At 41.5% G+C, this 71,788-nt stretch overlaps 3 protein-coding genes across 7 annotated transcripts; 2 read left to right on the top strand and 1 right to left on the bottom strand.

Annotated features, from left to right (window-relative positions):
• Window positions 1-21,114: 21,114 nt before the first annotated feature.
• Window positions 21,115-22,080, bottom strand: rps29 (ribosomal protein S29). Its single transcript, XM_072270897.1, has 3 exons — window positions 21,970-22,080; window positions 21,680-21,779; window positions 21,115-21,276 (listed from the first exon to the last, which is right to left on the bottom strand). The coding sequence occupies exons 1-3, from the start codon at window positions 22,029-22,031 to the stop codon at window positions 21,268-21,270; spliced, it is 171 nt and encodes a 56-aa protein (XP_072126998.1). The 5' UTR covers window positions 22,032-22,080; the 3' UTR covers window positions 21,115-21,267.
• Window positions 22,081-30,890: 8,810 nt separating this feature from the next.
• On the top strand, window positions 30,891-59,318 carry lrr1 (leucine rich repeat protein 1). 3 transcript variants are annotated; one of them, XM_072270885.1, is made up of 5 exons: window positions 30,891-31,003; window positions 42,270-42,463; window positions 42,541-42,639; window positions 51,500-52,227; window positions 58,482-59,318. In XM_072270885.1, the coding sequence occupies exons 2-5, from the start codon at window positions 42,275-42,277 to the stop codon at window positions 58,732-58,734; spliced, it is 1,269 nt and encodes a 422-aa protein (XP_072126986.1). In that variant the 5' UTR covers window positions 30,891-31,003; window positions 42,270-42,274; the 3' UTR covers window positions 58,735-59,318. The 3 variants fall into 3 exon arrangements, with proteins under 3 accessions (XP_072126986.1, XP_072126977.1, XP_072126968.1); XM_072270876.1 differs by lacking the exon at window positions 30,891-31,003 and adding an exon at window positions 41,345-41,694; XM_072270867.1 differs by lacking the exon at window positions 30,891-31,003 and having other exon boundaries at window positions 41,778-42,463.
• Window positions 59,319-60,782: 1,464 nt separating this feature from the next.
• On the top strand, window positions 60,783-66,849 carry mgat2 (alpha-1,6-mannosyl-glycoprotein 2-beta-N-acetylglucosaminyltransferase). Of its 3 annotated transcripts, none has more exons than XM_072270850.1 (2): window positions 60,783-60,889; window positions 61,149-66,849. In XM_072270850.1, the coding sequence occupies exon 2, from the start codon at window positions 61,183-61,185 to the stop codon at window positions 62,485-62,487; it is 1,305 nt and encodes a 434-aa protein (XP_072126951.1). In that variant the 5' UTR covers window positions 60,783-60,889; window positions 61,149-61,182; the 3' UTR covers window positions 62,488-66,849. The 3 variants fall into 3 exon arrangements, with proteins under 3 accessions (XP_072126951.1, XP_072126941.1, XP_072126957.1); XM_072270840.1 differs by having other exon boundaries at window positions 60,789-60,871; XM_072270856.1 differs by having other exon boundaries at window positions 60,822-60,909.
• The last annotated feature ends 4,939 nt before the right edge of the window (window positions 66,850-71,788 follow it).

The raw sequence follows: 71,788 nt of genomic DNA, 5'->3' as shown, positions 1-71,788 counted from the left end.
AAGTTTATTGTCATTCATACAATATACAGGTACACCGCCAAACAGAGTAACAACCTTCCTCCGGACCAATGTGCACAACACAGTACATATAACTCATACACAACACATAAAGTAATATTAACACAAATAAATTAACAAATAAGGTGCATTTGCAACACAAGTTAAAAAGTGAACAGTATAATGCTACTGGCACTTCATCCGTGATGAGATCTGGGTGGTGGCAGGAGTCCAGTTGTCTCATGGCCTGGGGGAGAAAGCTGATTCCCATGTTAACAGCCCTCGCCCTAATGCTATGGTACCTCCTGCCTGATGGTGGTGGGGCGATCAAAGAGATTGTTGGATGGATGGGAAGGATCATTGACAATGCTAAGGGTCCCATGTACGCAGTGCTCCAGATAGGTATCTCTTTTGGGTGGAAGAGAGACCCTGCTGATCATCTCAGGAGCCCTCGCAATCCTTTGTAGGGTCTTGCAGGCAGATGCCTTGCAATTACCGTACCAGACAATGATGCAACTGGTCAAGAAACTCTCAGTGGTTAGAATAGAGGGGTGGGGGGGAGCCTCACTCTCCTCAGGAAGTGGAGATGTTGCTAGACCAAAGAGGTGGAATTGAGGGACCAGGTGAGATCATCTGTTACGTGCACTACCAGAAACTTGGTTCTGCTAACTCTCGCCACGGAGGAGTTGTTTATGTACATAGAGGAGTGGCCAGCCAGCACCTTCCTAAGGTCCACAATCTTCTCTATAGTCTTGTCCATGTTGAGACTCAAGTTGCTGTGCTCACACCATTCTACCAGCTGCTGTCCCTCTTCTCTGTCCGCCATCTTGTCGTTGTCGGTGAGGCCAGCCACTGTTGTGTCATAGGCAAACTTGATGATTTGGTTTGAACTGGATCTAGCAGTGCAGTCACACATCAGCAGTGGGCTGAGCACAAAGAGAAGCAACAAAGTTAATTTCTTTTATTATCTAAAGGTATTCACCACTAGTGATAACAAATTGTTTGGAAAGAACAAGTAATAATTATAGAGCCGCAAACTAACACAGCATAGACACCAGTCTTTTGCCAACCTGCCCATGCTAACCAAGGTGGCTAGCTGAGCTGGTCCATTTACCTGAGTTCAGACTATTGGCCTCTAACCCTTTTCTATTCACGAATGCGTCCAAATATCTTTCAAATGTCCCCACCTCTACCAATTCCTCTGGCAGCTCATTCTGTACGCACCACCCTCTGTTTAAAAGTACCTTTAAACAAATCCCCTTTAAATCTTCCTCTCTTGCCTTAAACATAGGGCCTCTTGTTTTATTCTCCCTTATGCCAGGAAAATTACTGTGACCTTAATTATACTCCTTGTGATTCTATAAACCACTACAATGTCACCCGTCAGCCTACTGCACTCCAGAGAAAATAGTCCCAGCCTGCCTAACCTCTCCTTTCACTCAAGCCTGCCAGTTCCAGTTAAGAAATGTTGATTCATTATGAATTAAGTAATATAGAGAGGGATCATTCCAACCCACCTCTAAGTACAAATCATTGAGCGTGATCTTGTGAGACTCAGTTTTTGATCCTTAAAAGCGTCTTTGCCGTTTTCATCGAGTGGTCTGATCCATTTTGCCTTAGCTTTCTGATCACCCACTAAGATTGAGGTTGTCCAGACTAATTATTTAAAAATGAAAATTACACCTGATTCCAGCAAATATCCTTCAGTCCAAGACAAATGTTCAATCATTCCATCACAGTGAATTGTACTCCATTGATTTATTAGGATTATCCCAGCTGATTATGGACAATCACAAATTTGAAGGTAAATAGTGGCAAAAGTACTCTACACTGGTTTCTCGAGAAATTTACATAGTGTGTAAAATATTCTACATTTTACATAGCTGCGCAACGTCTTTGGCACCACCACAGGTGTGCAGAAAGAACTGGCAGGAGCAGACTGCCAAGGTGAAACAGAAACTGGGACTGTGGGGAGGACGCTCCCTGTCGATAACGGGCAAGAACCTGGTCATCAGGTGTGAGGTGCTCTCAGGGCTGCTGTACTTGGCACAGGTGTGGCCCGTCCCCCGCTCCTACAGCTCGGAAATCACCTGAGCAGATTCGTCTGGAGATCCAAGACAGAGCGGGTGAGATGGACCGTCATGCACAAGTCCCTGGACAATGGGGACAAAAACGTTCCTAATGTCGCCCTCACCCTGATGGCCAGCTTCGTGTGTGGCTGCATCAGGTTGTGTGTAGAACCCAGATATGTAGGCACCAAGTACCACTATGTGCCCACGTTCTACCTGTCGCCCTGGCTATGAACGATGGGTCTGGTTCCACTCCCGCGCAACGCCCCAGTCAGCTGGACGTTGCCGCCATACCTGTCCTTTGTGAAGAAGTTCTTCCAGGAGAACGCCTTTGACCACAGGGCCATCAGGCAGTGGTCGGCACAAAGTGTCCTGCAGGCACTGCAGGAGAAGGACGTGATGGACACAGTGGGGTGGTTCCCTGAGCAGACCATCCAGTTCATCTGGCAAAATGCCTCATCGCCAGACCTCACCAAAGGGCACCAGGACCTCGCATGGCTGGCGGTGAGAGGGGCCCTCCCAGTCAGATCCCTCCTGTACACCCGGAACGTCGCCTCCACACCCCGCTGCCCACGGGAGGACTGCAGTGAGGAGGAGTCTGTGACCCACCTCGTTGCACACTGTCAGTTCGCAGAGAGGATGTGGAGGAGGATGGACGGGCTAGTGTCACGTTTTATCCCCAGCAGCTGCGTAACAGAGGACTCTCTGATCTACGGGCTGTTCCTGGGGACGCTCACGGAGACCAACATCCAGTGCTGCTGGCAGATCATCAACTCAGTGAAAGACGCTCTTTGGTTGGCCCGAAACTTGATGATCTACCAGCCCATGGAGATGTCTGTGGGAGAATGCTGCCGACTGGCACATTCTCGGCTGCAGGGGTACGTGCTGAGGGATGCACTGAAACTTGGTGCAGCCTCTGCAAGGACCCCGTGGGGAAGGACCATGGTATAGGTTTCTTCTCCCGCGGGAGTGGGAGGGGTCGGGCGCGGGGAGTATACCCCTCAGCAATGGGGGGTAAAGATGAACCAACAGAGTGCCACGTGAGTGTCTGAAAGTGTGGAAATGTACAGAATGTAGTGGAAACATCTGTAAAGGATTGAGAGCCATTGAATGGTTTATTGTGAATGATTTTATTTTGAATAAAGTATATTTTGTTTAAATAAAAAAAATCAAACTTAACTATAAATGGCAAGGAAGAATTTCAGTACCACCAAACAAGTTGGACAAGATGGCAGCACTGCTTTCCAATTACATCATTCCAGCCACCAATTTAACGCTCCAGGTGCTTGAAGCAGTGCCCTTACTAAAGAGCACCACATTGCAGGTCATGGATAATGTTACCACCAACAAGACTGTGGACGTCATGGAAAACGTAAAACATTGTCTTTGAAGTCTATGGTTCTACTGTGAATGCCTGCAAGTAATGAATTTCAGAGTAGTATACGGTGATGTATGCATACTTTGATAATTATTTATTATTATTATTTAAAGATACAGCACGGAGTAGGCTCTTCCAGGCCTTTGAGCTGTGGCAAGCAGTTTGCCATTAACACTTACCAGCATAATCCAATGGGCTCTCGATGGAATTACCCAGATGGGATCTTGTGACCTGGGAGCTAATTATTTCTTTTTAAATGCAGTATTGCAATAGCTGAAATTGAGTTGCAGAATTCTTTCCATTCTTTAAAAATAATACAAAATATTTTTCTTGCATAATGAATGAAATATTAAAATATTAAACCAATATCCTGCTTATCCTGGTGAAGCCTTATCATTCCTGATGAAGGGTCTCAGCCCAAAACGACAACGTATTTACACTTTTCCATAGATGCTGGATGGCCTTCTGAGTTCCTCCATCATTTTGTGTGTGTTCACAACAGGAATTCTGCAGATGCTGGAAGTTCAAGCAACACACATAAAAGTTGCTGATGAACACAGCAGGCCAGGCAGCATCTCTAGGGAGAGGTACAGTCGACGTTTCAGCCTCCCCCTCCCACTTTCAAATCTCTTACTAACTCTTCCTTCAGTTAGTCCTGACGAAGGGTCTCGGCCTGAAACGTCGACTGTACCTCCTCCTAGAGATGCTGCCTGGCCTGCTGCGTTCACCAGCTACTCTGATTTTGTGTGTGTTTCCTGCTTATCCTCCCAGGGTAACAGAAGAAAACCCACGCATCCTTTGACACTTCTTGATGAAGAGGATGAGTGATATCCTAATGTCCATTCACCAACATCATAACAAAGTTTTAAATTTAAAACTGATTTCAGTTCCCTCTACTGCCATCACACACCAACGCTCGTGCACAAAGTGCCAGTTTTTTAGCCTTCACAGCAATAATTCAGTCACATGTCAGGCCACAAGGTAAATTTGTGGAGAGCCACATGTCTTGACAGGGAGTTGTATTGCGTTACGTGTGAGCGCTTGTCCGTTGTCTTTGCAGATAGGGATTTGAATAAAGCTAAATACGTACGTACACTTTTCATCTGTGTGTCTCTAGTATATGAGTGAATTCAGCATAAGCTGGATATCGATCGATTAATCAAATGAGTTGTGTGATAGGCACTGCCTAGGTTAAAGGTGCAGGTGGCCATTCAGTCATTAGTCTGAACGGTCCGGGGAAAACTGCACTGTGGTGCAGGTTCATTGCTTCATTGTAGGTGGCCTCAGAGCAAGCCTGACCATCTTCAATGATCCTGGAAAGTTCTGTGAACTCGGTGGTGCTGGAGTCCATCGCCTTGAGAAACTACAGCCTTACATCGAAGTATATGCAAGCTTTCGGGGAAGTCCGTTACAGTGAGCCCTTCTTGTGAGTCAATCATCCACTTTGGTCTCTTCAGCAACCTTTGGAATCTCCAAAAGCATTAAAGCCTCCTTCTTTGTCTCTAGAGACTGTATTCCAGCAATATGACTCTCACATAAGTCCCTTCTATATTACTGTTCGAACTATCAAGTAATTTCCCCACTTCCATGAACACTGCTGACAAGCATGTGGGTTTCACTTAATCGATTATTTGTCCTTCACTCAGGCATTCACGGTGGAACCCATTGCAAGCGATATTAAAGCTACTGTCTGTTCAGATTAAGATTGATCATGATATCAAGTTTCTCTAAAATGAATACAAAAAATTAAAACAACTTCAAAAAATTATGCAAATCGTTCTTTTATTTTTAAAATTCAATTTGCGCAAGTCAATAATTATGTAACCTGAATAACACCTGTACTTCAAATCCATTATTTGAACTGTGCCAAAGGAATTTAAACCGAGTAGGAAGCCCAAAGATTTAGCAAACACTGGGAAATGGAGCCGCTGACTGTGGCCAGCTCATTGCAGAGTAAGAGCTCTAAAAGTGTTAGAATAAATGCCATAGCTAAAACAGGAATGACAAAGGCAAAGTCAAACCATGCAGTTGTTTGGCTAACATCAACTAATTACCCCAGATGTATTGTAAAAGAAGATGAAAGAGTTTGGTTTGAAGATGCTGGCCAATGGGGAGCTGAAAAGCACACAACCCATGCTAACGCTACGCCATCTAGCGGTAGGTGATGATATAACACCCACCAAAAAATGTGAGGGTAACTATTAACAATTGAAAAGCAGTTCTATAATAACCTCCAGTATTGTCCTTTTTAACTAGTTCCAATAGCACATATTTCTCAGAAAAGTTGTATGGAAATTCACATTATAGGAACAACAATTCTGTACATTTTGAAGAGTAAGAATTTGTTCAATGTGTACTCTTCAAAGCAGTCAGAATCAGGTTTAATATCACTGAAGTGAAATATCTTGTTTTGTGGCAGCATGACAAGATGTAAAAAAAAATAAATTAAATAAATAAATAAACAAACAAACAACCTGAAAGAGGAGTGTCGAGGTAGTGTTCATGGACCATTCAGAAATCTGATGGCTGAGGGGAAGAAGCTCTTCCTGAAACAGTGAGTATGTGACTTCAGGGTACTGTACCTCCTTGATGGTAGCAATGAGAAGAGTGCATCCTGGATATTGAGGGTCCTCAACGCTAGACGTTGCCCTTTTGAAGATGTCCTTCAATGCTGGGGAGGCTGGTGTTTGTGTTGGAATTGTCACCCCTGTGCATTGGAGACTTCATACCAGGTGATGATGCAGCCAGTCAGAACACTCCCCATGGGAGATCTGTAAAAATTTGCTACAGTCTTTGATGATATACCAAATCTCCTCTGAAAGCTCCTAATGAAATGAAAAGGAATTCTGCAGGTGCTGGAAATCCAAGCAACACACACAAAGTGTTTCAGCCTGAAAGGTCGACAGTACCCTTTGCTGCCTGGCCTGCTGAGTTCCTCCAACATCTTGTGTGTGTTAATGTAATATTTAGTCGCTGGCATTCACTCTTTGTGATTGCGTCAATATGTCCTCTGAGATGTTGATGCCCAGAAATGTGAAACTGCCCACCCTTTCCACAACTGACCCCCTCATTGAGGACTGGTGTGTGATCTTCTGACTTCCCCTTTCTGAAGTCTACAATCAATTCCTTGATCTTGTTGACATTGGTACAAATTTGTTGCTGTGGCATCAGTCTACCAGCCAATCTGTCTCACCCCTCTACACTACCTCATTACCATCAGAGATTCTGCCAACAACAGCAGTTTCATTGGCGAAGTTACAGAATCTGCCAGGTGTACATTTTCAAGCTGCCTTGTAGCTTCAAATTGTAAGATAAGGACAAGTATTTAAAGCGTTTCATAAAGCTGGTGTGAAGTGATTCTTCATTGTTAATGCCTCACAAACTGCTTTAATCAAGAGAATGTTACCACATGCAGAACTGAATTGACTTTATTACTTACATCGTTCACATACATGAGGAGTAAAAATCTTTGTTACATCTCCGTCTAAATGTGCAACTGATAGTAATTTGTAATAAATAGTATGTACAACAGGACAGTCAATATAACATAGAAATACAATTGTATCAGCGTGAATTAATCAGTCTGATGGCCTGGTGGAAGAAGCTGTCCCGGAGCCTGCTGGTCCTGGCTTTTATGCTGCGGTACCTTTCCCAGGATGGTAGCAGCTGGAACAGTTTGTTGTTGGGGTGACTTTGGTCCCCAGTGATCCTTCGGGCCCTTTTCACACACCTGTCTATGTAAATGTCCTGAATAGTGGGAAGTTCCCATCTATAGATGCGCTAGGCTGTCTGCATCACTCTCTGCAGAGCCCTGAGATTGGGGGAAGTACAGTTCCCATACCAGGCAGGGACGCAGCCAGTCAGGATGCTCTCAATTGTGCCCCTGTAGAAAGTTCTTAGGATTTGGGCCCATGTGAAAGAGGTGCTGTTGTGCCTTTTTCACCACACAGCTAATACATACAGTCCATGTGAGATACTCGGTGATGTTTATGCCAAGGATCTTAAAGCTGTTCACCCTCTCAACCCCTGATCTATTGATACCAATAGGGGTGAGTCTGTCTCCACTCCTCCTGTAATCCACAACCAGCTCCTTTGTTTTTGCGACATTAAGGGAGAGGTTGTTTTCTTGACACCACTGTGTCCGGGTGGTGACTTCTTCTCTGTAAACTGCCTCGTTATTATTTGAGATTAGGCCAATCAATGTAGTATCATCAGCAAATTTAATTAGCAGATTGGAGCTGTGGCTGGCGACACAGTCATGGGTATACAGAGAGTAAAGGAAGGGGCTTAGGACACAGCCCTGAGGGCTCCTGTATTGAGAGTCAGAGGAGTGGAGGTGAGGGAGCCCACTCTTACCACCTGCCAGCAATCTGACAGAAAGTCCAGGATCCAGCTGCACAAGGCAGGGTGAAGGCCGAGGTCTCTGAGTACCTGCCCTGAGATGCCGTCCGGTCCCACAGCCTTGCAACTGTCCACTCATTGGAAACACCCGCGTACTTCAGCCTCGGAGGTGACCAAGGTGCAGGTTGCTTCGACGTCTCTCTTCGGGGGCTCAGTGTCGGTGACATCGAACCGAGCGTAAAAACAGTTTAGCGCATCTGGGAGAGAGGCAGCGATGTTGGAAACACCACTGTGTTTAGCTTTGAAATCTGTGATGGTGTGCAGACCTTGCTATAAGCTGTGTGTGTTGTTAGTGGAGGGTTGTGTCTGGAGTTGTGTCTACATCAGAGGTATCAACCACATCTGAATACAGTGACATCGATATTCTTAGCCAAAATGAAGATGATTAGTTAACTCTCCAACAATCACATCTAGAAATAACATTTGGACTAATTTTAAAAATATGAATTACAGAATCACTAACCTGTATTCTGAGTATTTGCTGGAGAATTTGAAGCTTCTTTGAGTACTGTTGTTTAAATTATTGTACTGGTACAGTATATGAGGCTGGAAATATGATGCTATTAGGCAGGAACTTGGGAGCAGATGTTCTCAAGGAAATGCATGGCAGAAATGTGGGAAATGTTCAGGGAACATTTGCATGGAGTTCTGCATAGGTACTGTATGTTCCATTAAGGCGGGGAAGGATGGTAGGGTAAAAGAACCATGGCGTACAAAGCATGTAGAAAATCTAGTTAAAAAGAAAAGAAAAGCTTACAGAAGTTTCAAGAAACTAGAAACTAGTTTAGAGCTCTATAAAATTACAAAGGTGCCAGGAAGGAGCTCAAGAATGAAATTAGGAGAGCTTGAAGGGGCCATGAGAAGGCCTTGGTGAGCAGGATTAAGGAAAACCTCAAGGCATTCTACAAGTATGTGAAGAGCAAGAGGACGAGCCGTGTGAGAACAGGACCAATCAGGTGAGATAGTGGAAACGTGTGCATGGAGTCGGAGGAGGTAACAGAGGTACCTAATGAATACTTTGCTTCAGTATTCACCAGTGAAAAGGACCTTGGTAATTATGGGGATGACTTACAGCGGACTGAAATGCTTGACTGTATAGACTAAGAAAGAGGATGTGCTGGAGATTTTGAAAGGTATTAAGTTAGTTAAGTCTCTGGGACCAGACAAGATAGTCATAGTCATACTTTATTGATCCCAGGGGAAATTGGTTTTCGTTACAGTTGCACCATAAATAATTAAATAGTAATAAAACTATTTAAATAGTAATATGTAAATTATGCCAGGAAATAAGTCCAGGACCAGTCTATTGGCTCAAGGTGTCTGACCTTCCAAGGGAGGAGTTGTAAACTTTGATGGCCACAGGCAGGAATGACTTCCTATGACGCTCTGTGTTGCATCTCGGTGGAATGAGTCTCTGGCTGAATGTACTCCTGTGCCCACCCAGTACATTATGTAGTGGATGGGAGACATTGTCCAAGATGGCATGCAACTTGGACAGCATCCTTGGACAGCCTGGAGATATACCCCAGGCTACTGTGGGACGTGAGGAAGGAGATTGCTGAGCCTCTGGTGATGATCGTTGCATCATCAATGGGGATGGGAGAAGTACCAGAGGATTGGAAGTTTGCAAACGTTGTTCCCTTGTTCAAGAAAGGGAGCACAGATAACCTAGAAAATTATAGACCAGTGAATCTTACTTCAGTGATGGGCAAGTTGTCAGAGAAAATCCTGAAAGGCAGGATTTATAGGCATTTGGGGAGACATAGTCTGATTAGGGATAGTCAATATGACTTTGTCAAGAGCAGGTCATGCCTTACGAGCCTGACTGAATTCTTTGAGGATGTAACAAAACACATTGATGAAGGCGAGCAGTGGATGTAGTGTATATGGATTTCAGTAAGCCATTTGATAAGGTTCCCCAGGTGAGGCTCATTCAGAAAGTAATGAGGCATGGGATCCAAGGAGACTTTGCTTTGTGGATCCAGAATTGCTTTGACCACAGAAGGCAAAATGTGGTTGTAGGTGGTTCGTATTCTGCATGGAGGACAGTGAGCAGTGGTGTTCTGCAGGGATCTGTTCTGGGACACCCTCCTCTTTGAGATTTTAATAAATGACCTAGATGAGGAAGTAGAAGAGTGGGTTAGTAAGTTTGCTGACACAAAAGTTAGGGGTGTTGTAGATAGTCTGAAGGGTTGTCAAAGGTTACAGTGGGACATCAATAGGATGCAGAACTGGGCTGAGAAGTTGCAGATGGACCTCAACCCAGTTAAGTATGAAGTGGTTCATTTTGGTAGGTCAAATTTGAAGACAGAATATAATACTAATGGTAAGACTCTTAGCAGTGTGGAAGATCAGCGAGATCTTGGGGTCCGTGTCCATAGGACACTCAAAGCAGCTGCACAGATTGACAATGTTGATGAGAAGGCTTGTGGTGTGTTGGCCTTCATCAACCATGGGGTTGAGTTCAAGAGCCGTGAGGTAATGTTACAGCTATATAAGACCTTGGTCAGACCCCACTTGGAGCACTGTGTTCATTTGTGGTAACCTCATTACAGGAAGGGTGTGGATACTATAGAGAGAGCGCAGAAGAGATTTACAAGGAACACACATCAAAGTTGCTGGTGAACGCAGCAGGCCAGGCAGCATCTCTAGGAAGAGGTGCAGTCGATGTTTCAGGCCGAGACCCTTCGTCAGGACTAACTGAAGGAAGAGTGAGTAAGGGATTTGAAAGTTGGAGGGGGAGGGGGAGATCCAAAATGATAGGAGACGACAGGAGGGGGAGGGATGGAGCCAAGAGCTGGACAGGTGATTGGCAAAAGGGATACGAGAGGATCATGGGACAGGAGGTCCGGGAAGAAAGACAAGGGGGGGGGTGAACCCAGAGGATGGGCAAGAGGTATATTCAGAGGGACAGAGGGAGAAAAAGGAGAGTGAGAGAAAGAATGTGTGTATAAAAATAAGTAACAGATGGGGTACGAGGGGGAGGCGGGGCATTAGCGGAAGTTAGAGAAGTCGATGTTCACGCCATCAGGTTGGCAGCAACCCAGACGGAATATAAGGTGTTGTTCCTCCAACCTGAGTGTGGCTTCATCTTTACAGTAGAGGAGGCCGTGGATAGACATGTCAGAATGGGAATGGGATGTGGAATTAAAATGTGTAGCCACTGGGAGATCCTGCTTTCTCTGGCGGACAGAGCGTAGGTATTCAGCAAAGCGGTCTCCCAGTCTGCGTCAGGTCTCGCCAATAGATAAAAGTTCACATCGGGAGCACCGGACGCAGTATATCACCCCAGCCAACTCACAGGTGAAGTGTTGCCTCACCTGGAAGGACTGTTTGGGGCCCTGAATGGTGGTAAGGGAGGAAGTGTAAGGGCATGTGTAGCACTTGTTCCGCTTACATGGATAAGTGCCAGGAGGGAGATCAGTGGGGAGGGATGGGGGGACGAATGGACAAGGAAGTTGCGTAGGGAGCGATCCCTGCGGAAAGCGGGGGGGGAGGGAAAGATATGCTTAGTGTTGGGATCTCTAACTTCTGCTAATGCCCCACCTCCCCCTTGTACCCCAACTGTTACTTACTTTTATACACACATTCTTTCTCTCACTCTCCTTTTTCTCCCTCTGAATATACCCCTTGCCCATCCTCTGGGTTCCCCCCCCCTTGTCTTTCTTCCCGGACCTCCTGTCCCATGATCCTCTCATATCCCTTTTGCCAATCACCTGTCCAGCTCTTGGCTCCATCCCTCCCCCTCCTGTCTTCTCCTATCATTTTGGATCTCCCCCTCCCCCTCCAACTTTCAAATCCCTTACTCACTCTTCCTTCAGTTAGTCCTGACGAAGGGTCTCGGCCTGAAACGTCGATTGCACCTCTTCCTAGAGATGCTGCCTGGCCTGCTGCGTTCACCAGCAACTTTGATGTGTGTTGCTTGAATTTCCAGCATCTGCAGAGTTCCTGTTGTTTGAGATTTACAAGGATATTGCCTGGATTGGAGAATAGGCCTTATGAATATAGGATGAGTGAACTTGGCCTTTTCTGCTTGGAGCAACAGAGCATGAGAGGTGACCTGCTAGATAATGAGAGACGTTGCTGATGTGGATAGTCAGAGGCTTTTTCCCAGGACTGAAATGGCTAACACGAGGGGGCATAGTTTTAAGGTGCTTGGAAGTGGGTACAAGTGGGATGTCAGAGGTAAATTTTTCTCACAGAGTGGTCAGTGCATGGAATGCACTGCTGGCAAAAGTGATAGGGTCTTTATAGAGACTGTTGGATAGGTACATGGATCTTAGAAAAATGGAGGGCTATGTAGTCGGGAAATTCTAGGCAGCTTCCAGAGTAGGTTACATGGTCGGCACAACATTGTGTGCTGAAGGGCCTGTAATGCGCTGTAAATTTCTACGTTTCTAAAATGTGTTGACTACAAGTTCTGCCTTGACACCATTTTATTAACTCCTACAGTGATATCAATAGGCACACTACACAACTGCAATGCCAGGCGTTCTTCCCACTGCAGTTGTTACTTCTAGCCACTAGATGTCACTGTAGAGGAGGCAATACAGAGAGCTGGCTGCAGTGTTCATGTCCATCTCCATCTAGTGTTAAGAGTTGGAATTGCAGCATCAAAATGTTTAGAGGGCAGATCACTTTCAAAAAGTTGGAAATCAGATCTCAAAAACACAAAACAATTTTTTTTTATTTAGCTCAATTTTTAATCAATATAAAAGTGATGAAACTTCAGAGCAAAATAAAGACACAAGACAATTTAATTAAGATGGAAATATTAAGAACTTATCCATGCACAGTAGTATTGTGGTTAGCACAACACTTTACAGTACAGGTGACCCAGCATCAATTCCCGGCACTGCCTGTAGGGAGCTTGTATGTTCTGCCCATGACCACGTGGGTTTCCTCTGGGCTCCAGTTGCAACCCACGGTCCAAAGATGTTCCAGTCGGTAAATTGTAAATTGTCCCATGATTAAGCTAGGATTACATCGGGGGAATTGATTGCTGGGTGCGTGGTTCGAGGGCCCAATTCTGTGCTATATGTACATATATGTATATATATATATATACATAATAAATAAATAAATTGTTTTAAGTAGGTTAGGTGAAAAATATTTGTTGAGCATCAGGCTTCAATAATTTAAACCAGAAAGTGTAAGGAAATTGCACAACAGACTAATGTCAGATGAGCAAAATGCGTAAACTAGATTGCAGAGAATGGTTTAATTTGAAGAGTGTATCAATCACTGCATCAATAAAATACTGAATTAATTGTAAACCAACATTAAATTAACTCCAACTAAAAACTGACCAAAATTTCTGTACCAACATGTAACTGGGAACCCTGGGATTTCTAAAGAGACTTTTAAAACAGAAATTGGCTGAAAAATTTGTGAATTGTGTCCATAGATGATTGACCCACAGATGCAATTAATCCATCTGCTTGCTCCACACAAGGAATTATGATACATAAGTACAGAACTATGACTTCAGAAGCAGGGGTAGACCACTTGGCTCCTCACCCCTGCGTTGCCTGCCAATTAAGAAAAAGGTTGGCCGCAGTATTTTCATACTCACAGATGATTGCTCGTTATGATCATTTATTTTCAACGTGCTGAAAACTGATGACAGTTACTAGTTAAGTCACCAGAATCATGGCTATGTGTGGTGTTATTTGGAAAAATATGGTACTGTAAAGAGATGGGCATTTGTACCAATAACTTGTGATTTTTTGCATCATTGAAAGATGGTAGAAAAATCTCTGACAGTTTTTCAGGAGCAGGTGAGGGAAATTATGGAAGATTTCTAGTACAGACCTGTTATGACATGGACTCAGCAGGCCTAATACCCTTCTTCCATAACGTGAAGAAATATACTAGGAACAGCTAATGTCTGTGACAGATAAGAACTGAGTTAATCTTATGTCAACTAGATTATATATAAGTATGTGTACTAAATGAAGAAAAATGTTACCAGTTTCCACACAAAAAGGCTTGAAATACGGCTGATGTTAACAATATCTTACTGCTCTCTAATGTGTGAGCTGACATTAGGCTAGGAGTTCTGATATCATATGAGAATCTGTTTATTGTGGAACAAGTTGAACTCCAGCAGTACTAGGTGGGTGGAAGACAATGATGAACTGAAGGGAGTTCTGGGTGAAATCAGTCACCATCAGCTGCTACAGTGCATTAGTTGGGGTGCTGAAAGTGTATAAACCACTGGGGTGAGAAACCTACGTCTAGGTACAAAAGAACAGTGAATTTGGATTTCTATAGTAAGGCAAAACACAAGTCCAAAATGGTGAAAAATAATAGCAAGAAAGAATGCAACAAAGCACAAAAATATTAATAAACATGCAGACTGGTAAATTAATTTCAATGGAGTGTGAGGGGATGCATTTTAAGAGAAGAAATAAGAAAGCCACAAACTTTACAGGAAACATATTTAGCATCATGATTACTAGAGCATGGAAGCTTGTTCTTCCAAATGTATTGAAATTCAGACCGTAATTTGCAAAACTATCCCTCTCTGCAAGTATATTATTCTTCTTTTGTGTACAATGAATTAAATCATACTTTATCTTTGAAACACTGCATGGTTCAGTGAGCACTTTTCAGTTGGAATGGTGACATGGCTTGCTGTTCTATCTTTTGTTCAGCACTGCTGATCCTTTATAAACTGTGTACATACATCTATTGATGCTTCTGGACACATCTTCAGTGATGTTCCTGGAATCATCGGGTGCTTCGGGTCTTTCAACATCATACAACCTCCTCCAGGTGACCCAGCCGGGGCTGATCAGACCCCAGCTTGTGTCCAGATGGCTAGCTACTTATGACTCCATGGCTCCCCTCTTTTGAGCCACAGCCATCTTGAGGCCCTCTCTGCCGCATCGGTGGTACTGCAGATGGCTCTCCTCTTCCTCTCTCCCTCGATGCCCAAAATGCTGAAGGCCCTAACTAAAGAACGGGCTATGAATCCCCTACAACCAACCTCCATCCAGCCTGCTGACAGTTGCTGACCAGTCCTGCGTACTTGGAGAGCTTCCTTTCAAAAGCCTCCTCCAAGCTATCTTCCCATGGGACTGTCAGCTCCAGCAGCACCACTTGCTTAGAAGACTCAGACACTAGGACAATGTCTGGTCGCAGGGTGGTGGCTGCGATATGGTTGGGGAACTTCAGCTGCCCTTCGAGGTCCACCAACAGCTGCCAGTCTGTTGCAGAGGTCAGAATGCCTGCAGATGTTCTTTTGGCAGGTATTGGCTGCTCCCCAGCTCTGACAAAGGCAATGGTCTGCTTGGAGGGTCGGGACCGCTTCGCCCACTCAACTCCTGCGCTGACGGCTTCAGAGATTTCTGTGATACTTATCAAGAACTCTGACTGTCAGCTGCCATTTAAAATTGTGAATAGTCTGTCTGCATTGGGTGCTGCTGGCATTTCATGTCTATCCCTGATCACCCTTGAGAAAATAGTGATGCCTTCCTCCTGAACCACTCAGATCCTTTTGGCAGCAGTTTCCACAGTTTAGAACCAGCAATAATGAAGGACCAGCAATGTACTGTACTTCCAAATCAGGTCTGTGCATAACTAGGAAGGAAACATGCAGGCAGTGGTGCTCCTTCAGTCAAGCATTTTACTTTGAAATAACCACATTTTGTACGCACAAGACAAAAAGTAATATGTAATGGTGATAGCATTTATCATTTGTGGAAAGCATCAACAATCACCTGTTGTAATTCGTGTCTAAAATTACTCAAAGTCAGAGGTTTTCTGTTTGGTCTTATCTATAACCATATAACAATTACAGCACAGAAACAGGCCATCTCAGCCCTTCTAGTCCGTGCCAAACTCTTACTCCCACCTAGTCCCACCGACCTGTACTCAGCCCATAACCCTCCATTCCTTTCCTGTCCATATACCTATCCAATTTAACTTTAAACGACAACATCGAACCTGCCTCAACCACTTCTGCTAGAAGCTCGTTCCACACGGCTACCACTCTCTGAGTAAAGAAGTTCCCCCTCATGTTACCCCTAAACTTTTGCCCTTTAACTCATGTCCTCTTGTTTGAATCTCCCCCACTCTCAATGGAAAAAGCCTATCCATGTCAACTCTATTTATCCCCTTCATAAGTTTAAATACCTCTATCAAGTCCCCCCTCAACCTTCCATGCTCCAAAGAATAAAGGCCTAACTTGTTCAACCTTTCTTTGTAACTTAGGAGATGAAACCCAGGCAACATTTCAGTGAATCTTCTCTGTACTCTCTCAATTTTACTGACATCTGTTGCTTCAAGGATGAGGACATTTGCCTGGATGACCATAACATGCTGGTTCAGTGTCAGATTAATCTGAAGGTTCGTTTCCAGATGGCACACCATTTATTCTTGATGGTGCAACCTTCAGATTCACAGTTGTGATTTAATTTCCTGTACACAATTGCGACAGAGAACAAAATAATCATTACTCCAGATCTGATGCAGCACAAAAAAATATAAAGATAAAGAATACAACAATAATTTTTAAAAATCAAAATAACACAAACAGGTCTGCAGATGCTGAAAATCCAAAACAACACATGGAAAATGCTGGAGGGACTCAGCAGGTCAGGAAGCATCTATGGAAATGAATAAGCAGTCCACGTTTTGGCCCACAACCTTTCTTCAGGACTGAAAATGAAGGGGAAAGACAACAGAATAAAAAGGTAATGTTCCCTCTAAGGTGCATGCGCACATCTTTAGCTACTAGCGCACATAGGAACTTAAACTGCGCACAAAAGATTGTCACCCTCTACCTCGTTGGCATGTTCAATATATTTCACGATCATACACAATCACGTTTCTTTCCCCATTTTCTGATGCGGAGATTCTTGACAACGTGGAGTTTGCAATGATTTCTCTGCAGATTTCACAACTGGCTTATACTGTTTTTATTGAAGAAGTTATTCCGTGCATACATGTCATTGTCACTGGGCACAAATTTGCACCGCACAAAATTTTTGCACGCACTGGTCATTACAAATTAGAGGGAACATTGGTTGTGGGGTGGGGGAAGGAGGATATCTAGAAGGTGGTGGGTGAAGCCAGGTGGGTTGGAAAGATAAAAGGTTGCTGAAGGTGATACAAGAGGAGAGTGGACCATAGGAAGGAGGAGGGCAGGTGAGAAGATATAAGAGGCCTAAATGGGGAATAGAAGGGGAGGGGAAGTAACATTTTATTTTACCGGAAGGAGAAATTGGTATTCATGCTAGCAGGTTGGATGTTACTCAGACAGAGTGTAAGACAGACAATAAATACATAGCTGATATACATAGTTTGACTGCATGTCCATAAAGTGATCTAGGCTGTTCATAAGGTGACTGACAGGAAATAATAAAGTAGTGGTGGAGTTGGTGGGTGGAGGTGCTGATCAACCTTACTGCTCGTGGATGCTACGAAGCCTCCTCCCTGATGCAAGTGGGTGGAATTTTTCATGATGTTACCGGGTGTTTTCAGCACCTTTCTGTATATACACCACGTCCTTGATGGTGGGTACGCTGGCACCAGTGTGAACTGGGCAGTCTCAGCTACCCGTTGTAGAGCCTTCCTGTCCATCACACTGCAGTTTCCATACCGAGCAGTGATGCAGCTGGTCAGGATCCTCTCCACTGCGCATCTGCAGCATGATGAGTATGAATATGCTCTCTTCAGGAAGTTGATAAGCACAAGCTTTGACTGTGAAGGATGTGTTCTGAAACCATGAGAGGCAATGTGTGATGTGCACTCCCAGGAGTATGAAACTGCTTGCACTTTCCACTATTGTGCCAACAGTATTGGGGGGGCAGTGAATTCTTCTGAAGTCAACAACCATCTCCTTTGTGGTGTTGACATTAGCCTGGCACCAGGCTCAAGCTCTTCCACCTCTTCCCTGTAGTCCACTTCATTGTCGATGAGCCCCACCACTGTTGTGTCCCTGGTGGACCTGACAATGTGATTACTCAGGTGTTTGTGCAGTCATGGGTGAGCAATGTGTACAGCAACTGGCTCAGAACACAAGCCTTAGGGGGTGGGGGACACCCACATTGATGATGGGGACAGAGGAGCAGTTGTGCATCCTACCTGAGGTCTGTTGGTTAGGAAGTCCCAACATTCAGTTGCAGTGGTGTATTAGACTAGGGAATAGAAGCTTGCTCACCAAAGTCCATGGGCCAATAGTGTTCAATGCCAAACTGAAATCCAGAAGTAGCATTCTTAAAGATGTGTCCTTGTTTTCTAGGTGTCAGTATCTGTTAAGTGATTCTGTCAGAATCTGATTAAGGATCTTGGTCCGAAACATCCACCGTTTCCTCTTTTCCATAGATGCTGCCTGACCCTCCATAATTTTGTGTGTTGCTATGGCAGTAATGGAAGTTTTTGATTATGTGCCATTATCAGCCATTCAAAGCACTTTATGATGACTGATGTCAGATGTCAGTACCACCAAGCGGTAGTCATTTAGTTCTGAAGGTGTGTTTTTTGGTACAGGGATGATGGTGGCTGATTTGATGCAAGTGGGACAGTAGCCTGCATGAGTGAGGAGTTGGGTATGTCCATGAAGACATCAGTGAGCAAGTGTGCATTCTCTGAGTACCTAGCCCAGGATGTTGTCCAGCCAAGCTGCCTTACAAAGGTTGACTCTTTACAGAGTCCTTCTCGAGTGTGCTGCTGCTGCTTCTGACAGTGGCTACTCACCCGGGAAGGGAGAATTTTCGTGGCTAGTGTTGTGTTGCATAAAAGGAAGAGGGAGCAAGGTATAGGGGTATCCTGGTACAGTCAACACTGCTTTTCCTTGCGTAATGTCGTTGATGCCCAGCAACATACACCAGGGACTGTGAACGGGAAGGTATTCCTGAAATTTTCTGTGCGTAAACAGCCTTTGTCCTCTTAATGCCTAAGATGAGGTTTCTCCCGACTGCTCTAAGAACTGTTCTATTACCGCAAGCACAAGAACAGGCCTTTTGGTCCACTGTCTGCTCTGCAGAATTAAACTAAATCACTTCTAACTGCACATGATCCATCTTTCATAGTCATATTAACACCCTTTCCTCTATCACTGTCAAAACTTTCCCTCTCTCGCCATAAATGAATGTCCTCTCGTACTTGACATTTCTACCCTGGGAAAGTTTGCCTATCCTATCCATGCCTCTCATAATTTTAAACTGTTATCAGGTCTCCCCTCAGCATCCAACATTCCAGCAAAAATAATGTTTGCCTAAGCTTTTCTTATAGTTCATAACCACTAAACATGGCAGCATCCTGATAAAATCTCTTTGGCACCCTTTCCAAAGCCTCCACAACCTTTCTTAGGCAACTGCAATTGTACAGTCCCTGGGGATCAAGGATGACTTGCTGCCAATCTGGTTTTGAGTGCAAGAACTTAATGAGTTTCAGACCTTACCGAAACTATGCTCTCTTCCACAAAAAGCACAACTTGGCTGACAGGATGTTGCATTGACATGTGAGGCATTGAAGGCATCCAATTCATTCAGAAACATAATGTGTCTATACACAGCAACACACAAAAAGTGCTGGAGGGACTCAGCAGGTCAGACATCTATGGAAAGGGTAGAAAGGGTAAACAGTTTACATTTCAGACCAAGACAAATAAATATATATACACACACACATATATATATATACATATATATCATTAAGTATATAAAAGTGCAAAAAAATCAAATAGTGATTCAGTGATCATGGACTATTCAGAAATCTTAGTGGTCTACAAGGGGAAAAGAGCATTCCTAAAACATGGACTGTCTTCAGGTTCCTATACTACCTATGTGGGCATGTCCTGGCTGGTAGGGGTACTTAATAATAGATGCTGCATTTGAGTTTTCTTTTGACCTCAGTGCTGAGACTCTTAATCATGATGGAGTTTACAACCCTCTGCAACTTTTACCAATCCTGTGCATTGGCCCCTCCATACCAGATGGTGATGCAACAAGTTAGAATGTTCTCTACAGTACAGTTTCTGCAATGACAGGGCTAGGTTGGAAGCATTTGGGGAATCATTGGGAATGCAGAAAATGTTGGAAATCCACCCAAAATAACGACCTGAATGTAACTGGGACCTCAGTTCAGGGAGACATTGGTTTGCTTAAATATTTTTCCAATGCCTTGAGATCAGTCTCAGAAGCATATGGGGAGTGATTATTGCCCAGCAGGCAAGTCTCTTTGCAGATCTGAGATCACAACCAACTTTGTTAACACAGCATTCAACCATCTTGTTCTTCCAAGCCAAACCTCAATTTAAAGCTGCTTCTATATTCTGACTGTCCATAAAGAACCCAAAATTCTAGGTCCCCAAATTAACTTCCAAGTGTTGAAATTCCTGTGTACGTTTTTATTCTGCCGCACATTGCTCAGTTTAACTCTACACAACTACAAGGGGGTGAAAATCTAATAAATCGCACTGAGGAATCTGGGTTCAAATTTAATTTAATTCAAACCATCATATTGAGGCCTGTTTGGAGACAAAACATTTAAAAACAAAAAGGAACTCAACAGGCCAGGTAGCATCTCTGGAGGTAAAGGGATGCTTGACATTCCAAGTCAAAATCCTGCACCAAAATAGACTTGTAAGTATCGTTACCAGGCCACTACTAGTTGAGAAATAATTCAGAGCCTTAAATGAAACTTTACCTCATCTCTCATTTCCATAATGCAGTTTAGAAAACAATAGTGGTGTTGGGTAGGACTGCCCTAACGATTAGACAGCTCGAGATCAAGATGGTAGTGCAAAGCACTCAGCATGTAATGACTATAGTGACATTGTACAAGAGCTTCTACAAAAAGCAGGAAGAAAAGGGGAACTGAAGAGGCCAGTTGAGAGACTGAGGGTAATTCAGAAGCAGATAGGGAATTACTAAGAAAGATTAAGATGCACGAAACAAGGGGACAAAGGTTTACACTTCTAAGATCACAAATGCAGAATATATTTCCATTCTTTTAGAATGCTTTTTGGACTATGACGTGGAATAACTCAAAATTCTACTTGCGTCCTCATACCAAACCAAAGATGCAAATGTGTAAGATCCTAAACTTCAGGTCTATATTTTAAATCTAAGCTCAACACCAAGGTTTCTGCCAGAATAATACACAACTTAGATCAGTCTGTCACCCTTATCGATAATGCTTGGACTGTTTTTAAAACACACACCACTCCATTTCACCAACCAATGTGCTTCTAAATTTCCAAGTTGCATATGAGTAGCAAAAGCAGCCTAGAATAAATGCTGATCACACATCCAATATATTTAGTGCTATGAAAGACAGGTCTCAGCACTAACAAGAAGGAACTTTATTTACAAAATCGGAGCATTACAGAAGGTTTGCTTGTCAGATCATCACAGCTGAGTACGCCAGAGTCCTTTTTCCTCATTGCAGTCTTGCTCCATTCGTAATTTAGTCCAACTACAGAAAGAAAACATAAGATTAAGCATTTTAATTGCAAAAGCATTTACATCACAGACATTTACAGCATTCACTGTACATAGACATGAACAGTGACTCACTCGGTTCTGAGTGTACTGAAATAGCCATCAGTGCAGGAATCGAAGTGACAACTGTTCTATAAGACGGATAAAATCCAAAAACCATTTCCCATAGAAGTAGGAGTCTTGAAATAGTTTATACCCCACATGTTATCTTGCCCGCAATGGAAGAAGTTGACTCCCAAAACACGGGAACTTCCTGGGCCACCTTTGAAAAAACATTTGCGAGACGACGTTGCTCCGCCATCCACCCAGGAGCCCAGCAGGCGAGCAAGCCGCTTTAGATCGCAAGGGGAGAGGTGGGCCAGGCGCCCGATTCTTACCTTGACAAAGCCGATGTCTTTGGCGTACTGTCGAAAGCATTGCCGGCACATGTTCAGACCATACTTCCGGATCAGTCCGTGACGGTTCGCGCACACGCGGCTGCGAAATGAAAATAAAGCAGGGGGATTAGCAGGGCGGGATCGTGAACCGGTTCGAGGCCTGGGTTCCAGGTAGGAATGGGCCCGAACGCCGCCTGAAACTTAGGCTTCATCTGCTCATTCCTAATACCACGGATGCCACTACCCCATGGCCCGGGTACCGAGATACACCACGGTGGTGGAATACGCACCAGGAGCGGGAGCCCTGTCCGAATTTTCGGGGGTGAGACCAGTAGAGCTGCTGGTGGCCCATGTCGGCGCGGCGGTGGATCCAAAAGAGAAAGAGTAGGCCGCGCACGCGCTCTTCAACCCCTTCCCAGCGGCCCCGGCGCTCTCATTTGAATATCACGTTAATTAGCATGCGCCGTGACGTAACGCAGAACAAATTCGCTGGTCTTCAACTCACTGCCGTGTTCCTGCAATGTCCTCTTTCGCTACTTCACCCCCGCTGGTCTGCTTTGTTGTATTGGCATGGGCATCGCCATACAAAAAATTTCCATACAGCACGGTAGTACACAATGCAATTGAAATCCTGAGATAGATTCTGCAGATGCTGAAAATCTTGAGTAACACACAAAATGTTGGAGGAACTCAGCATCTATTAGGGAAATGTCCTGTTGAAGGGCCTCAGCTGGAAACATTGACTCTTCCCAGATGCAGAGGACCCCAAGTTCTGTTCATCTCTTTCCTCCTTTGAGGAGACCCTTAAAAATGACATACAACCCTCATATATAATCCCGATGTGAAATGTTACTTGATAATGTATATGAACTGCCTTGGAATGATTCACTACATTAAAAGAGCTAATTAAATGTAAAACTGGATGATGGAAATCTGACATAAAAGCAGAAAATGCCGGAAATAATAATCAGGTCAAGTAGCATGCAAGGAGAGGTTAGGTTTTCAAGTCAAAGATCTAATCTGGAAGTTACTTTGAAATTATATATGTTTCTCTAAAAAGGAGACATTCATGCTTTTATTTTTTTCCTGGCTAATGATATAATCATCCTTCTAAATGATTTAAAAGAGTATTGTATCTTGGGTGACTGGACAGTATCTCTTGCAGAGGGGAATGTTGACTTAAACATTCAACCAGTAAGCTAGTGTGTGGAGAGGTTTATTGGGGTTGCTAGCCAAGGTTTCTGTTGGGTTGCAGCTGTACCATCATTATGTGCCAAGTTGTATGGCGGGGGTAATCATGGCCTTGACCATGACTGTCCGTGGCAGCTGTACCAGGGGTTTTATTGTGACCTGAAACAACTGACCAGAGACCACTTCTTCCAACACGTCCTTTCACAGCATCTAAGTGACACTGCCCAGCACCCAAGTAATGGGACACTTCAGCTGACTGGGTGAACTGTCATGGCCAGGACCATGTTATTTCATTATTGAGTTAGTTTGCATTAGTTGAAATTTAGTTGATGGTTTCTTTTAAGCCAAGGAGTTAATACAAAACAGACACAAGCCATTTGGCCTAACGCGTTCCTGCCAACCAAGGTGCCTTCATGAGCTAGTTCCATTTGCCTACAATTGGCCTGTATCCCTCTAAACCTGTCCTTTCCTTGAACATGTCTCAACATCTTTTAATTTTTGTAATTATACTCACACCTACCACTTTCTCTGGCTGCTCGTTGCATTTACCCGCTGCCATCTGTGTGAAAAACCTGCCTCTCAGGTCCCTTTTGCCTCTTACATTAATCCTATGCCCTCAAGCTTTAGACTCCCCTAATCTGTCAAAAAAAAATTCCTTGTGATTTTATAAATTTTATTAAGTCACCCCTTGACTTCCTTCATTCCAGGGAATATAGTACCAACCTATCTAGTCTCTCTTCATCTCAAGCTTGCCAATCCCAGCAAAATCCTTATGAATCTATTGTGCACCTGCTCTCACTTAAACACTTCCTCCCTACAGTATAGCAACTGGAATTGTACACAATATTCCAGGTGTGCCCCACCTCACCATCTACAGCTGTAATATGATGTCCCAAACCTTGCACTCAATATCCCATCAGATAAAAGCAAGCATGTCCTGTGCCTTCTTCACAACTTTGCCTACATGTGTCACCCCCTTTCAGGGAACTGATATGTGCGTGTACCCCCTACATCTTCAACAATATTCCTCAGTGTCCTCATTAGGTAAGCTCTGCCCAGGTTTATCTTCCCAAGATCTATAATTTCACATTTGTCTAAGATGAATGTCATCTGCTTTTCCTTACAACACACATCAAAGTTGCTGGTGAACGCAGCAGGCCAGGCAGCATCTGTAGGAAGAGGTGCAGTCGACGTTTCAGGCCGAGACCCTTCGTCAGGACTAACTGAAGGAAGAGTGAGTAAGGGATTTGAAAGTTGGAGGGGGAGGGGGAGATCCAAAATGATAGGAGACGACAGGAGGGGGAGGGATGGAGCCAAGAGCTGGACAGGTGATAGGCAAAAGGGGATACGAGAGGATCATGGGACAGGAGGTCCGGGAAGAAAGACAAGGGGGGGGGAACCCAGAGGATGGGCAAGAGGTATATTCAGAGGGACAGAGGGAGAAAAAGGAGAGTGAGAGAAAGAATGTGTGCATAAAAATAAGTAACAGATGGGGTACGAGGGGAAGGTGGGGCCTTAGCAGAAGTTAGAGAAGTCGATGTTCATGCCATCAGGTTGGAGGCTACCCAGACGGAATATAAGGTGTTGTTCCTCCAACCTGAGTGTGGCTTCATCTTTACAGTAGGGGAGGCCGTGGATAGACATGTCAGAATGGGAATGGGATGTGGAATTAAAATGTGTAGCCACTGGGAGATCCTGCTTTCTCTGGCGGACAGAGCGTAGGTATTCAGCAAAGCGGTCTCCCAGTCTGCGTCGGGTCTCGCCAATATATAAAAGGCCACATCGGGAGCACCGGACGCAGTATATCACCCCAGTCGACTCACAGGTGAAGTGTTGCCTCACCTGGAAGGACTGTTTGGGGCCCTGAATGGTGGTAAGGGAGGAAGTGTAAGGGCATGTGTAGCACTTGTTCTGCTTATACGGATAAGTGCCAGGAGGGAGATCAGTGGGGAGGGATGGGGGGGACGAATGGACAAGGGAGTTGCGTAGGGAGTGATCCCTGCGGAATGCAGAGAGGTGGGGAGGGAAAGATGTGCTTAGTGGTGGGATCCTGTTGGAGGTGGCGGAAGTTACGGAGAATAATATGTTGGACCCGGAGGCTGGTGGGATGGTAGGTGAGGACCAAGGGAACCCTATTCCTAGTGTGGTGGCGGGAGGATGGAGTGAGAGCAGATGTATGTGCCATGGGGGAGATGTGTTTAAGAGCAGAGTTGATAGTGGAGGAAGGGAAGCTCCTTTCTTTAAAAAAGGAAGACATCTCCCTCGTCCTAGAATGAAAAGCCTCATCCTGAGAGCAGATGCGGCGGAGACGGAGGAATTGCGAGAAGGGGATGGCGTTTTTGCAAGAGACAGGGTGAGAAGAGGAATAGTCCAGATAGCTGTGAGAGTCAGTAGGCTTATAGTAGACATCAGTGGATAAGCTGTCTCCAGAGACAGAGACAGAAAGATCTAGAAAGGGGAGGGAGGTGTCGGAAATGGACCAGGTAAACTTGAGGGCAGAGTGAAAGTTGGAGGCAAAGTTAATAAATTCAATGAGTTCTGCATGCGTGCAGGAAGCAGCGCCAATGCAGTCGTCAATGTAGCGAAGGAAAAGTGGGGGACAGATACTAGAATAGGCACGGAACATAGATTGTTCCACAAAGCCAACAAAAAGGCAGGCATAGCTAGGACCCATACGGGCGCCCATAGCTACACCTTTAGTTTGGAGGAAGTGGGAGGAGCCAAAGGAGAAATTATTAAGGACTAATTCCACTAGACGGAGCAGAGTGGTGGTAGAGGGGAACTGATTAGGTCTGGAATCCAAAAAGAAGCGTCGAGCTTTGAGACCATCCTGATGGGGGATGGAAGTATATAAGGACTGGACATCCATGGTGAAAATAAAGCAGTGGGGGCCAGGGAACTTAAAATCATCGAAAAGTCTGCATGCTCTCACTCCATCCTCCCGCCACCCCACTAGGAATAGGGTTCCCCTGGTCCTCACCTACCACCCCACCAGCCTCCGGGTCCAACATATTATTCTCCGTAACTTCCGCCACCTCCAACGGGATCCCACCACCAAGCACATCTTTCCCTCCCCCCCCCCCCCGCATTCCGCAGGGATTGCTCCCTACGCAACTCCCTTGTCCATTCGTCCCCCCCCATCCCTCCCCACTGATCTCCCTCCTGGCACTTATCCTTGTAAGCGGAACAAGTGCTACACATGCCCTTACACTTCCTCCCTCACCACCATTCAGGGCCCCAAACAGTCCTTCCAGGTGAGGCAACACTTCACCTGTGAGTCGACTGGGGTGATATACTGCGTCCGGTGCTCCCGATGTGGCCTTTTATATATTGGCGAGACCCGGCGCAGACTGGGAGACCGCTTTGCTGAACATCTACGCTCTGTCTGCCAGAGAAAGCAGGATCTCCCAGTGGCCACACATTTTAATTCCACATCCCATTCCCATTCTGACATGTCTATCCACGCTCTCCTCTACTGTAAAGATGAAGCCACACTCAGGTTGGAGGAACAACACCTTATATTCCGTCTGGGTAGCCTCCAACCTGATGGCATGAACATCGACTTCTCTAACTTCCACTAATGCCCCACCTCCCCCTCGTACCCCATCTGTTACTTATTTTTATGCACACATTCTCTCTCACTCTCCTTTTTCTCCCTCTGTCCCTCTGAATATACCTCTTGCCCATCCTCTGGGTCCCCCCCACCCTTGTCTTTCTTCCTGGACCTCCTGTCCCATGATCCTCTCGTATCCCCTTTTGCCTATCACCTGTCCAGCTCTTGGCTCTATCCCTCCCCCTCCTGTCTTCTCCTATCATTTTGGATCTCCCCCTCCCCCTCCAACTTTCAAATCTCTTACTCACTCTTCCTTCAGTTAGTCCTGACGAAGGGTCTCGGCCTGAAACGTCGACTGCACCTCTTCCTACAGATGCTGCTGGCCTGCTGCGTTCACCAGCAACTTTGATGTGTGTTGCTTGAATTTCCAGCATCTGCAGAATTCCTGTTGTTTGCGTTTATTATCCAAGTATGTATATGTCACCATATACTACCTTGCGATTGAATTTCTTGCAAGCGTTCACAGTGAATAGAAAGAAACACAATAGAATCAATGAAAAACCACACAAGCTGCAGGACCAGACTGCATCCCAGGGCAGGTACTCAGAATGTGTACAGCACAACCGGCAGGTATGTTTACAGATATTTTTAATCTCTCCCTCTCCCAGTGTAGAGTGCCCTCCTGCTTCAAAACATCCACCATTGACACTGTACCTAAAAAGACCAAGGTAACATGCCCAAACGACAGGCATCCTGTCACACTCACCTCAATGGTAAGCAAATGCTTTGAGAGGCTGATCAAGGACTACATCTGCAGCTTGCTACCACCCAAACTGGACCCCCTCCAATTTGTCTACTGACACAACTGATCAACAGATGATGCAAAGCCACAGCTCTACACACCATCCTTACACATATGGAGAAGAACGATGCTTATGTGAGAATGCTGTTCCTGGACTACAGTTCAGCATTCAACACCATAATTCCCTCCAGGCTCGACAAGAAGCTCAGAGACCTCAGCCTTCACCCTGCCTTGTGTAGCTGGATCCTGGACTTCCTGTCAGATCACCAGCAGGTGGTAAGAGTGGGCTCCCTCACCTCCACCCCTCTGACCCTCAACACAGGTGCCCCTCAGGGCTGTGTCCTAAGCCCCCTCCTTTACTCTCTGTATACCCATGACTGTGTCGCCACCCACAGCTCCAATCTCCTAATTAAATTTGCTGACGACACTACACTGATTGGCCTAATCTCAAATGATAATAAGGCAGCCTACAGAGAAGAAGTCATCACCCTGACACAGTGGTGTCAAGAAAACAATCTCTCCCTCAATGTCACAAAAACAAAGGAGCTGGTTGTGGATTACAGGAGGAATAGAAACAGCCTAACTCCTATTGACAACAATGAATATGAATCTGGGGTTGAGAGGGTGAACAGCTTCAAGTTCCTTGGCATAAACATCACCGAGGATCTCACGTGGTCTGTGCATACCGGCTGTGTGGTGAAAAAGGCACAACCATACCTCTTTCACCTCAGATGGTTGAAGAAGTTTGGTATGGGTCCCCAAATCCTAAGAACTTTCTACAGGGGCACAATTGAGAGCATCCTGACTGGCTGCATCATGGCCTGGTATGGGAACTGTACTTCCCTCAATCGCAGGACTCTGCAGAGAATGGTGCGGACAGCCCAGCGCATCTGTAGTTGTGAACTTCCCACTGTTCAGGACATTTACAAAGACAGGTGTGTAAAAAGTGCCTGAAGGATCAGTGGGGACCCGAGTCACCCCAACCACAAACTGCTCCAGCTGCTACCATCCGGGAAGCAGTACCGCAGTATAAAAGCCGGGACCAACAGGCTCTGGGACAGCTTCTTCCACCAGGCTGTCATACTGATTAATTCTTGCTGATACAATTGTACTTCTATGTTATATTGACTGTCCTGTTGTGCATACTATTTATTATAAATTACCATAAATTACATTTAGACAGAGACGTAACGTAAAGATCTTTACTACTCATGTATATGAAGGATGTAAGTAATAAATTCAATTCAATTCTGTTCAACAAGATTGACAAAAACCAATGTGCAAAAGAGAACAAACGGTGCAAATACAAAAAGAAAAAACAAAGAAAATAATAATAATAATAATAAATAAGCAATAAAAGTCATGAACATGAGGTGAAGATTTTCCTTAGAAGTGAGTCCATAAGTTATAGGAATAGTTCAGTGATGGAGTGAATGAAGTTGGGTGGTTATCCCCCCGGTTCAAGAGCCTGATGGCTGAGGGGTAATGGCTGTTCCTAAACCTGGTGGTGTGGGTCCTGAGGCTCCTGTACCTGCTTCCTGATGGCAGCAGCAAGAAGCAAACGCAGCCTGCGTGGTGGGGGTCCCTGATGATGGATGTTGCTTTCCTGCGACAATGCTCCCTGTAGATCTGCTCAATGGAATGGCGGGCTCTACCCATGATGAGCTGGCCGTATCCACTACTTTTTTATCGGCTTTTCCTTTCAAGGGCATGTTTCCATACCAGGCCATGCTGAAACCAGTCAGTATACTCTCCAGCATATATCTTTGGAAGTTTGTTTGAGTTTTATATGACACGCTGAAGCTTCGCAAACTTCTAAGGAAGCAGCACTGCAGACTGTAACATCAAAACGGCGAGTTTGTCTCCCTCCTCGTTGTTGAAGGAGTGACATCCCTCTCTCCCTTCTCAGTGAGAGAGCCTGAAGGACGTTGAACAGTTGGGATGAACAGTATTTGTTGATGTACTGTAGACCATGGTCTCCCTTTGGGGCTTTGCTATTATTTGCATGGTGGGTGGTGAGGAGTGCTGATGCTTTCTGCTGGAATAAGTGGAGGGAAGGGGAGGGTTGATGCTGCTTATTGGTGCTTGTGCATGGAGGGCAGGGGGCAGGGGGATTTGGGGTTCTTACGTTTTTTTCTGTCATTCATTCTTTGGGGTTTTTTTGTCTGTTTCGAGGATGTCTGCAGCAAGTGAAGATTTCAGGTTGTATACCACAGTGGTCCCCAACCACCGGGCCGCAAGGAAACGATATGATTTGGCGATATGAAACGATATGAGTCAGCTGCACCTTTCCTCATTCCCTGTCACGCACTGTTGAACTTGAACATACGGTTGCCAACTGTCCCGTATTAGCCAGGACATCCCATATATTGGGCTAAATCGGTTTGTCCCATATGGAACAGCCCTTGTCCCGTATTTCCCCCACTAAGGTACAGCGTTCCTATGAAACTGTTCGTCAGCCAAAATGGCGTAAAGCGAAGAAGCAAATACCATTAATTTATATGGGAAATTTTTTTGAGCGTTCCCAGACCCAAAAAATAACCTAACAAATCATACCAAATAACACATAGGACCTAAAATAACACTAACATATAGTAAAAGCAGGAATGATATGATAAATACACAGCCTATATAAAGTAGAAATAATGTATGTACAGTGTAGTTTCACTTAACAGAATCAGGAAGATAAAGCCAAAACTGATTATTAGAAAAAAACGGCACGTACACGCATGCGCACTTCATGTATGTGCACGTCACACATGCGCACACAGGTGCCCGCGCAAGACTCCATGGTCATGGTAGTCTTTCTCGGGGTAAACACAAGTGTCCCGTATTTGACTGCTACTTTTGTCCCTTATTTGGGAGTGAGAAAGTTGGCAACTCTACTTGAGCACCCCTCCCCCTGTCGGCCGCTCCGCAAGAATATTGTCAATATTAAACCAGTCCGCGGTGCAAAACAGTTTAACATATACATTCTATGATGTTAAGTGGAACCATTGAAAGTCAAGGTGATGTCATGTTTTCTTTGCAAATTCTCATACAAATTGATAATATATATTACAAGTAGCAGAGGAACTAGCACCAATCCCTGCAGAATACCACTGGTTCGCCATTACCACCTTCCACCAGTCCAATTTTGTATCCAACTGGCTAGCTCACCCTGGCCATCTCAGTTTCCAGATCAATCTACCATGTGGGGACTTGGTCAATATTAATTAATTAACTAACCAATAATTAATTAATGGTTTCCATGGAGAATGAAAGGTAGCAAAAAGACTTGAGTTTAACTTGCAGATTTTCCATGCCTAAAAAAAGTCAACCACCAGAGAGAGCTGAAACTTCTGGAACTGAAATATATACATAAAATAATCTTTGATTGATCTGGGCAATTATACTCTGTTCTCCTCTCCACGGAATCTGCCTGACATTGAGCTCCTTCAATATCATATTTACAAGAGCCTGTATTTTCCTTTTGTTTCCGGCTACTGTTGGTGGAACTGCAAGCGCCAGTCACCCCGAGGCCCCAGTTCCGGGGCCCATTATGACTCCACAGCGCCGCCTCTGGCTCCAGCTAGATCGCACCCTGTGTGAGCAGGGCGCCGCCGCTCTCGGTGGTTGCTATTGGTGAGGATTTGCGCCAATCAGCTGCCCGGATAGGAGGGGAGCCAGACGCGGGCTACCTGAAACTGGTCGCTGGTGTACGGTTGTCCGGCCCGACCCGGGTTCGTCATTGTTGGGGCTTCTCAATCGAGGCGACCTTTTTTTATTATTTAAAACGGTAAGTATATCTCAATTGAAGACACTCGGGGCGAAAGGGTCGTGAGCTCGGCCCCTGGGCGATTAAATTCAGTGGGGCCGGGGGGGGGGGTGATGTCATCGCTCTCCCTTATGTGTTGGGTCCGTTCAAGGCCTGCAGGTCTCCGTGACAGGCTACAGATTTCGTTTGAAAACTTCGTGTACTTTTACTACGCCACCGGTTTTCTTCCCACGTTTTGGAGATGCTCCTCCCGCGCCTAACAAAATAACAATAAAAACAAGATTAGCTACTCGGGAAGTCGGATAACATCAGAGAGGAGAGGAAACAGTTGAACTTTTGAGTCATTGACTATGTAGTAAAATATTGCAAAAGTGAGAAGGCTTGCAGATACTCTCTTACTCCCTGACCTACTGAGTATATCCAATACTGCCTTTACTTCAGATTTCCTGTTTCTGGAGTTATGTAATTATTGCCTCAAGTATGTTTCTTGTTTTTGGCAATTGGACATTTGCTGATTCAAGCATTTATTATTCATTCTCAATTGTCTTCAAAGATGGCAGTAAACCTTGAACTGCTGAAGCTTTTTGGATAAAAGTATTTCCACAGTGTTTGGGGGGGGGGGTTCCTTGAGTTGGATTATAATAGCAAACAAATAGTATATTTTCAAGTCAGGATGATATGTAGCTTGGAGAAGAAAATAAAGATATTCTCAAGTACTTGTTTTCCTTGTCCTTCATGATGGTAGATTTTGTGAGCTTGGAAGTGTTGTATACACAATTAGATATAGGAGCAGAATTAGGCCAGTTGGCTGAAATAAGCCTTCCATCCACCATCGAACTATACTGACTATCAAATACTTTGCTATGCTATCACTTACCTGAATTTGATCCACAGCCTCTGGTTATAGAATAGCTTGGCAATAGAAATACTTGCATGGATAGTAGTTAAATGTCAGAGTACCAACTTCAATTGGACAGTTTACCACATTCCAACCACAGTCAGGGTTTCTACTGAGGAGAAAAGTTTCCCAACCAGTCCAATCTCTCCTCATAACTGATATGTGTGATTCCAGGAAACATCCTGGTGAATCTCTAATGCAATCACTTTCTTCCCTGAGTTGATGACCACAACTGTACACAGTTCTCCAGCTGTGGCCTAACCAAAGTTTTGAAAAATTGTGATAGTACCTCCTTTTACTGGTACTCAGTGTTCTGGCTAACGCTGTCTACTTTGTGGGTTCTTGGACTTCTCCATCGAGATCTCACTGTTCATCAGTATTCTTGAGGACTTTGCCATTTATTGAATATGTCCTACCCTGATCATTCAGATGGTCCTCTGACAACATTTAAATACTATTTACACAAGTAAATCATTCCTTTCAATAATTAGCTAGAAATTCTTTGGTTATGAGGTAGCTGATGGTAACAGGGTAGCAATAATCTTAGTGCAAAGGAGCGAGCCAGATTGCTGTCCTGTAGCTTGAATAACAAGATGTTTATGTGACCATTGAAGGTGAACATTTTTGCCTTGACAAAAAGATGCCCCATCAAGTACCTTAGTGATAGGAACTGAAAAATGCTGGTCAGACAGCATTCGTGGAAAGGCAAACCAACAACTCATCGTGGCCTGGATGGTGAGGGTCCTTGATAATGGATGCTACTTTCCTATGTAGATGTGCTCAATGCTGAGGGGGCTTTACCTGTGATGGACAGGGCCGTATCCACTACTTTTTGTAGGCTCTTCATTCAAGGGCATTGGTGTTTCCATACCTGGCCGTGAAGCAGCCAGTCAATATACTCTCCACCACACATCTGTAAAAGTTTGTCAAAGTCTTGGATGGCATGCTGAATCTTCGTAAACTTCTAAGGAAGTAGAGGCACTGCCATGCTTTCTTTGCAATTGCACTTGCGTGCTGGGCCCAGGACAGGTCCTCTGAAGTGCTAACGCCGACAAATTTGAATTTGCTGACCCTCTCCACCTCTGATGAGGTCTGGCTCATGGACCTCTAGTCTCCTCCTCCTGAAGTCAGTAGTCAGCTCCTTGGCCTGCTGACATTGAGAGAGAGGTTGTTGTCGTGGCACCATTCAGCCAAATTTTCAAGCTTCCTCCTATATGTTGATTTGGCCAAGCCCAGTGTGTTGTCAGCAAATTTAAATAAGGCATTGGAGCTTTAATCATCTTCACCTTGTCCTTGTTCTGTCAAGGATGAATTGGCATGCACTGCAGATCCTTGTGTTCCTCTAGACGTGAATATTCTATCAGTTGTTGACCTGATGAAAGTCATAAGCTTATTGCAACCAAATTTGTTAATATTTTTGGCACAGCAAGTAGAGCCTTTGTTTCATGAACTCCAGAGGCCTGAGCTCGGTCCTATTGTCCAATATTGTCTATGTGAAGTTTACATATTCTCCCTGAGACTGTATGTGCTCCCTCCATATGATCCTGTTTCTTCTCCAAAGGTGTGTGAGCTGGTAGCTGAGTTGATTCCTGTACATTGCTACTAGTGTGTAGAATCTGAGGGGAATATGAGGAAAATAAAATAAGATTGATGTGAATGAATGGGTGCTGTTGATTAATGGGTGATCAGTGGGGCCAAAGTACCTATGTGATTCAACAGAAGAAAGCAGGTTTTGAGAAGGTATTATATATGCTGGGTGGGGTGGAGATACGTCTCTGCCAAAGGAGGTCTAAGGCATTCCTTCAGGTCATAGCCTGCAGGTCACCTGCGAGCAAGGTATGACACCTGCTTAGTCCCCTCTAATCAGGGTCATTTGAAGCCACTGAGAAAGTGGTGGATGGTCGTATGAGCAGCTGGTGCATATCACAAGTCCCGGTGATGTGGCCACTGTCGCCAGGCAGACAGTCTCTGAAGTGTATCGATAATGGCTGAGGTCAACCGTCTCGAAAGAATCTGCCCAGAAGAAAGCAAACCATTTCTGTAGAAAAAATTGCCAAGAGCAATCATGGTCACGGAACCATGATCGCCTATGTCATATGACATGGTATATAATGATAATATATGTCTACAAGTTAAATGTATGGATGAAATGTGGCAAATGAAGTACAATGTGAGTACAGTAGTTACAAAATTTTGGTAAAATATATAGAAAAACAGGATGTTTATATGGAGACACTTCACAATGCAGCTGTACAGAGGGGTCTGGTGTCCTCATACAGGGAGTTAATGGCAATGAATTAAAATAGAATACTGCAAAAGGATGGGAGCCTACAACTAAGGAATTCGGGCTGTAACTATGGAGCATAAGTGAGACAACAGCTAGAGTACTGTGTGCAACCTTGCCCTCCTTACTTAAGGATAAATGTACTTTCTTTGGAGAAGATTTGCAAAATCAGCTCCTGGGATGAAAGATTGTTTTGTGTAAGACTGGATGATGTGAAAGTTTTGGAAAGGGCGCAGAAGAGGTTTAGCAGGATGTTGCGTGGATTAGAGGATATGGGCTTTAAGAATAGATTGGACAAACTTGCACTGTTTTCTCTGGTGTGTTGGAGGCTGAGGGGAGACCTGAGAGAAGTTTATAAAATTATGAGAGGCAGATAAATGGTGGATAGTCTTTGTTCCCATGGTAAGAATATCAAATAAAGGAGGGTGTATATTTAACATAAGAGAGAGAGAGAGAGAAAGTATAAGGAAGATTGCAGCACAGGTCTTTTTTAGTTAACAGAGAGTGGTAGGTGCCTGGAGAGAGGATGCACTGGAAGCAGGTATGACAATGGCCTTGCAGATACAGGAGCCTTGGGCCCCGCATCACCAGGTTCAGAAGCAGTCATTACCTTTCAAACATCAGATTCCTGAGCCAACATGGATGACTTCACTCACTTCAGCACTGAGCCGATTCCACAACCTATGGACTCGCGCTCATGAAGTGCACAATTCATGCTGTCGGTGTTATTTACTTATTTTTGGGTTTGCGTGGTTTGCCTTTTGCACATTAGTTGTTTGACAGTCTTTGTATGTAGTTTTTCATTGATTCTATTGTATTTCTTGTGAAGGTCTGTAAGAAAATGAATCTCAGAAGTATATAGTGATATTTACATACTTGATAATTTACTTTGAACTTTGGCATTTTTTTAGATCGACACATCAAAGTTCAAAATAAAATTTATTATCAGAGTACATTCATGTCACCACATTCAACCCTGAGATTCTTTTTTCTGCTTCAGGCATCAAAAGCAGTATATTTAAGAAAAAACTGGTACAATTCTACAGCCTGTTGGGAATCTCCAATGTACACCAGTGCCATCTTTACGTCATCAATATGTAGGGAATGGAGTGATTATCGATCATGTCCAGCCAAGAGAGCGACACAGATATCATGGGCTGAGGATCTGTTCCTATGTGGTACTCTTCTATGTTCCAAGATCTTTACCCAGGCTTCTCTACCCAGAGAGTTTTGGAGGCTGGATTATTGAATATGTTCAAGGCTGTGGTAGGCAGATCTTTGATCTAGGGGAGGAACTCGAGTTGCAAGAAAAAGTTGGCGAATCCTTTGCAATTAACCTGGATTTCTCCATTAATTACTCAAAATGTGGTCTGATCTTCATCTAAGTCACAAAAATTGACAAACACAATCTGCCTAAACTAAATAACTGTACTTTTCGTGTCTTTATTGAACACATTGTTTAATCATTCACAGTCCAGGCTGGAAAAAGTATGTGAACCCTTGTATTTAATAAATGGTAGAACCTCCTTTAGCAGCAATAACCTCCACCAAACATTTCCTGTAGCTCCTGATCAGACTTGCACAATGGTGAGGAGGAATTTTAGACTGTTCCTCCATACAACACTGTTTCAGTTCAACAATATTTCTTGGATACCTTGCATGAACAGCCCTCTTTAGGTCATGCCACAGCATCTCAATTGGACAAAGGTCTGGACTCTGACTTGGTCATTCCAAAACACGAATCTTCGTTTTAAACCATTCTGTTGTTGATTTACTCTTGTGTTTCAGATCATTGTCTTGTTGCATCAACCACCTTCTATTAAGTTTCAGGCGATGGACTGCTACCCTGGCATTCTCCTGTAAAATATCTTGATACAATTTTGAATTCATTGTTCCCTCAATGATTGCAAGTTGTCCAGGCCCTGAGGCAGTAAAGCAGCCCCAAACCATGATGCTCCTTCACAGTTGGGATGAGGTTTTGGTGTTGGTGTGCAGTGCCCTTTTTTCCTCCAAACATATCAGTGTGCATTACTACCAAAAAGATCAACTTTTGCTTCATCTGACCACAGAACGTTGTACCAGAAGCGTTGTGGAACATCCAGGTGGTCTATTGCAAACTTGAGACGTGCAGCAATGTTTTGTTTTAGAGAGCAGTGGCTTCCTCCGTGGTGTCTTTCCATGAACACTATTCTTGTTCAGGGTTTTTTTTCTTATAGTGGACACATGCCCAAAGACTTTAGCAAGTTTTAGAGATTTCTGCAGCTCTTTTGCTGTACCCTTGGGTTCTTTTTCATTTCCTTCAGCATTGCACGTTGTGCTCTTGGTGTGATGTAGGATGGTGACTCCTAGTGAGAGTAGCAACAGTACTGAGTTTCTTCACACTCTCACACTGATTTCTCACACTGTTGAGTGACGAACACTCAGGTCAAATGCTTTGTAGCCTTTTCCAGCTTCATGCATCACTATAATTCTTCTTAAGGTCCTCTGAAAGTTGTTTTGATTGAAGCATGGTGCACCTAAACAGATCTCTCTTGAGAAGAACAGGCTCTTTCAGTAACCTGACTTTGTGTGTTTTTTTTTAATATAGAGCATGGCACCTCTACAACCCTCACCTCCAATCTCATCTCATTGATTGGAACACCTGACTCCAAATAGCTTTTGTAGAAGGCATTAACCCAGAGGTTCACATTTTTTTGAAAGTAGACTGTGATTTTTTAAATGGTGTACTCAATATTGACAAGAAGAAGTACAATTGTTTGTGTGTCATTAGCTTAGGCAGATTATGTTTGTCTGTTATTGTGACTTATGAAGATCAGACCACATGTTATGAGTAATTAATGGAGAAAGCCAGGTAATTGCAAAGGGTTCACAAACCTTTTCTTGGAACTGTACATAGACTACATTTCTTACGTACTTGTATTTTCCCTTTTTTTTAAAGGTATTGCTATCTTGTTGATCCAATATTCTACTCTCCTCCTCCGAAAAGTGTCAACTATTAGAACCAGACTCGCATCGCCACATTTGTTGTCATTTATCAATCCCTTAATACATTATAATCTTCATTTTGTAATCTCATTTCCTCTATATTCTTTGATTTAAAAAAAAATTACCTGTTAATATTTCCACGTACTCTGTCCATTCCTAATCGACCACTTTGTTTCTGTCATTCTCGCAGCTTTAGCAATAAGCTCTGACTAATTGTCACAAGTCTTCTTCAGTCTTCCTAGTGCTTGTATGTCCTTGATTCTAATCCCTGTCATTGATTGTTCTGCCTTTGGGTTCTGGACCTCAAGCAGCTGGAGTTATCACTCTAACCTTTTTTTTAACTTTTTAAGTCATCAAACTCCATAATCAACTCTTTGAAACATTACCCAAACAGTTCTTTCCTTGTTCTGGGGGTGGGGAGAATCTGAAAATACATTATTTGATCTTGCCAAAGGTGCTGTACAAATGCATGTTCTAAATGGTAAGAATTTATCTCATAGAAAAAATTGTCCTGGCAGTTCTGATCATCTTATGGCATTAGCAAAGGATTAGGATCTGATGACTTTCTGTAGACTATGTCAAAAGAAGTAAATGGTTTATGAAGAAATTTTTTTTTTTTGTTTGTTTGTTAAGAGCATTTAATTGATTCTGGGATCGTTTTTCTCTCGATAGGTTCCAGAGACTAATAAATGTTTCTTGTGAATCTTAGGTATGAGGCTGCACTGTAGAGTCTTCATAGAGGCAAAATGTTTCATCTTGTAAGAAGAATGTATTGAAATCAGCAGTTCAGAATCTTCTGAATGGACTGGCAGGATAGCGGGTTGCTGACTCAGTATCCTACATCCTGAATCACACTGAAGTCAGCATATAGTTTTAATTTAAAACGTTCAGATGATGATGAAAGACAATAGGGGGAAAAACAGGAAATGTGGAAAAACTCAGATCAGCTAGTATCCAAGAAAAGGTCTAAACAGTCTGCATTTTGAGTCAAAGACCTTTCTCGTCAGAACTAGTTTTAAAAAATCAAACATGTTTTAAGTTGCAGGGTAGAGGAAAAGGCAAAAGAACTGTGATACACTTGAGGCGAGGAAGGGGCATGTCTCAAGAAATATCGACAGACATATCGACAGACAAAGATACAGTCTTATGATGATGAGTAAAGTTCAGTTCAGACTTCAAACTGCTTTGCAATAAACTTGTAGAGTTAAGCATCTTTAGTTGCAATTTAACTAAAGGAACTTTATTGAGAGATTTGGAAGAGTGAACCACCACCAATGCATTCACTAAATGGTGAAGTTGGCTGGTGGAGGTAGTTGATTTGTCTAGAGCAGATGTTAATAGGAGGTCAGTGAGAATGGGGGAGAATTTTTGAAAAATGCTGAAACTGAGATATCGCAGATGATGGAAATCTGAAACAGATCAGAGAATGATGAAAATATTCAGCCAGTCAGACAGGAACAATGGAGAAAGGAAAACCCTGAATTAATGTTACAGATCAATAGCTTTTCATCAGAACTTGCTAGTTCTAGAACAAGCCAGAAAGACAGTTATCTAAAATAATTGAATTCGTTGTCAAGTTTGGGAGCTGTAAGGTGCATCATCGAAAGGTGAGATGTTGTGTGTAGGGTGTCACGTACCCCATGACGGGAATAAAGAACCAGCAGAGATGGAAAACACTTTGGAGTCCAGTATTGCTATTAACTAATAATATTTATTAGTAACTGTGCAATACAGTAATATAAACGTAGTTAAATCAAACAGGTTAGCAATGATTATATGTAGGTAAGTATATCAGTAAGTGGGGAAATATATATGAAAAACCAAGCTTCTTCAAGTCTGGGGTAAAAAGATACAGTCTTATGATGATGAGTAAAGTTCAGTTCAGACTTCAAACTGCTTTGCAATAAACTTGTAGAGTTAAGCATCTTTAGTTGCAATTTAACTAAAGGAACTTTATTGAGAGATTTGGAAGAGTGAACCACCACCAATGCATTCACTAAATAGGGCTGCTTATCACCAAGCCCGTGACAAAGACCATTCCAGGTATTGAGTTGAGTAGTGATGGAGAGAGAGGGAGAGATTTGAATCTTCAATTGAGCTGACGCAGTCGATCTTCTCGTTGTCCTCCAAAATCCTTCAGAAGTCACCGACTGTGACCACAACAAAGGAGACCGGTTTTCTGTGGTGGAGCTGTCAACCCAGGCAAAGGTTGGACACATGGACAACTCCCCACCGGTCAATCCCTTTTCTCACTGCAAGAGCGACAGATCGATCTGCTTGATCGATCCTCCAAAAACCCACTTTTTCTGCAGGCACAACAAAGCTCATTCAGTGTCCAAAACGTGTGTCTGAAGTCTACATTATTTGACCTATTTATCTCACCGTACTGGATACCAGCTATCATTCAAATAACTCCTCCTCCTCTTCTCTGTGTAAGAAATGCATAAGCAGCCGAATGTCCTTGAGAAGTATAAACATGCTGCCGGAAAATCATAACATCGATTGTCCATCAAATAACGCTGCCTTCGGTCACCATAGCAACTTACAAGCTGCTCAGTGCCATCTCCGACTCAGCAGAAATCCAAAAGTTAGCCAGTTCTTTCTCGTGTCTTAAAGTCCAAAAGTTAGTCTTTGTCTCTCTCTTTCTTTCTCTCTCTCTTAAACAACATGTCGGTGTTAAATACCTCTCTCTCTCTCTCTCTTTTCAAAAGCACCGTTCATAGGGGTAATTCAGGACCCCATCACAAGGGGTTCATTGGTCATTGTCCTGCCAGGTACATTGCAACACTCAAAACTCAATATTGAATTCAGTGATTCCAAATAACAGACCTTTTCATTTTGTATCAGATCTGGTCAGTAATCTGTAATGCTGTCTGTTTTTTCTACGTTACCTGATTTGCTTCCAGCATTTTACAATTTTATTTTAGGTTTCCAGCATCGGTTTCAGATTTGCCTCATCAACAATGGAAATGGGAGGTGTGTTTTGGCATCCCCTGGAATGGACTTTGTCACGGGCTCAGTGATAAGCAGCCCTATTTAGTGAATGTATTGGTGGTGGTTCACTCTTCCAAGTCTCTCAATAAAGTTCCTTTAGTTAAATTGCAACTAAAGATGCTTAACTCTACAAGTTTATTGCAAAGCAGTTTGAAGTTTTACTGAAGTGTTGCTCGTTATTGGCTACATAGCTCCTGCAAGCTGCATGTGCTAACTTCCTTATGGTGCTTTTGCACTGAGGGTCTCTAGGTGTCTTCCCCACGGGATGTGTTGGTTTTCCCCTGGTTTCCTCCCATAGTCCAAAGATGGTACCAGGTATGTTAATTGGTCCTTGCAAAATTGTCTCATGATTAGGTTAGGGTTAATCGGGGTTTTGGGGTTGCTGGGACAGCGTGGCTCGGTGCTGGAAAGGTCTCCTCTGCTGTATCGCTAAATAAATAAAATCATAATTTTGAATGAACTCAATTAATGGTAAAATTCCTGAGACATGTATAAAGTCTGGTTTGAAGTATTTCCATGTTTGTAACAGATTTTTTTCAAACAGTGGATCTTGTTAAAAGTTTTGAGCTACAGAGGAGATTTAGATGGTGCCTTCACAATTTTGTATATATCAGTAAACAAATGCACTGAAACTGGTGCAATAAGAACTTGCATTTGTATGTTTTCTGTTTTTTGGCTGACAGTCTTTGCACCACACCGGAAGTTTTTCATTTCTGTCCTTTGGCTAGTGTGTATCACAAAGACACATTTTATATCGAGAAAAATAAAAAAAAATTCTGTTAACACTACTTGTCGTTTTTATTTATTAATGTTAGGTTCTTCAGAACCTCAGCTGAGGTAAATCTTTACTATTAAAGGAATGGAACACTTTATAAATTATTGTCCCATTGCAAAAATTGTTAGCGTTTACATTGAATCGTCCTCAAGACTTAATAGAATTATATTTGAGAATACTTGGGCGTTTTTCTATCAAATAATAACAAGAAAAAGCGCTTTCATGTGGTAGTAATAAACTACGGGATTGACGCGGGCTACATGAATGCCACAAAACTATCTTTTCCACTCTGAAATATGCTTATTAGTTACAAGCACCTCGCTGCGATTTGTTTTCGGCTTGTGACGAATCCTGATTTGCATAATGATGTGCAGAACACGGCGAACGTGACCGAGTATCGTTCACAATGTTCTCTGGTACAAGACTGGCCTCTTCGATTTGAGCTTTTATTGTACCCTCGTGGTTGTATCCTACGTGCCACGGCGGCGTTTCCTCATGGCGGTTCCAGCGTGTAAATAGTATCTGAAAGATAGTATATTGCATGTGGACAGTCATTTGTTTTGCAAACAGAATTGAAGTCTTGTTTAATCCATTCTCTGCGAACCATTGTAAACTTTAGTAATCAATAACTAAATAAGGGACGTATGAAAAAATCGTTAGCGAGGATTAATAGATTAAAATCATGTTTCTAGTGCTGTCAAAACTATAGCAACATACAAGTACAATAGAGTGTGCATTTTTATTGGAGATTAGGAATGACACTTCCTGGAATATGGGTACGTTTGACAGAATGAAGCAAGTGACCTTTCTCCCAGTTGGCGTTTTTTTACAGAGCTTTGTACAGCTTTGGTCCCTTTACAAGATTATTTTAAAAAACAATTTTCATAGTTTATTGAAATGAACTTCAATCTGTAGTTTCCCTCTTCTCTAAATGTTCTCCCTCCCCACAGTAGATTTGATCCCCGAATCTCCCGTGTTCTTTTTAAATAAATTCTTCCACCATTCACTCTTGTTCCCTCCAGGATGTACGCTTGCTTTCCCCTCTCTGCAGCCGGGGGTGTCTTTCTCGGCCTGTGTTATCTAGTTCTCCCTCTTGACCGCTGTAATTTTCAATGACCCACAGCCGTATTCGGTTGATTGGCGCGGAGGGGAGGGAAGGGGGCGTTTTCTCCATTGTGTGCCACGATCTAAGCTCCCATCGGAGTCGACTTTAACCGCGGAATCAGCCAATCGGGAATGAAAATATCTGCATTCATACTAGCAACTTGTTTATGTGTTAGGCGTCCAAGGGAATGCTGTATTCTCCAGTAGTCCAGAATTATGTCTACAGTGAGCGATCATTTTATTACAGATACTATGAAACTCCAGTGTGAAGTGGAAGTCATCAATCGGATGCTCCCAACCTTCGGTATGAGGAACAGAGGGAAGGGCAACCGAGCAGTTCTGTCAATAGGAAAGCACCATGATCGGGGCATCAAAAACAACTCGGCAACCATTCAACTCTTGATTTGTACAATAAAAGACAAATCGGGCTGTAAATATAAGGTGAGTGTATTCTTATATAACTTAACATATTAACTTTATAAAGCCTAGAATATATTTTAATGAATATCTCCTTGCAGCTGAAAGAAAATATAGAACAGTTTTTCACTAAATTCGTGGACGAGGGAAAAGCTACCATCAGACTCAAGGAGCCAGCAGTGGATGTCTGTCTAAATAAGGTATAAAGTGGCATTTTCTCACATCTCAGTTTTAAAAGTTAAACCTGTATGTGTTGTTAACATTGAAATGATTCATTTTCATTATTACCCACACACTAAGGTTTTGCTGTGATTAATGTAGTAACTATGATAGCAGCTTTTTTTCTGCTCAGATCAGCAAGATGGAAGTTAGAGCACAACTTCAATGAAACTTGTGTGTGGTTATAATGGTCCTATGCTATTTTGGACAAACCAAGCACAAATTGTATCAGCATTTTGCAAAACACCCCTGTTCAGTCTGCAAGGATGACTGAGCTCCCAGTTGCCTAACACTTTTTATTTTCTATTCCATTCCCATTCTGGTCTCTCTTACAGTGTCCCAGTAAAGCCCATTATGAGCTTGGCACATTACAACCCTTAGAATTATATTCAATAATTTCAGATAACCAGCCTTTTGCAGTTAGTGTTCAATCAGGTCATTTAACTCTTTATTGATTCTGTCTGACCTGTTGAATATTTCCAACATTCCTTTTAATTAGTTTTGCAGCAACTGCAGAGTTTCTCTCACTACAGTATTTTTTTTGTTCTTTCCTCTGATCATTTTAATTTCCTTCTATTTATATCTCTTCCAGACAAATCAGCAGTACTTTAAAAAGCCTTTGTCAGCCTTTCTCAGCTAACACCACCATCACATGTCAGTCTTCCTCTCTTGGTCTCCATCCTCTTAGAGACATTCCCTTTGTTCTCTCCATTGCCATGACCCCTACCCCACCCACCCATCCACCACCACCACTTCTCTATAACTTAAAACACACTTGAATTCAACTTCGTCCCAACAGAGAAATTGCTGTATATCCAGCATTTTTTTTTTTTGCCTTTATTTAAGAAACTTTGCAAGTTACCAGTTCAGTTATTCGGTTCACAGAACTATCAATGTGCATATTTGTCTTGAATAGTCAAGGATCAATGCTCATATCACATGTATTGCCAGGAGCTTATATTTCTCAGTTCTGGCACTGTTTTAATGTGTTCCCATAGTGTTCTGTAACGAGGCCAGTTTCTTGAAAGTTCTTAATTGCAGCCTCTACGCAGTCAAAATGTATGTCAAAAACAAACTTTTTCAGTTTATGCAGAACAACCTCCAACAAAATATGTTTACCTTGTCCTTTCTGATCATCTGGTTTCTAACTGTATCAGCTACATAGTTTTCACCCCTTATTCAAATACTTCCAGGAATTTCTTCAAAATTCTTATGATCTTCTTCGATGTTAAGATCCATAATGAGCACTTCACCTTTCCTTCCAGTTTTTTCCTTGTTTGTGGTGGAGATTCAGATAATGTGCTCTGCACTTTGTAGTTTCCTTCCTACGCCATTCCAGCTGTCTACCTCTACCCCATTTCAAAACGTGCCTCCCATCTTCATTTTGATGCCTTCAGCTGCTTTACAAATTTCAAATTACACACAAGATGCTGTATAAATGTCATCATTCAGAAGGAGTATGCTTTCTTCCTTAAGTTGAAATACCATAGTTTCAAGACCCGTTCCGGGGACTGAGGGCATATCCCAGGCTAACACCTCAATGTTTTGAGGGAGTGCTGCATGATCAGAAGTGATATCAAACTGAATCCACTGATTGGCAGATGTATTGATCTTTTTTGAGTTATTTGGGGGAAAAACAGACTCTCTGAAACAATGTTTATTGTCATATAACTTCTGTGAAACCTGACTGTGGTGTTTCTTATGTTGGGACATTGGCTACATTTCAAGATACTTCTCTCGCATTAAAAATTGAAGATGAGCTACTTTGATCAAAACAGATAAGTTCCTGAGGGGTTTTGACAAAGTGTTTGTGATGAGCATGCTGCTTCTTGTGTAAGTTCCTAGAAGTAGGGGTTGCCAATTTAAAGACAAATGTGACGATGTTTTCAAAAAATTAGAGGCTTATGAGTCTTAAGGATTTTCTCCATTGAAGGTATCCTAAGACTCTAAGCCACGGCTTCTTGAAGAGTTAAGCAGATACTTGATAAAGAGGGCAAAAGGTTACAGGAGCAGGTAGGAACATGGAGATGGGATTATAGTCAGATTGGATGTGATTTTGTTGAGTAGCCTTGATTGGCATTCTTCTGCTCTTAATTCGTATGTAAATCCTTTGTCGTTTAAGGAATTGTCTTTCTTAAAATTTCAATTTCAGTCAACTTTGTTTAGCTGTATATACTAAAGAATACAGTTGATGGTAAGTGCAGGAAGTTAGTTCTGATTTTGAAGGTAGACAGTATAATCAGGGAAAATCTGTTTAACTTTTAATAGTTTGACATCATGTACTCTATTTAAATGTAAGCAACGTTTTACATGAGGTTAATCAATTACAGCATATGTGCACTTGTCTGTATGTTTGTAGCTATTTGAATAACCTTTGTTTCATGGAAGTCACTTTGTTATATTTGCAGAACTTAAATGAAATAAAAAATTCGCTGAGTATTGTGAGACAACGGAATGTTTTTGTGTCCCAGGATGTAAAGTCACTTAACTCCATATATTCAGTGGTTTCCTCCCTGGCCACATTACTAGGTATACCTGTATGCCTCATTAATGCAAATATCTAATCAGCCAATCATGTGGCAGCAACTGAATACATAAAAGCATGCAGACGTGGTGAAAAGGATCAGTTGTTGTTCAGACCAAACATCAGAATGGGAAGAAATGTGATCTAAGTGATTTTCACCATGGAATGATTGTTGGTGCCAGATGGAGTGGTTTGAGTATCTCAGAAACTGTTGATCTCCTGGGATTTTCACACACAGCATTCTCTAGAATGCAAAAATCCAAATAATATCTAGTGAGCAGCAGTTCTTTGGGTGAAAACACCTTGTTAATGAGAGAGGTCAGGAAGGAACGGCCAGAGTAGTTCAGGGTGACAGGAAGGGGACAGTAGGCCCTCTGTTGATCTGGGTCGACCATGAATGTTGTATCCTATGCAAGCCAGCATAGTCCGACATGAAGAGCAAGCTGTTGCCCATGTAACAGGCTGCCCTCCGCACACAACTGTTAAATCTAAAGGGACAGCTGAGACCAATCAGTTTGACACCAGCAACAGCGCAGGAGTTGCCAGTCAACATTGAACTCAATGTAGGACTGCCTTAGGCATACCAGCTCCGAATTTCTTTCCCCATGAGTGGGTATAGATGCAAAGCAACAGAGGTTTGAGACCAGCGTTTTCGTTCTCCTAGATAAGCTGCCAACCATGGCTGATGAGCCCCATCTGGCTGAAATGAATGGTCTTAAAGTGCCAGTAATCCACCTCTTCCCCTTCTGTCAGTAGAAATGGTCCTGCCAGGCTTAGTAGATAAGCCACATGTAGTTGTCAGAGGCTATTTGAGATGCATGCCATTGGGAGCATTTAATAGCTTATCTCCATTACTCCCCACCCCCCCCCGGGCTGTGTCAACCTTAAGGAACCAGAAGGCAACAGTAACCCAAACAAACATGCAGTACAATAGTGATGTGCAGAAGAACCATAAGCATACACTCAGAGGCCACCTTATTAGGTACAGCAGTGGTACCCAACCACCAGGCCGCGGCCCAGTATCGGGCCACAAGGAAACGATATGATTTGGCTATATGAAACAATATAAGTCAGCTGCACATTTCCTCACTTCTTGTCATGCACTGTTGAACTTGAATACCCCCCCCCCCCCCTTTGACCGGTCTGCAAAAATATTGTCAATATTAAACCAGTCCGTGGCCTGGTGGTTGGGTACCTAATAAAGTGCACACTGAGTATATTTCATTGAAAGGAAAATTGTGAAGGCAGTATTTTGAAGCCATTCCAATTGTTTAAAAGTGACAAGCATATGCGTGGGTTAAAGATTTATCTCTAATAAAAATTTGCTAAAGGAAAAAGTAGAAGGATTCAGAAAGGTGAAAAGAGGTTAATACTGGGAAGAGTTTAAAGAAGGTAGACATACTTTATAGAGGAGAAATCCATCAGTTAAAAGTGAACTAACTATAACTACGTTCCTGAATAAAGAGAGCAAGACACATAAAATGCTGGAGGAACTTGGCAGGACAGGTGATATCTCTGGAGAAGAATAAGCAGACAACAGAGGTGCTGCCTGACCTACTGAGTTCCTCCAGCAGTTTGTATTTGTTGCTCTGGATTTCCAGCAACTGCAGAATGTATTGGGTCCTGAAAATAAAGTTGCACTGTATAGAATCTAGAAAGTAAAAAGTAAATTTCAAGTCACACAAGTCAGTGATAATAAATCTGATTATGATTCTGAGCTGAGTGAGCCAGTTGATGTGATATGTTTAGAATCTCAGAAGAACTCTTAAGTTGCAACATTATAAAGTCATCATCATGTTCAGAAGTCTGTGATTTATATCAATGGGGGAACCAAGTGTAATATACCCAAGTTTGCTGATGATATAAAACTAGGTTATACTAGGATGCACAAAGGTTTTATGGGGGTATAATGAATGGGCAAGTGCATGGCAGACATAATATGTGGGACATAAGAGGTCATCCACTTTAGCAGCAAAATAGAAAATAGTGATATTGAATTTGAGGGACCTGGGTGTATATCAATTACCAATTAGATTATGTGTAAGAACAACAAGCACTTAGGAAAACAAATGGTATGAATTCAAGGGCAGAGGTGTCTTGCTACATGTCTATACCTACAAAGGGCTCTGGTCAGATCGCATCTAACATATTTTACACAGGTGTGGTTTCCCTAACTAAGCAAGGTTATAATTGTAATAGAGGAGGGAGGTGCAATGAAGGTTCACCAGATTGATTTGTGAGATGGAGGATTTGTTAATCAAGGAGAGACTAAATAGACTGTGCCCATGCACTTAAAGAAGAGTGAGTGATGATTTCATGAAAATGTAAAAAAAAATTCTCGAGGCTTGTTTAGGTAATCGGAGTAAATATTTCTCCCTACTGAGGTGGGGGGGGGGTGTCGCAGTTTCAAAATAATGGGCTGACTATTCAGTTCACAGGAGAAGAAGAAACTTTTTCAACCAGAGGGTGGTGAATCTTTAGAATTCTCTATCCAAGAGGATTGTGCTGTAGTATATTCAAGGCCAAAATCAATAGATTTTTGGATATTAAGGGAATCAAAGCCTTCATGACTGATCTTTCCCATTAAAAGATGGGTGGTCTTTAACTATTTGCCAACTTTGGTGTATTGGTACAATATTTGTAAAACTACAAATGTAGAGGGGTTCTATTAAATTGCATAAATGCATTTCTCAGACAAATGTGCGTGTGTGTTTGCACGCGTGTGTGTGTCTGCCTCTTGGTGCTTCATCATAGTCATACTTTTTTGATCCCAGGGGAAATTGGTTTTCGTTACAGTTGCACCATAAATAGTAATAGAACCATAAATAGTTAAATAGTAATATGTAAATTATGCCAGTAAATTATGAAATAAGTCCAGGACCAGCCTATTGGCTCAGGGTGTCTGACCCTCCAAGGTAGGAGTTGTAAGGCAGGAATGACTTCCTATGACGCTCTGTGTTGCATCTTGGTGGAATGAGTCTCTGGCTGAATGTACTCCTGTGCCCACCCAGTACATTATGTAGTGGATGGGAGACATTGTCCAAGATGGCATGCAACTTAGACAGCATCCTCTTTTCAGACACCACCGTGAGAGAGTCCAGTTCCATCCCCACAACATCACTGGCCTTACGAATGAGTTTGTTGATTCTGTTGGTGTCTGCTACCCTCAGCCTGCTGCCCCAGCACACAACAGCAAACATGATAGCACTGGCCACCACAGACTCGTAGAACATCCTCAGCATCGTCCGGCAAATGTTAAAGGACCTCAATCTCCTCAGGAAATAGAGACGGCTCTGACCCTTCTTGTAGACAGCCTCAGTGTTCTTTGACCAGTCCAGTTTATTGTTAATTCGTATCCCCAGGTATTTGTAATCCTCCACCATGTCCACACTGACCCCCTGGATGGAAACAGGGGTCACCACTACCTTAGCTCTCCTCAGGTCTACCACCGGCTCCTCAGCTAATTTGTGAAAAAGACTAAGATAATTCTGCTCACACCATGTGACAAAGTTTCCTACCGTAGCCCTGTACTCAGCCTCATCTCCCTTGCTGATGCATCTAACTATGGCAGAGTCATCAGAAAACTTCTGAAGATGACAAGACTTTGTGCAGTAGTTGAAGTCCGAGGTGTAAATGGTGAAGAGAAGGGAGGCAAGACAGTCCCCTGTGGAGCCCTAGTGCTGCTGATCACTCTGTCGGACACACAAGGTTGCAAGCACACGTACTGTGGTCTGCCAGTCAGGAATATCAAGAATCCATGATACCAGGGAAGCATCCACCTGCATTGCTGTCAGCTTCTCCCCCAGCAGAGCAGGGCAGATGGTGTTGAACTCACTGGAGAAGTCAAAAAACATGACCCTCACAGTGCTCGCCGGCTTGTCCAGGTGGGCGTTCATTTTGATAATTCTGTGTTTTCATATGTAATTGTTCAAACAAATTTAAAAATAAGTAGTGCTGCTTATTTGCATACAACTGGAACGCTCCTCCTCCAGTAAAGTCAAAATGAACTTGGGTGCTGTACCTAAGTTATTCATAGAATGTTAGGAAATGAGATTAGGGGAGGATAAATCAACTACTTGTGAGAAGCAGAGAAAGAAGGGTTATAGTAATTGGACTGTAGAGGTATCTATTTTGATTCACAGAGACTGAAGATACATGGCAATCATGTCTATGCTGATAATTCCTATTATTGTAATAAATGTCAAAAAGAAATATCCTAATTGCTATTTCAAAATAGTCACATAAACTGCTCATGTACAGTCTTAATCCAGTTTTACTACTGCACCGTGATAAAAATCAGCTCAGGTATTCAATACCTACCACTTTAACAATGGCGGTTGAACTGGACTTGAAATAGCACTTTTAATTCTGTCTTGAACAGTATGAAAGTAAAGAATGAGACACAAGATACTACAGTTGCAGGAATCTGGAGCAAAAAATAAGCTGCTGGAGGAACTTAGCAGTTTGAGCAGCATCTTTTTTGGGGGGGGGGTGCGCAGGTGAGGGATGTAACAAATCATTGACTTTTTGGTCAAGACCCTGCATCGGGACTGAGGTGACTAGGTTGGGATTGGTGTGGAGTGCTGAGCGTTCAGACGGGATGAAGTGAGTGGAGAAGTTGAGGCAGTTGGTGTGATGGCAGTTAGAAATGAAAAGCTCGACAGAGGATAAAAGGCCCAGGTGTGGTGCTCAAAAGAAAGGGGAGTGTTGGAGATCTGAAAAAGAGCTTTCAGTGAGGGGAGAGGAAAAGAGCACCATTTTGCTGCACAGTAGAGTGGGCAAACATGACAGGCCCAGGATTCATCACGCTGGGGCACAAGAGTACAAAAGTAAGACCTTGGCAGATGATTAACCACTCGGCATCAAAAGTGGGGGAGGTCAGGTGGGGTGATAGGGTGATATGATGAAGACCTGACAGGCAATGGGGCAAAGCCTAGGTCCAGAAGCAAGAGACTAATGGGAAGGGAGGCTGAGATGGGAGGAAGGGGAGGGTTAGGGAAAGAAGAGAGAGGAGTGGTGCTGCAGGTAGGATACTAGGTGGGGGGAGGGCAAGGGGCCCATGGTGAGAATTGTGGCATGGGAAAAAGGAGTAAGATCCAGTGGAGTGTTGTGAGCCTGGAACTGAGCAAGTTTTTGAGCCTTCTGAGTTGATACGGCAGAGGTTGCAGAAGAATTTCAGACTCTGGTACATCTGGGAATCCTGGTACACCTGCTACATCTGAGATGGTGGAGCGTGGGATGTAAAGGGAAAACTGGGGAGAAGTGATGAATTGAATGCACATACTTGAGATCCTAGCTGGGGGAAAAACTGCAAAAAATAGAAATAGAGCTCGAAGCTTGCAGAACAAGATGGCGATGAAGACAAGTCCTAATGAAAGTTGTGGCTGTAGTAATGAATTTTAATAAGAATGTCTGAAGAGCAGGGGCAGCAGTGAGAGGGAGTTGGAAAACTGCTGTTGAAGAGATGTAGAAAATCTCTTCAAAATCAGCATGTCTTGAGACTTTGCAGTGAAGTTGCAAAAGTGAAAGGCAGATGATGGAATCTGGAGCATGACCAAATAACAGGAGGATTCCTGATGCAGAGTCTCAACAAGTAATGTTGAAAATTCTGCCCCACCTTCCCAATTACCCCACTGAAGATCATGTCCTACCAGCAGTTTGATTTTTATTTTGAAAATCAAAGTCAGTTGACCTTGGGTGATTTCAATACCTTGGGTTGACATTTTTTTTGGCTTGAATGTGTTAAGTATCTTAAGTACTTGTAATGAGGAAAGGTTGAACTATTCCACTATAGCTTCCACTTTTACATGTACAGCTTTACAGGAAGTACATTTCAACAAGGAATGTTATATAGATTGGTTATACCTCTCTATCTCCTTCCGATAATCCACTATCCCATTGTTGAGAAATCCCAATCGTTTAATATCTGGTTCACTGGGCCCCTGTTCCTATTGAGATAGAGTTATAACCCATCTATACAACATTCCTTGTTGGAATGGACTTCCTGTATGCTATTTTTAAAGACAATTTCAAAAATATTATTCCGATAATTGGAAAATTTGCCTATCCTGCTCAGCAAAGCGAAGGTGCCAGAAAATGAACCCTAATACAAGTATTGAAACTCAAATGACATACATGTTTCAGTAATGTTAAAATCTGATTCCATTCTGTTTTCTGGGGAATAATTACTTGATGAAGCATAGTTCAGAATGGTAAAACAAATGTCTTATCAATAAATCAAAGTTAATATTTTTAAAATAGAACTTAATTGTAAACAATGAACAAATATTTCATAAACTGTTTTCTTTTGTTAACAGGCAGATGTGAATAATTTGAGGAATTTCCTTTCAGCTTTAAGGCTGGCTCACCGAGGTAGTGAAATAGACACTATATCACTGTCCAACCTGGCTCCAGTGAAAACCTCTGAAGTCGAAAAACCAAAAACCAAAATGGTAATAACATCAAGAAAGGATTATCCTATTACTACAAATTTTCCATACTCTCTAGAATTTCTGCAGGTTTCCTTCTGCAAACTGGCACGTGTGGATATGCGAATGCTTTGCCTACGAAGACTACGGAAACTGGATCTCAGTAATAACCACATACGCAAACTTCCAGCTACCATTGGAGACCTTACTTGCCTATCTGTGCTTGTTTTGCATAATAACTACCTGGAAACATTCAGCATTGGATTGTGTAATTCCACTTTGCAAAAATCTCTGCAATTTTTGGACTTGAGCCACAACCATTTACGAGCTCTCCCTCTTCAGTTCTGTCAACTGCAAGAACTCGTTCATCTAAAGCTCGACGATAATGAGTTACTCCAACTTCCTTACAGGATAGGACGGCTAACTAAACTACGCTTCCTTACAGCAGCACGCAACAAGTTGCCTTATCTTCCATGTGATTTCCAGTTGCTATGCCTTGAGAATGTGGATCTATTTGGAAATCCCTTTGAACACCCCAACCCCCTCATTCCAACAATCCATTTGCAGATTCCAATGACTCTATTAGAGTCTGCAGCAAGAGCAACAATAAATTACAGGTAAAGATCTTAACTTTTTTTAAAATTATGATTATTAATGAGTTTTCTGTAATGTGAAATGGTCAATTGAGCATATTTAAAGTTACTTTCAAGAGATAATTAGTATCTAAGATCTAACTGCATTTCACACCTCTCACCCTCCCGCAATTTTTCTTATTTCTGTTTGTCAAAACCCAAGGGTTCTAGACCAAATGCAATATCACACTAAATGAGATTTACCTGAACCTTCCTTTTCAATAGTCTCGACTAATCAAACTGTTGTAGTTTAGTAAGTTCATCCAAATTAAGGGGGTAATGCTTTACATTAGAACCTCTTTGTTTTCTCCTTTCTCTCAAGGTGAATGCGATGTGGCAACAACCTAATGACATTGATAGGGGAACTATAAATTCAAATTCATGGTTTGGATGAGCCTCTAATCTTCAAATGATACCTAGATGCCTCAAAAAGATTAGAGTTTTTCTTTCTTTCTTTCTCAATATTTTTATTAATTTCTTACATAAAAGAATACAGAGTACAGTAGGATATATAATATATATTGATACAATATATTGAAATCACAGATAAAGTGTAATTACCCCATATCCATATAAAATTAAATTTAAACATAATATTGAAAAGAGATAATTTTATTATACAAAAAATCTAAACCCACTACCAGAAAAAAAAGCTCTTAGGTTTTAAAAAAAAAAGGAAGAAATCCTTAACATAGAGTAAAACATATTATTAGCTAACATATGTGTTTAATAGCAAATTAAAGATTTTGAAAATAATTCAAAAATGGTTCCCACAATATTAAAAAATCTTGTCTAGGTTCAGAAATTGAACAGCAAATCTTCTCTAAATTTAAACATGACGTAACATCATGTAACCAATGAGTATGAGTAGGTGGAGTGGCATCCTTCCACTAAAGCAACAATGACCTCCTGGCTATGAGAGACATAAAGTCCAAAATATGCAGATCATGTGTCTCCAAAATAATATAATTTCCTCCAACAATACCAAATAAGGCAGTCAAAGGATTAGGTTTAAAATTTACTTTAAAAAGCACCGAAAAAGTTTGAAATACTTCCTTCCAATATTTTTCAAGACTCAGACAAGTCCAAAACATATGGATTAGTGAAGCTTCTCTATTATTACACCTATCACAAAAGGGAGATATATCCAAATAAAATATCTTTAGACATATGGGCCCTATGAACCACTTTAAATTGTAGAAGGGAATGACGGCCATATAACGATGAGGTATTAACTAATTTAAAAATTTCATTCCAAGTGTCCTCAGAAATTGAAATCTGTAAGTCTTGTTCCCAAAGATTTTTAATTTTATCTAAATGAATATTTCTCATTCCCAACAACATACCATAAATATTAGATATAAATGCATTATGGAAGGGTTTCAAATTAAAAATTATATCAAGTAAATTTTTATCTAGACTTTTAGGAAATGTATGTACTTGAGAACGCAAAAAATCTCTAATTTGTAAATATCGAGAAAAATGAGTTCTTGGTAGGCTATACATAACTGACAGTTGTTCAAATGAAGAGATACTACCTCCAACAAACAAATCATGAAAACATTTAATACCCAATCTATGCCACTCTTTAAAAACATCAGACATAGAAGGTTTTAAAAAAATAGAAAAAATGGGACTGGTAAGTGAAAAACTCAATAAACCAAAACATTTTCTAAATTGTACCCAAATCCTTAAAGTGTGTTTAACTACAAAATTATCAGTTAAATTACTTAAAGATAAAGGAATTGAGGATTTGAGAAGAGAAATGATAGAGAATTTATTAACAGAGTTAGCTTCTAAAGAAACCCAGACCAGACAGTCCTCTCGATTAATATAATATAACCAAAACGTAAGATTCGGTATATTGACCGCCCAGTAATAAAACCTAAAATTGGGTAGGGCTAAACCTCCATTCTTTTTAGCTTTTTGAAGATGAACTTTATTTAATCGAGAGATTTTATTTTTCCATATGTAAGAATATATAATAGAATTCAAAGAATCAAAGAAGGATTTCTGGATGAAAACAGGTATGGCCTGAAATAAATATAAAAATTTAGGCAAAATATTCATTTTAATGGAATTGATACGGCCAATTAACAATAAAGAGAGGGGTGACCAATTTGAAAGTGCCTTCTTAACATAATTCAGAAGTGTAAAAAAAATTTTCTTTAAAAAGGAATTTATAATTCCTAGTAATTGTTACGCCCAAGTAAGTGAATTGATTTCTTACAATTTTAAAAGGAAGGTTAGTATTAACTAATACCAAATTATTCAAAGGAAAAGGTTCACTCTTATGAAAGTTAAATTTATATCCAGAAAACTGACCAAAGCAGGAAAGTAAAGAAAGTGGAGAAGGTAAAGAAGACTCCATATTAGAAATGTAGAGCAAAAGGTTATCAGCATAAAGTGAAACTTTGTGGGTAATATCCCTCCTTAAAATGCCAGTGATATCATTAGATTCCTGGAAAGCAATAGCTAAAGGTTCTAAGACCAAATCAAAAAGCAAAGGACTCAAAGGACAACCTTGTCTAGTTCCACAATAAAGTTTAAATGGTTTAGCGTACTGACAGTTAGTAAGAACCTGAGCGGAGGGAGATAAGTAAAATAATTTAATCCATTGAATAAAATCGGGCCCAAAGTTAAATTTTTCTGAAGTTTTAAATAAATAATTACATTCAACCCGATCAAAGGCTTTCTCAACATCTAAGGATATCACACATTCTGAAATCTCTTTAGAAGGAGAATAAATAACATTCAATAAATGACGAATATTAAAGTGGGAGTATTGATTTTTGATAAATCCAGTCTGATCATCAGAGATAATAGATGGCAAAATATTTTCAATCCTACGAGGCAGAAGTTTAGATAAAATTTTAATATCAACATTAAGTAAGGAATTAGGTCTGTAAGAACAGCATTCAATTGGGTCCTTATTCTTTTTAAGAATAAGTTAAATAGAGGCTTCATAAAAAGATTGTGGCAACTTGCCTAATTTAAAAGAGTCAGAAAGGACTGAATATAAATGAGGTATAAGCAAAGAGGAAAAAGCTTAATAAAACTCTCCAGAAAATCCATCAGGACCCGGAGCCTTCCCTGAGTGCAAAGAGTGAAAAACATCGGCAATTTCCTCATAAGAAATTGGTTGATCCAACAATTTTCGAATATCATGAGAAAGTGTAGGAATGTTTAATCGATCTAAAAAATTATTCATTAATTATCTTTAGGAGGATCAGAATTATAAAGTTTAGAGTAGAATTCTCTAAAAGCATTGTTTATTTCTAAATGATCAGATGTTTTATCACTATTAGCTTTACAAATTTCTTTAATTTGACATTTAACTATAAAGGTCTTTAACTGATTAGCTAATAGTCTACCTGTTTTATCTCCATGAACATAAAACTGACTTTTATCTTTTAAAAGTTGCATTTCAATTGGACAAATTAAGAGCAGATCGTATTTAGTTTTAATTTCAACACGTCTTTTATATAAAACAGGATCTGGAGCCAAAGCATATTTTTGGTCTAATTGTTTCAACTGATTGGTTAATTCAATTCTCTCCTTTATTAGCTTTTTTTCTTAACACTTGCGGTAAAAGAAATAATTTGTCCTCTAATATAAGCCTTAAAAGCAACCCATAAAATAAGACTAGAAGGCTCTTCTAGCATATTCTCTTCATAAAAAAATAATTTGTCTCTCCAAAAATTTTTAAAATCTTTATCTGATAAAGTTGGATTAAAACACCAGAATCTGTTTATTTGGGAGATACCCGGAAGATTTAAAGATAAAAACACAGGAGCATGATCTGAAACAGCAATTTCTTTATTTTCACAGGATTGAACTAATGGAATCAATTGGCTATCAACAAAAAAAAAAAATCAATCCTGGAATATGTATGATGAACATGAGAAAAAAAAAATGAGTACTCTTTATCTGTTGGATGCAAAAAAAATGCCAAACATCAACAATATCACATTTCATTAGAAAAGATTGAATAAAGGAGGCAGATCTACTACAAGTCAATCGTTTAGAAGAAGGATGATCTATAACAGGATCTAAACAACAGTTGAAGTCTCCTCCTAAAACCAAAGAATATAAATTTAAATCTGGTAAAAGCAAAAAAAACGTTCAAAAAAAGCCTAGATCATCTATATTCGGGGCATACAAATTAGCAAATACCATTAATTTATTATCTAATTTCCCTGAGACTATAACAAAATGTCCATTGGTATCAGACACTACATTATGTTGAACGAAAGAAACTGAATTGTCTATAAGAATCGAAACTCCTCTTGCCTTAGCCTGAAAGGAGGAATGGAAAGATAAACCCTTCCAACGGCTGAAAAGATGTAAATTATCATATTTACAAACGTGTTTCTTGTAAAAAAAAAAATTGAGACATTCAATTTCTTAATATAATTAATACATTTCACAGGATGGTTTAATCCTTTCACATTAAAACTAAGTAAATTAAAAATATGGTCTATTTTAAATATTGCTTAAAGGAGATGTGTGAATAAAAACCACTGCAATATATATTAAATCCAAACAATGAGCTTTAAGAAAAAGTAACCAAGGAACAAATGAAGCTAAGAGAGCCAAACAGCTGATAGAAAAAAAGAAAGCCACTCCCCCATCCCTGCCCAAAGAGAGAAAATTGACCAAAGGGCAGTCGACAGCTAAACCTACCATTTCCTCCCAAAACAATCTACTGGCTGAGCTCCAAAAACAAATTTTCAAGGCAAAAATGCATTCCAGCAAGACACAACAAAAAAAAGAACAAAATTAAACATTTTTTAAAAAACCTCATTAAAATTATAGTATAAAAATATTAGAAAGAAATATGAAAGTTCAGATCATATTAACTTAGGAAGTATTAACTCAAAGAAAACTTACTAATACTAAATCCTTAATTTTCTAAACAAGGAAATAAAAGTACAAAAAAAAATTAGAAGGTATACCAAAAGTAGTAAAAACAATTGTTCATAAAAGAAAGTAATGAACAGTTAGACTGCTGATTTCTGAAACAAAAGGATCTATCAGGCAGATGCAACATAAGTTTGTGTGAAGAATTATTGAACAGTTAAACTTCTGAGATTGATTCGGCACTCAAGAAAACCTGCACCTCTTTGGTGGAACGGAACCATCTCGGACAGCCATTTTTCAAAAAGATTCTAAGATGAGCGGGTTAATGAAGAGAGGGCTTAAAACCTTTATTATACAGATCAGACATGATTTTTTAAAACTTGAAGCGTTCATTCAATACCTCAGGTGAAAAATCTTCCACATTTCTGAACTTCTGGTCTTCATAATCAATCATACCTTTCCAATGAGATTCACGAATTAAAAGTTCCTTTGTTTGAAAGTCGTGAAGACAAATTATCACTGAACGGGGTTGTCCTCTCAGTGGAGGTCTAGGTACAGGCGATCTGTGAGGTCGGACTATTTTAGGTGGAGATTTTAAAATATTTGGAAATAATTTAGCCAAAAGGTTTGCAAAAAATTCCAAAAGCTGATTGCCCTCCAATGACTGTTTAAAACCCAGAATACGTAGATTATTTCTTCTGTTTCTGTTTTCTAAGTCAGTAATCTTCTGTCTTAATGTTTCATTAACTGTTTATCACAGATCTGTTCCAGGTCGTCAGTCTTCGTGTCGAACATCGTCAAAGTGTCTTCGTTCTCTTTTATCTGTTTATCGTGTTCACTTAAAAGTGTTTTAAATAGAATCCAATTTTCCATCCATCCGTTTAAATTCAGTGCTGAGTTGCTGGAACTCCTCCGAAAGTTCATTTTTATGTTTCCGAAGTGTCACTATAACAGATTCCAAAGTTACAGGAGGGTTCTCTTTTTTAGTAGCTTTAGCACGACTCATCATAAAGCAATATTGCATTTAAAAGTAAGTTTTCAAAACAAGCTAGAAGCAGTAAATTAAAAAGAGTAGGAGCGCATATAAAAACACTGCTACTCCATCAGCCAGTAGGATCTCTGATTAGAGCTTTTAAAATAACACAGCATAAAGTAATGCAACAAATCAAGCTATTAATACTCTGCATCTTGCATAAAATCTAGTATCAGACAGAAATTAATGTATTACCTTTGCATTGTCATTTATCTCCATCACCTAAATGGTCTGGAATAGCTTTTGAGTATATTGTTGTTTAAAGGCTGCTTAAGTTGCATCCTGAATCATGCATAGATTCATTCAGTTCTAACTAAATGTTTTTTCTTTGCTTTTTCTAAAGAATTGTGTACGGGCCACATATCCTTCCAGCTCACCTGTGTCAAGATCTGGATTTGATTAAAGGATGCCTTTGCAGAAGACCTTGTCTGAACTCTTTCATTCAAATTGTCGTAAATCTGAATTTACATCAGGTGTCCCATACGGTGGTCCTGGTGGACAATATGGGTGGTACTGAAGCCCCAATTCTCTACTATTTCTGTTCTTTAACTTGTTACTCACAGTTCATTGATAAGTATCAACAACGTAACAGATAGTCATGAAATGTTCAAGTTAAATGGTAAGCTGTTTAATATTCTGCCAACATTAATTTTTGACCATTTTAAGCAATGCAGAAACTTGATGTACATGTTAGCTGTTTTTCTAAAATATCCAGCTTTGGTACATACTACTTTGGTGAGTGAGGCTGAACAAAATGTACATTTTAAGAACATTATAGCAAGGTTTTGGACTACAAAACTGAAATCAGTATTTTTGGGACAAAGCCATTAACTTGAAAAGTTCTATATTTTAGGTATTGAGTTAAAATTATCTTTAGCTGTTTGGCTACTATATTTTGTATGTACTCTCTGGAAGATTTTTGATAGGAAAACTTGCATTAGTAAACAAAGCAATTTAAGTAGACCTTGAGACTGGATTAAGTCATAGATAATTAAACTTTATAAAAAATTGCACAGCAGTATTCTGTGTAGAGATCACTGTTTTCGTTTTGCAATTCGTAAACCTAAAATACAGTATATGCATCTTTTTATTGAGAAGACAAATGTTTAATGAATTTCTTCCATTGTATGTGGCATTTTCATTTATATTTAATAAAAAAGTTATCATGTTCACTAAAATATACCAGACCAGTATCGTTAAAATATGCATTCTTGGAAATGTTATTCTATAACAAATTTTCACCTTTATTTTAACAAAATAATCTTGCATTTTACTATTTGTAAATCTAGTTCCAAAATCTAAAGCGTTTTGTATCTTTAATTTCAAGCAGGACTTGTGGTTTACAAGGTAAATAATTTGTGAGATGCTGATGTGTGACCCCCTTCTTTCTTTGCAATGCATCAATGCTGCAAACCTTACCCAGATCCTGGATGTGAGAGTTTTCAGCCAAAGGTTACATAACCAAGGTACTACATCCTGTCCAAAAAAAACATTGACATTGAACCACATAGGATACCAAAAGGCATATGGCCAAAAGCTCAGTCAGAGGTGAGTTTTAAGGTGTAACTTGAATGGAAGTTGGAGGGATATGCAAACAAGGAAGAAAATTTTAAAATCAAAAACTCAAATTTGAGTTGCTTAACCAGGAATCAGTTTAAAGTCAGCAAAAAAGAGACCATCCCCTTTTCTGTCTCCTTAGCCCTCTTGTCCCATGATCCTCTCATATCCCTTTTGCCAATCAACTGTCCAGCTCTTGGCTCCATCCCTCCCAGTCCTGTCTTCTATCATTTCGGATCTCCCCTCCTCCTCCTACTTTCAAATCTCTTACTAACTCTTCTTTCAGTTAGTCCTGACGAAGGGTCTCGGCCCGAAACATCGACTGTACCTCTTCCTAGAGATGCTGCCTGGCCTGCTGCATTCACCAGCAACTTTGATGTATGTTGCTTGAAATTCCAGCATCTGCAGATTTCCTCGTGTATCCACAAATGGTACATGGTACACACAAGAATACAGCATAGTATCTTGTCATGCAAAATGCTCTCCATTTGTCTTAATTTGTCACCTATGTAGCCACAGTTTATGGAAAAAGAGAGTCTGAAGGCAGAGGAAGATTGTTCTGAATGTCGAGAAGTTTCATATATAGTTGTTTAGTGCCCTGACTCTAAATGGATGTTCTAAACAAAGTGCAGGTGACATGTATAACATGCACAGGTGCTTGGAAGTTTAACTAAATACATTAAAGACACGACACGAAATATTGATAACTAAAATTAAGTCGGACAGCATGGAAAAAAGTATTTTCGACAATTTATAAACATTGCAACAAACGCATCTGTTAAAAACGAGGTTTACAATTAATGTCAGCCCTCTATTTCTCGCTGGCAGCTCTATTGCCCATTGAGTATTTCGAGCATTTTCTGTTTAACGTAGAGTCCTAGTAGCTTATGGTTGAAACAGCGTTATTTAAGGAGCTTTCAACCACGCAGCAAACCAAATGCAACCATGACATTGCTGCCCTGTAGCGCCAACGTCATAAAGTAGCGACCCACTAATGTGAGGTGCGACGCTCTCGGGAAGAGAGAAGCGCCAGCGAGTGACAGATGAGTCGATCAATCACGGCTGGACTTGTGTTCCGCTGCGCACCAATCAGGACGGAGAGGCGACAGGAGGAGGCGGGCGGTCTCCGGGGAGCTGGATGAGCAGAGGCGGGCGCGGGGCCGTTGCCCGCAGGATGTCGGTATCGGTGTGAATGTGAGGAGGGGCGAAGGGCGGTACGGATTCGGCCGCTGAGAGTGGGTGGGCGGGCGGCACCGCGGGCCGGCTCCCCGCTCTCCCCGGATCGGATATTGCGCTGCGGAGGGTGGCGAGCGGGAGGGAGTGCCGGTCGCCTCCCGTCCTTGGCTGGAAATGATCCGGAGCGCGGCCGGCACCGCACCGCGGCCGTGCCTTTATTAATCGGAAGCTGCCCGGTGCCGCCAGCGATATCACCCCGTGTTTTGGTCTGTTTCAGTCAGGAGAAGGGCGCCGCCAGCTCGCCGGACAACATGAGGTTCCGCATCTACAAGAGGAAAGTCCTGGTGCTGGCGCTCGTCGTGCTGGTGGCCGCCTTCGGCTTCTGGACGAGCGGCAAGCAGAGGAAACCGGAGGCATTTCCGAGGGACGCCGAGACACCGCGTTCACCGCGAGTTGGCGACGGGAAGGTGAGCCGGAAAGTTTCCAACGAGTCTCAGCCGGGTAGGTTGGAGAGGCCGGAGATCGACAACCTGACGCTGGGTTACCGAGGGATCGTCTACCAGTTAAACTTCGATCAGGTTGTCAGAAACCGGGAGAGCGTAAGGACACGTCCTCCCGACGACGTGGTGGTGGTGATCCAAGTGCACAACAGGCCAGAATACCTGCAGTTACTCGTGAACTCGCTCAGAAAAGTCAAAGGCATAGAAAATATCTTGTTAATATTTAGCCATGACTTCTGGTCGCCGCAGATCAACCAGATCGTGGCCAGCATCGATTTTTGTCAAGTACTACAAATATTTTTTCCGTTCAGTATCCAGTTGTATCCCAACGAATTCCCAGGGCACGATCCCAAGGACTGTCCACGTGACATAAGCAAGGCGGATGCTTTCAAATTGGGCTGTATCAATGCTGAGTATCCAGATTCATTTGGCCATTATAGAGAGTCCAAATTCTGTCAAACCAAACACCACTGGTGGTGGAAGTTGCATTTTGTTTGGGAGAAAGTCAAGGTTTTGGAAAATCATAAGGGTCTAGTGCTGTTCATTGAAGAGGACCACTATCTGTCACCTGATTTTTATCATGTTCTGAAAAATATGTGGAGACTGAAAGCTGAAAATTGTCCTGACTGTGACATACTGTCTCTTGGGGCATATATGCGAGTTAGTAATTTTGGAGATAAAACAAATAAAGTTGAGGTGAAAACCTGGCGATCAACGGAGCATAACATGGGCATGGCTATGACCAGAGAGACCTATCTAAAATTAATACAGTGCACAGATACTTTTTGCAAATATGATGACTATAACTGGGATTGGACACTACAGCATTTAACAGTGTCCTGTTTGCCTCAATATTGGAAAGTTATGGTTTGTGAAGCTCCTCGGATTTACCATGCTGGTGATTGTGGTATGCATCACAAGAAAGCGTGCATGCCATCTGTTGAAGTTTCTAAAATAGACAAAATTATAAGTAGTAATATGCAGCACTTATTTCCAGAAACAATGACAATAAGCAAAGTGTATCCATCGGGTGCAATTACTCCACACGTGAAAAATGGAGGCTGGGGAGATATAAGGGACCATGAATTGTGTGCAAGCTATCGCCGTCTGCAGTAATTATGTAATAAATTTTATGCCATATCATGAGTTCAGTAGTTTAGTTTTCTGCTGTTGCAGGAACAGAAGCAGTGTTATACAATCTTTGAATTTAAACCCTAAGAAAATGACTATTCCAATGACATTTTTCCTCCCAAAAAAAGATGTGGTCCTGAAATTTATGGACCACAGAAGGGCTGGGTTTGACCTAGCCTCTGGATTAATTTCTCTCAGTAAGGGATGTTGCAATTGGTTTCATTATCCATCAAGTAGGAAAGAGGGAAAAATCAACCAAGGTTCCAATGTTTGACTGGTGTTAGTAACCACACTGAAAAACAGTGCTGGATGAAACCTGGGAGTCTGGTCCCCAGTCAGATGTATCTTTTTTGGCATTTGCCATTAGGTCCCAAGAATAAGGTGCTGGAAGAATGCTGGTACATCGGCATTTTGATGCCTTTACAAAAGAATAGCAAAAAGAAAAGGTTTTTTTTGCCTTTTAAAGAACTTAAGCCCTTTCAGCAGGTTACCATTCTTTGTACAGTATGTATTCTGGTAACTGAGAAGGAGAAAATGCAACTTTGATGGCAAAAGTCAAACCTGCTCATTTTATGTCATTTAGTTAAGGCTCACTTTTCATTGTTTGATTTAATTTACAGGTGATACTTGTTCAAAATCAGCATTGTCACACTGTTCTTTTAATGTATTTACATTAAGAAAACTTTTTAATATGCCTTAATGTGTGATATTGTGGTGAGATTAATCTTAATTTTATTATCCAGGTTATTTTTGAAACAAGTGGCAGAACTGTAACTGGAAATACTTTATACAGTTCAAAATACTCACTCCTTAAAATACCCAGAGATCCAAAATCAAAATCTGCAGCTATGTTAGTGGATATTTTGCCAAAATGGAATTGGTATGAAGACTTAATCAATTCACCACAAGAGTATGTATGAAATGGTAGTAAAGGGAAAACACCTTCAATGAATGGCTATGTGAAAATTTCACTCATTCATTAGTACACTAAATCGAAATCTTAGTCACGATACTGTTCAGTTCTTTCCTTTGAACACAAATCTGTAACTGATACTACAGTGAAATGTTTTTGTTCCTTTGTTGGTGATGGTATTCCAAAAAAAAACCAGCATGTCTTTTCCCTGTGATTGCATTTATTAGGGTTCATCTGACTTGACAGATGGTGCTTCACTGCAGTTTGAGATACTGCTGACCCCCTGAAACTGCTCATTTTTTAAAAGCAAATGCCTTGGTTAAATTTTTTTGCTTTTCATTGTACAGCCTCCTAAAATAAAAAGAACAATACGATTCTTTTTGTGAACTGGAAGAGATGTAATGAGTCATACATTGTTCTAAAAGTTATCTGTACTTTAATTTCAGTTTCAAATTATATGACTTTTGTTTAAAACAAGCTATTTTACTTTCCTATATGTCAATCACCTCCATACAATCTGCTTTTCATTAATGAGGTGGGAGGATAGTGGTGACGACCATAAGACATAGAGCAGAATTAGGCTACTTGGCCCATCGAGTCTTCTCCACAAGACATTTAAGTTTGATCCTAATGTTCCATTCTTGCTATATTGCCCAGAAGGGGCATGTCCTTTTTACAGTGACCATACTCAGCAAAATTTCTTATTCAGACAAAACCTTGTGAAAAATGAAGATGATAATCTTTTCCCCTTCGGAACAGATTACTCCATCCTTTTACTTTACAGAGGGAAGGGTCGACCTCTCTGGGAAAATCACTGGAAAAATTCAAGTAACACAATGGGTCATGTTGTCGGCCGAGTCTAAATAGTGTAAAACTGTCATTTTGATGAGTGGTCCTTCCCCCAGCCCCCCACCACCACTAACAATCTCTGTTAAACCCTTACCCCTGCTCCAAATCCTAACTCTCATCCCTGCAATTCCAGTTTCAAGGTTCAGGATTAATATCATGTCCTGTATACAAGTGTAAGGAGAACAAAATAATTGTTAGTCTGGATCTGATGCAACACAAAAATACACACAGGATAAAAAACACAATAATAATAAAAACATGATAAATATAAATACATAAGATAGCTTATATATGTGGATTAATTGTATTTCCATAAAGTGACACTAGATTGTACTTGTGTGACTGACTGGAAATAATAAAGTAGTGGTGGAGTTAGTAAGTGGAGATGTTGATCAGCCTTACTTCTTGGGGAAAGTAACTATTTTTGAGTCTGGTGGTCCTGGCTTACGGGAGTCTCTCTGTGTGGCTGTCTCCCATGAGATGATGTCAGTGCTGCACCGTTCAGTGCTTGGCTTCCATGGAAATGAAATACAGAACTTAGAAATCTACAGCACATTACAGGCCCTTCGGCCCATGATGTTGTGCTGACCATGTAACCTATTCTAGAAACTGCCTAGAATTTCCCTACCGCATAGCCCTCTATTCTTCTAAGCTCCATGTACCTATCTAAGAATCTCTTAAAAGACTCTATTGCATCTGCCTCTACCACTGTGACTAGCAGTGCGTTCCATGCACCACCACTCTCTGTGTGAAAAACTTACCTCTGACCTCCCCCTTGTACCTACTTCCAAGCGCCTTAAAACTATGCCCCCTCGTGTTAGCCATTGGTCAATGGTTCTCTTTTTTCCTCTTCCAAATCTGTAAAGTTGCCTCATTCTTCAAAACGTCTCCCATAAATCTTCCACTGATGTGCGCTTTTGAGCATAGTAGATGTAAAGGAGTTTAGTCTTGTTAAGGATGCTTGTGAACACACGTAATTTAGCAATGATTGCTGAGTTAGCTCACATATGAAAATGTGAAATATGGACGGAACAGCTGTCAGCATTCACAGATTTAGTGAGAAGGGAAAACTGACAAATATTAACAAAGAGGCACTGTGGATTCTGTTTTTCTTCACTTTTAAATAAATTCCTTCTCCTTGTTCCTCTCCGAAGACATTGGAACTAAGTTATATAGCACTGGAAAAATTTGCAATGCCATTTCTTTATGCTTTTAGTATCTGGGCAAGCCTTAGCTTGCTGCAGATTGTCTTAACAGACTCCCATGGGACCACTTTTGAGTGACTTGATAGTTCAAGCCACCTTTATGCAGATTACAATTTACCTGCTCCTCTTAAAGGGGTGGTGTAGTCAAGCTGAATGAAGTAGTGGGAGTGGAAATCATTCCAAAGTTGGTCATAGTTTCCAGAAGTGCTGTTAGGATAGAAGCAACAGCTACACTGTAGTGCTCTGATACAATAGAAACCTTGGGCAATGATGGGAGAAGGTTTTGCATTCAGACTACAGTAGCTGAAGCAGCAGAAAAAAGAGGCAGTGGCTGTGGAAATAAGCATAAGGACGGGAGTGCCACAGAATGTTCGATGACATGTTCCAATTGCAACAGTAGTTTCAGGCACTTCATAAGCAACTGTATCAAGTCACTAATAAGCCTTTTAAATGTCCCACCAGATACATGAATTATACCAAGCTTTACACCTATATCCCACACGGTGTGTTCACTGCCAAGTCAAAAGGATGAATGTTCGTCATGGTTGCTCCTATGGTCAAATCCAAGACAAATGGCAGACATGAGACCATTGATAATGACGGTGCTCAGACCTAATCCTCCTCCCTTAGTCTCAACTCTTCACAGCATAATCACATCTGATTTATAAGATACAGGTGATACAAACATGCATCTCTCACTGCTCCCAACTCAAATCTGTAATTTGTCTCAGCATAAACATAATCTTGTGGCTTTCTCCTTTTAGAAAAATAACAATGAGAACCTTCAGGAATAAGGAATTGCTATTGTCTTCATTTAAAGTGTGGTACCATATCTTTTCTGATAGCTCCACCAGTAGAGAACCTCCTCACCTCTCGCTTTATCAACTGTACCTCTTGGCTCTTCACTTCCTCAGTTGCCAGAATGAGTTAAACCAGCATAGGTGTTTCAGCAGAGTACGTCTCCACCTGCGATCACCATTTAAGATACTGACAATGTGCCGCGAGGTTAGTTAGTCTCTTTTTCATTTGGAATAGAGGCTCAAAATGGAGAGCCTAGCTGTCATATGCATAATGAACACATTAATAACTCCTTCACATCTGGTGCCAACAAGCTACTGTGAATTATTCATACTTTGTAGTATCAGGAACTTGTTTGAAAAGCCACATGCTTTTGCTGCCTGCTATTTCCTGCCAAGGAAGAAAATGATAAATTCTGCTCTTCTGAAGTAAATTGCATTTGTGAACTCTAAGCCACAAAATGTTGTAAATATTCCCTGGAAAGAGACAGAAACATTAAAGTTGGTATTATGATTCTGGTCCTGCGCAACAGTAGTGGTGCATTTCTGTGGTGATTTTCTGAATAAATTGAAACCTTATGATTTCCCTTTGCTGTGGTGCATGAAAGATAATTGATTCATGAAGACCTTTTGTAAATAGGGCCTGAGGGTTCTTCTCAATATTTCTCTGATTCTACTCAGTAGGTCTTGGTCATACCGGGCTGTCATGCTGAACGCCTTTGAAAATGATCACTAGAGGTTTAGGTTGGGTACACAATACTTACTTCTACAACACTACATTTAAATACCACAAAATCAGATAGTATTGTAATTTAATATTCTAGAAGTCAATCAACAATAAACAAGCAATACATTGATGGTCTTTTTAAATAGTGCAAAGAAAGAATTTTCCTTTTGCTATCCTTTGATCCTCTGCATGTCTTGTACATGTGCGCCTGCAGTCTTTGGGGAAATTCTTCTCCAACACAATTATGTTTTCTTTCTGCAGTGTGATGATCAGAATTCCTGGTGGCCAAACATTTTAATTTTGATTCCCATTCCTGTCCGGCATGTCAATCCATGGCCTCCTCTTGTCCCAAGATGTAGCCTCAGCATGGAGGAACACCTTATATTCTATCAGGGTACCCTCCAACCTGATGGTACGAATATTGATTTCTCCTTCCGATGAACAAAATCCCGCCCCCCCCCCCCATTCTGTACCATGACTTTTCACTTCTTCTGACCTGCCTATTACTTCCCCCTGGATTCCCCACCCCCCTTCCCTTTCTCCTACAGTTCACTCTCCTCTCCTATCAGCTTCTTTCTTCACCATCCCCTGACCTTTCTCGCCCACCTATCACCTTCCTGCTCGCCTCTATCCCCACACCCACCTTTTTATTCTGGCGTTTCCCCCTTTCTTCTCAGCCCTGAAGAAGGGTCTTGGCCTGAAATGTCGACTTTTTTTCATTTCTGTAGATGCTGCCTGACCTGCTGAGTTCCTGCAGCATTTTGTGGGTGTTGCTTCAGAATACAACATGCTAGCTTTAGTGTGCAACTTTCCAGCTCTTGCATTCTATGATTTTTTTTAAAAAGGAAAGCATTTTTAAACTTAGTGATCTGTGCTGCTACCTTTTAACAATTTATGGATATATATTCAGAGGTTCTCCACACCACACGATATCTTACTATGTATATGGTATTCCCTCACCTTATTGCAGTTCTTGAAATGCATTACTTAACACTTGTCTGGATCGGATTTCATTTGCCGTTTTTCTGTCCATCTCACCAACCTACTTATGCCGTCCTGAAGCATTTAATGCTTTCATCACCAGTACCACACAGCTAAATGTTATAAAATGTGCGGACTTTTTTAAAATCATGTACCATATGTTTAAGTCAATATCATCAATACAAGTAAGTTTATCCCAGCTATTTCTCATTGTTCCTTTTTAAAAAACAGAATGTATACGGCACTGAAACATGTTTCTTTGGCTCAAGAGAGATGCCCATCTAAGCTTGACCCTTTTGCCTGCGTTTGGCCCTTGTGCTTCTAAACTTTTCCTATTCATGTACTTTTCCAAGTATCTTTTAAATGTTGTTATTGTACCTGCCTCAATCACTTTTTATATACAGAGCACAAGACATAGGAACAGAATTAGGCCATTCAGCCTATCGAGTCTGCTCTGCCATTCCATCATGACTGATCCCAGATCCCACTCAACCCCATACACCTGCCTTCTCGCCATATCTTCTGATGCCCTGACCGATCAGGGAATGATCAACTTCTGCCTTAAATATATGCTCAGACTTGGCATCCACCACAGTCTGTGGCGGAGCATTCCACAGATTTACTACTCTGCCAAAAAAAATTCCTCTCTACCTCTGTTCTAAAGAGTTGCCCCTCAATTTTGAGGCTGTGCCCTCTAGTTCTGGATATCCCCACCATAGGAAACATCCTCTCCACATCCACCCTATCTAGTCCTTTCAACATTCAGTAAGTTTCAATGAGATCCCCCCTCCCCGTCTTCTCCCAAATTCGAATGAGTACAGGGCCAAAGCTGCCAAACAGTCCTCATATGTTAACCCCTTCATTCCTGGAATCATCCTCATGAACCTCCTATGGACTATCTCCAATGACAACACATCCTTTCTGAAGAAGTTGCTCTTCAGGTCTCTTAAATCTTTGCCCTGTCACCTTAAACCTATAGCCTCTAATTAGAATTATGCCCTCCAATTAAAATTGTCCTCTCATAAAGACAGAAAAGAGCCTTACCCACTTGCTCCATCTCTCAGCAAGCATTTCCTTTTTGACCTCTGAAAGCACCATCCTTAATTGTCCACCTGCTTTTTATATAATTATAAACATCTTTGATTTTACTCACTAGTATTTTTGGACTTCTGTAAATAAAATCTCAAATTAAATAACCTAATATTTTAATTAGTTATTTACATGGCTTGAAGTTGTGATTTTTTAAAAAATCCAAATCTGTACAAGTCATTCAGTAGTCTAGTTTATCAAGAACAACTGATTTCATATAGTTCCAGGAATGTGTCATAAACTTGGTTATTGTTGAATCCCTCCCAAATAATTTTAGCTGACAGAAGTATGGCATAAAAAGTAAAATGGATTTTTTTGCTGAAATAGTTTATTTTTGGCTTTTAGATGATACTTTGATTAATTTCTGATCACAATTATTTGAATCACTAATTAAATGTTTTTAAAATAATTGAATGTTTACAAATTGTGACTAAGATGTAGTGATAGTTTGGCCTAATTTCTAAGCTGTTAAACTAGAGGTGCTATTAAAGATGGCATTAGCCATTGTATGTGCAAGCTCTAAGTACAGCTGCCATCAGTAAAATTAACTTAAGCTACACCTTTCAGTCTTTTCCTGCAGGATTCCATAATCAGACGTAAGCACGATACTATGAATTGTATTTAAAGGGAAAGTTAAAGAGGAAGCTTTAAAAGGGATTCTATAGCTGTGAAACAGCAGGAACCAAAAAGTGTAAGTTCTGATTCTGTGGTGCAGTAGAACTTGATTGGAAAGTAGAAGATTCCAAAGATAGGTAGGGTCAGTATTTAAAGATAATTTTGTTTTTTTTTCCGAACTCTGCGCTAAATAATAGGAAGACATAAAGCTACATAAATTTTGTCTGTGATAGCTTATTGAGGCCATTGGATTCATAGATAAAGATGAATAGTACAATCATCTTAAGTGAAAATAAAAGAACTCTACTCAGATAGTGGAAAAGAGTAAACAGTTGACATTTCGAGGTAAGATCCTTCATCAGTCCTGATGAAGGGCCTTGGCCTGAAATGTCGACCGTTTACTCTTTTCCATAAACACTGCCTGGCCTGCTGAGTTCCTCCAGCATTTTGTGTGTTCCTCTAAATCGTTTACTGTTCCTCTTTTCACAGATGTTGTCTAACTTACTAAGTTGTTTCAGCTCTTTGTTTTTATTTCATCTTAATTAATTTGTAACTTATAGTGTTACAAATGATTTTTCATATTAATTCTGAACATCTTTACTCTTTGATTTTAGTGAAGAATTCTGGATAATTCTCTGTAAAACTGACATTTCCCAGCCTCAACCTTCAATCTTTTTCAGACTTCTATTTTATTTTCCTCTTACTTTTGAAAACTATTAGCCCTACATTGGTTGGAAATGTTACATGACCAGATCTCTTTCAAGTCATCCTTAAGAATGAGAGTGTAATTTGTTGTTATAATTTTATAAAGCATTTCTAACTTTACATTTATTTGCTTAAAATTTCATTTATCACTTTTCTCATTTAAATATTTTGTCATTCCTGAGCTCCTGAGTTGCCCCTCTAGTTTACTTCACATCTTCCTTCAGAATCATCAATTCACAACACGGATATGCTGATTCAAAAATGATTCTAAATTAAGTATGAGCAATAAATTTTGGCCTTAAACATAAAAAATCCCTATTAAATATAGGTAATTGATGATACAACATTGAAGATTCTTCTTAGTATCTTGTTCATCATTTAGGAAGGACATGTTTTTGATTTTCACTGCTGACTACTCATACCTGAGGAAAGTCTTATTTATGTTTCATCAGGTTGGCAATATTTCCCCTTTTCCCTCTCATTGTACATATAATATGTTCCCGTTTCCTGATAACAAGAGTGATTATATTTCTGAAGTTTCTTGATTCATTGTAGAGTATTTTGGGTTATGGAGGAATAAAAGGCTCCACATACATTAGTGCTGCACTCAGAAAATTCCTTTTGGAATCTTATGCATCCAATGGCTCTCTTTTGGATCGGGACTACAGAGCATCGTGGGAGCTGAATTCTGAAGGAAGGCAGTTTTTTTTTTAAAAACTTCGAGTGCAAGAAGGGCGAGACTGCGCAGGCGCGTGACGTCAACAGGACCACACAGAGAGTTAAGAAAGGAGACCACAGCGGGCAGCGGAGTGAGTGGTAGCAGAGTGTAGGGCTTTGGCTTCAACAGGTTTCGGCGGTAAATGGGAAGAGGCGAGAGCGAAGAGCCAACTTTTTTTTTTCTCCCCACCGCCCCCCCACCCTTTTGCGAATCGGCCCGGACAGACAGGAACAGCAGGGCTCTCACAGCTAACGGTACGAGCTAACGGTTTAAAAAGTTCTTCCGTTTGGCGAGGTAAGTGGGTGAGTAGACTTATTTTTCCTGCTTCATTCCTTTAGAGTTAGATAGCATGTCTTCAGGGTTAGTGCTTTGTTCAGGGTGTCAGATATGGGAATCCTGGGAGATCCTGATGACCACGTCTGTGCCAGGTGCACAGAGTTACAGGTCCTCAGAGACCGTGTTAGGGATCTGGAGCTGCAGCTTGATGACCTACTGCTTATCAGGGAAAGTGAAGAGGTGATAGACAGGAGCTACAGGGAGGTAGTCATCCCTAGGCTACAGGGGTCAGAAAACTGGGTCACTGTCAAGAGAGAGAAGGGAAATGCCCGGATAGTGGAGAGCACACCTGTGGCTGTACCCCTCAGCAACAAGTATCTTCTTCTGGATGCTGTTGAGGGGGATGACCTG

The sequence above is a fragment of the Mobula birostris genome, chromosome 1 (assembly GCF_030028105.1).
Source record: "Mobula birostris isolate sMobBir1 chromosome 1, sMobBir1.hap1, whole genome shotgun sequence".
Lineage (NCBI taxonomy): Eukaryota > Metazoa > Chordata > Chondrichthyes > Myliobatiformes > Myliobatidae > Mobula > Mobula birostris.
Note: the sequence above shows the minus strand (reverse complement) of the source record. Positions and strands in the feature narration are given on the sequence as shown.

Excerpts from the sequence above, each read along its gene's own strand:
- rps29 (XM_072270897.1), bottom strand. The coding sequence starts at position 22,031 with ATGGGCCACCAGCAGCTCTACTGGTCTCACCCCCGAAAATTCGGACAG. Across the intron at positions 21,780-21,969 it reads GGACAGGGCTCCCGCTCCTG|CCGCGTGTGCGCGAACCGTC; the intron begins GTGCGTATTCCA and ends TTCATTTCGCAG.
- lrr1 (XM_072270867.1), top strand. The coding sequence starts at position 42,239 with ATGTCTACAGTGAGCGATCATTTTATTACAGATACTATGAAACTCCAG. Across the intron at positions 42,464-42,540 it reads AATCGGGCTGTAAATATAAG|CTGAAAGAAAATATAGAACA; the intron begins GTGAGTGTATTC and ends ATCTCCTTGCAG. Across the intron at positions 52,228-58,481 it reads AGAGCAACAATAAATTACAG|AATTGTGTACGGGCCACATA; the intron begins GTAAAGATCTTA and ends CTTTTTCTAAAG.
- mgat2 (XM_072270840.1), top strand. The coding sequence starts at position 60,834 with ATGAGCAGAGGCGGGCGCGGGGCCGTTGCCCGCAGGAT. Across the intron at positions 60,872-61,148 it reads GGGGCCGTTGCCCGCAGGAT|TCAGGAGAAGGGCGCCGCCA; the intron begins GTCGGTATCGGT and ends GGTCTGTTTCAG.